Source organism: Cricetulus griseus (assembly GCF_003668045.3).
Source record: "Cricetulus griseus strain 17A/GY chromosome 1 unlocalized genomic scaffold, alternate assembly CriGri-PICRH-1.0 chr1_1, whole genome shotgun sequence".
NCBI lineage: Eukaryota > Metazoa > Chordata > Mammalia > Rodentia > Cricetidae > Cricetulus > Cricetulus griseus.
The window spans coordinates 74,323,290-74,395,378 of record NW_023276807.1 but is presented as its reverse complement, the minus strand read 5'-3'; the positions used below and the strand labels follow the sequence as shown (position 1 = coordinate 74,395,378).

The 72,089-nt window shown below is 37.5% G+C and overlaps 1 non-coding gene across 1 annotated transcript; it reads left to right on the top strand.

Annotated features, from left to right (window-relative positions):
- The first annotated feature begins 57,990 nt into the window (after positions 1–57,990).
- On the top strand, positions 57,991–58,097 carry LOC113832407. Its single transcript, XR_003479683.1, has one exon. It is a non-coding gene; the product is annotated as a U6 spliceosomal RNA (small nuclear RNA).
- The last annotated feature ends 13,992 nt before the right edge of the window (positions 58,098–72,089 follow it).

Below are 72,089 nucleotides of genomic sequence, written 5' to 3'. Positions count from 1 at the left end.
ACTTAATGGCTTCCATGTTTTCCTGTTAATGTCTGACATGTGGTCCTCTACAAATTTCTTATATTTTCTGCCATATTCATATTGGAAAATATGGATTAAATAAGAATAATTAGCATCTTTATAATGGTAGCTCTATCTTTGATGCTTTCCATGTTTACATTTCCATGTTGATGGCTCATCTCTGAGTCTTTCCTTTTGCAAATATTCTGTACTGAATGATCAAAGATCATTAAGTTACTGATTTCCAAACATAGTCTGTTATCTATCTAGCTAACCAATATTTTCATCTAACTAATCTGCTCTATTACCTGCCTATCTTCTATCATTTTACCTACATGTAACTAACTCTCTTGCCATCTCTCTCTTTCTATAATCTATTGTATGCCTTTTATCTATCTACTGCTATCTATCATCTATCTATCTATAATCTATCAATCATATATCTATGTATCTATCATCTGTCATCTATCATCTATCTATTTACATATTATCTATCATCTATTCATCATCTGTCTACATATGTATCTTCCATCTAAATATGTATCTTTATTCTTTCCATAAAATCTTAATTTAAACAGCAAACTTTTGACTTGTACTCTCTACTTGGCCCCCAGTAGAGATCTTGGACTTGAACTTCCTCATTTTCCACAAAAATTAAGGTTTATTCTAAGTAATGCCACCAAAGTAAATAATGATATTGTTAATAATTTTTTTCTTTCATTCACCTCTAGTTTTAAAACATAAGAATGTTCTTAGATTTTCAATCCAAATAATGATGTACTTAAGAACTTCAATAACTATCATTTATATGCTGTGTTAGTGGAGGTTTTCCAGAGCAATAAAGGCAATGGGTTATCTGTGTCTATATGTTCATTCTTATTCCTAAGATTATATGTAAGTGTGCATTTATTGTTAGAAATTGGTATGCACAGCTGTGGAATCCAAGATATGTTAATTAGTTGTGGTTGGCAAGTAAAAGGAGAACTCATAGAAGAGTTCCAGTTTGAGTCAAAACTGTAAGAACCAAGGGAACTTATGACTTGTTTTTCAAGGCATGTCTGTCTCAAGGTAGGAAAAGGTAAATGTCACCATCTTGGAGACAGATAGAGAGGGGGAATTTGCCCATTTCTCCCTTTTATTCTCTTTGGAATTTGCAAAGATTGCAGATGCCCCACTCATCCCAATGAATGGCACAAGCTTCACTTAGACTACTGACTTAAATATTCACCTTATCCGTAAACATCCTGATGAACTCACCCAAAATAATCAGCAATGCTCCCTCACTCTTCTATGTTTAATGTCTTGTAATCCATTTCATCTGAATGAAACTTCAAATAAATTGCTCACATTATATTACTCTCCATCCCCATAGCCCTCCAATGAATTACCTGTGCTCTTAAAACTAAATCTATGCTTCCAGCCTTAGTGGTCAAGGCTACATGAGATCTGACAGGTTTGATCACTGCGATTCAGGCCACACAAGTATCTCTGTGTCCTGCATAGGGTCTTCTTTGTAGTCCTCAAGCAAGCAAAGTACTGTTGCTGAAGTTTTCTTGTCCCACCAGTTCCTGCATCACTTCTCAGCTCCAAATAAGCACACAGAGACTTTTATTAATTACAAAATGTTGGCCGATGGCTAGGGTTTCTTACTGGCTAGTTCTCTCTTAATTATTAAACCATTTCTATTAATCTAAGTATTCCCATGTGGTATTATCTTACTGGAGAAGGGTCTGGACCTGTTACTCATTCCTCAGCTACATGTTGTCTCTTCATGGTGCCTCTCTGCCTACCTTTCCAGAATTTTCATCTCCTAGGTCCACCTATCTACCTGCCTCTATTGGCCAAACAGTGTTTTGTTCATCAACCAATAAGAGAAACATATATACAGAAGGACATCCCCCATCAAAGTACTTTTCTTTTTTAGGGTCCTAAGGTTTCAGTTTCTTTTACGCTATCTCTAAAAGTTTTGTGTGACTTACAATTGATATCTCATCATTTTGCAACAGCTCTAAGCATAAGCAGTTTGGGTGCAGCAAACTCTGTAGCCATTACCTGGTTTCAGCCTAAACAGTCATCTACTATGGGAAGCTCCTGGGAAGATATGATCTTTGGTAGGTAGATCTAGAAAATAGTGGTAAGGTATGACTGACAGAGTGTTGAGAATCTGCATGTGAAGTTTACATCTATTTATCTGGGTGACATGTAACTAAAAACCATTGAATCTTAGTCTTCTGAAATAAGACATTGAAGAACCACATAATAAACAGTTACCTTGGGGCTTTGGAGAAAAGTGAGAGGTTAAGAGCCCTTGTTGCTTTTCCAGAGGACATAGTTTTGTGCAACTCCAAGCACCAACATAATGGCTCACAACTGTAACTCCAGGTCCAGTGTATCTGACCTTTTGACCTCTATGGGTACCAGGCATCCATGTTGTGTTTAGGCAAAATATGCATACACATAAAAAATAAATAAACCTTAAAAAACCCTGCAAAAATATAAACAAAAAAGTCAGTCACCATGGCTCACAACCTAGTAATTGGCTACAAAGTGTAATTCATTTTCCATCACCTTCTTCTCTTTTCTTTTTATCTTGTCCTGGAGAATTGCAAGGTATTATAGAACCATGTCTGACATCTTGGCTATATTGTTCCCATTCTCCAATTTCTTGTAGTTTCACTTTATCTACTGGAATGCCAGATATTCAGATTACCAAGGAAATGAGGAATGTTTTGGGATGACTCCATGTCTAGGTAATTCTACTGATAGCCTCTGAACTTTGTCAGGAGACCTTAGCAGTTAGGATTAAGAGCTAGTACATCATTTATCAGAGGAATTTCTGATAGAATATAATTTTCAGGGATCCAGATAGATTTATTGCCTCAACTCTTTTTATTTCAGCCCTGCCCAGCTCTTGAGATTCATTGAATACAATCCTAACCCACCTATGAACTCTTTGCTTTAACACTGAGTGCGGCTGTCTGACCACCATATGTGTACTTTAAAGCAGAGGTCATCAGACCATCACCCATGGGCCAAATTTGGCAAGTAGCCTGCTTATGTAAATAAAGTTTTATTGGAAAGCAGCCACATTCATTTATTTACATATTGTCTAAAGCTGCTTTCACACTATAAGGGCAGAGTTGAGTAGCTACAACACAGAACATATGGTCTGTCAACCCTAAAACATTTACTGGTTGGTCCACTACATTGAAGTTCCAAGATTCCTGGGATATAATATATAACCCTTTGTGGTGGCATCTGTTTAGAAACAACCATATGTTGGGCACTCACTGGTTGTCAGTCTCTAGGCTAGATCCTGAAGTTTGACAGGGAACAGGAGACTCTTCTCAAACAATACAGAATAAATCTATCTACTGCTGTGACACAGAGAGATGATTACCCAGTTTCTATCATTGATCTCTTCATAGAAGAAACCATGAAGGAAAGTTAGCAACAAACAAAACAGGATATATAATCCAAAAATGTTTTCATACCCAAGCTTAAATTTCTTTTTCCCCTCTGATTCAAGTACTCTTTATTTGGAAGTTTGCATGGTGAGAATAAGTTGAGGGAAAAAATAGTTATTCTCTCATTAGGTCAGATTCTGGGTCTTAGTAAATCTCTGCTGCCCAGGATAGGTTAGAAGGCAATGCCCCAAAGACAATTCTCATTTTAAAAAACTGGCTTATTAAAATAAAGTTTCTTTTGTTTGGAAATCTTTAATATTTTGTTATGTTCCCTACAGGCTCTTGGAAATACATAACCTGACCTCGTTTTGTTTGATTATAGCCACAACATATTGCAAGCTAGGCATAAGATTACTAATTAGTATATTTATTATTATATAGGCATCAGAGTTAAAGCATAGCTTTCTTCCTGGTAAACAAGATAGGCATGGATATAAAATACTTGCAAACTTGGCTCAACTTAAGAACATGTTTATTCTTTTATTTATACAAAAAAAGTTGTGACCAAAGAATTTGTTTTGAAATATCAGCTCAACTCTTAACAAAACAAATACTTTATGTGCTTCTAAAATAATTAAATTTATAGTAATAAATTGCTCATGTGCAAGAGAAAAACTTGGGTACTGTTGCTCTGGAAACAGACAACTTTTTTTTTTTTCAAATAGGGCTTCATACTTTTCTGGAGCATGCCAAGTGGACTAGACTGACTTGCTAGGGAGCCCAGAGATCCCAATGTCTCTGATCTGTGGTTCTTCCATATTTAGCTTTTTGTCGAGTAGGTTCTGGCAATGGAATTCAGGTAACTTTGCTTGCATGGTAGATGCTTTACATACTGATCTCTCTTGAGCACAGTTCTGCTTTTATTTTCTTTAGCATTCTTGCTTTCAACTCTCTCCTTTCCTCTGTCTCTATATCTCAGAGCTTTGCTCTGACATTCTCAACTGGTTTTCTTTGCTGTCTTACTCTTCTCCATAGTTTGCACAGAATCTCCCCAAATTCTCAAATATTATACTCTATTTTAGAGATAAGAAAAACTTAAACAAAAATCAGAAAACATCTTTGAGTTCTCACAGCTGGTCTTAAAAATGGTTCTGAGATTCAGTGTGTCCTATGGTTGGTTTGTGTCACCACATTGGTTTCAAAAACATTTTTTTTCTGGACTAATTATTCTGTCTGGCTTCATGTATTTCATGAAAAAGTATGTTGGAAGCAATTGAGTTTGGTTTGATGGTTTCATTTGGAGAGATGGTTTCATTTGGAAGAAGGTGGGATTCCAAAGCTAATAATCAGATGATTGCAAAACCACTGGAGTGTTTTTCCAAACAAATTAATGTCTAAATTTTGCAATGTCTAGGGGTCAGCTGCCATCACTTCCAGCAGAGACTTCCAACTGCCATCAGTAATTAATTCCCTCACTATGGGTTAAAGTACTTTGTAATGGATCTCTTTTGATTGGTGTTCAGCTATAAAATGTGTTCTAAATGCGAAGACAAGTGGAAGACAGAGGCAGAATCCTCTTAATTTTTTTCTACATTAGGTTAAAATCATGGTCAGGTTGATTTTAATTTTTTTTTATTTTTCCACTCTCTTCTCCATTTCATCTGACTTTAGCAACTCCTTGGTAGACTAGGTGGGGCTACAAGCAGGAAGAAAAACATTTGTCCAGTCTTTTTGTAAATTTAAGCTCATTTCCTCTTGTCTTTTCTCAGGGGTAAACTTGTGTTTCCATTTTAAATACAAGCTCCCAACGGGCATTAACCATGCCATTTTTACTTAACTGCATTTTATTTTCTTCATTGTGATGCTTCACACACATAATTGATCTGTGGCTGTAGGAAGAAAATGATGAAACTTGCATTCCAGTAACTGTAAGCTAATATTTTATAGGCCACTGTAATGAAAATTTTGAGCACTGATATAAATCATACCTGTACATACATAATTTCATGCTTGTGTTGACAGTACCATGAATATATCATGTAACACTAGGCATTTGAATTGAACTCTCCTAATTGGGGTTTGGAGATAATTAGCCAAAGTAGAATAATATTTACCTCTATACTCTTTATAAAAGAGGACATTTATAGCCAAGGAATTGATAATACAAACAAAGGCGGGCAGGATAATTCACCACTTTGTGCTTTATTACAGAAGTAGGTTATGCTATTGGAAATGCTCAGTAATGACCACATACATATTTTAAGACATGAAAAATATTAGCTTCACTTTGGATTGTAAAGTCACAGCAATTATAACCATGGGAGCCATTAGAATCTAATTTAAATTATCTCTCATAATGATACCTACAAATATAAATTCATTTTCCTTGTTTCAGTGCAAATTAAATTATTTTTAATTGTTCTATGTTTTCCCATCCCTTCCCTCTTTTCTAACTTTTAGGTTCCTGCTTTTTTTCTTCTCTGCTTTTATATAAGAAATTATGAAGTGAGCATATTTTAACACATTAGCTGGTTTCCTTTTCTGAAATTTAGTCTTCATGTATGGATTTCCATTGCTTAATTAAGAAAGCATAGCTTCACTTATTCCTTTATCTTTGAACAGAGGGGTAATTCATTTTAGCTTCTTGTTATATCAAGCGAGATATCTTTTCTTCTGATTTAAGGGTCTCTGTTCTCCATGCCATAGAAGATTAAATATTTACCCTCCATGATTAATTAAGAACTTAGAAGGTAGGTGGCTGGAGAGTCCTGTGCCTACAGAGATGGATGGTGTATTGCACACCTTTTAAATTGATACTGATTTTTATTAGGTTCATTTGCCTAATTTGAAGAGTGCATTTTGAGCTGCATAAAATTCTTTAGGGTTGCTCATCTTCATAATTTCTACATCTTTTGTATCTATGAATGTTTAATTGATTTTCCTCCATTCCATTTTTATTGATGGCTCTATTCATTTGTACTCAGTTAAACCTCTGGAGATTAGAATAGCAAAGGTTGACCAGTTATCCTTTTCTGGACAGATTATCACAAATGAGTAGCCTGCCTTTTAGGAAAATGCATATTTTCTTCCTTGGCTACCTCTGGTAGGGATCTAAGCTCTTTGGAGGGAAGTTAGTTTGGCTGTTAAGTATGTTTTGTCGACTAATGAGGATCTGGCACCCTGGGACACCTAGAATACAACAGTTTCCTGAGTTTGAGTGTGTTTGAAAGGGAACATGTAACTAGTGCTATCATTTCTCTCTTTGTGACTAAAACCTGCAGTTTTATAATGTGTTGTATTTTTTAATCTACTAAGAAAAATTGAGCTGCCACAGAGAAGATAATTTTATTCTGTGTACAATACAGTGTCTACTTGAATATTAATGAGAGAGTAGATTAGGCAAAATTTGGTAAGTGAGGAACATAGCCAATGTGTTGATTGATATTAGTATTCAGGCATCTATACTGGCCTGTCCTTGGGTTCTGACAGGATATGCCCTCAGGTGCAGCTACTAAGAGCACCACCTGTGCATATTCACTATGTTCCCTTTAAAAGGGCCCTGCTTCCCTCCCATTCCTCTGTCTCTCTTTCCCTCCCTCTCTCTGTCTGTCTGTTTCCCCTTTCAATCTCTTCCTCTCTCTCCCCTCCCCCCTTTCCTCTCTTCTGCTGCTCCTGTCTCCAGAGGCTGGCCTCCCCTCTTCCCTTTCCTTTTTGATGATCCCATTCCCCAATTAAAACAAAACAAAACAAAACAAAACAAAACAAAAAAACAACCCTTTGCCTGAACCCTGTTGCATGACGTCTTTCTCTTGCATCCTGCTTTTCTTAAATTACAACAGATATGCACCAATGAAGGGCAAACTCAGACTTCCAGTACAATATAGCATATACTTTTGATTGTTTAGTCTTTCTCCCTCATGCATTGTACTCCATCTTTATGCCATATGGATAATGGTAGGCTGGGTATGATTATTAACATACATAGAAATCTGGAAAATATTTGACAGTGGAGTTCTATATGGCTCTAGAGAGAACAAGCACCAAAACTGAGAAATTCAGTTCTGATCTAATGCTGTGTCACACACTTCCCAATTGTTCAAGGAGAGTGTATTCCTGCTTTAACTGATTACTCATATAGTGGAGTTGATAATAGTCAGGTCTTTTGTTCCCAGATAACATGCAGAGTAGATGGGTACAGTCATTTCTAGGGTGAAATTTAGGTTCAGTAACTTGGCCAAGGATTCACAGAGCTTGGCTTCTGTGTTCAGGTGACTTTAATTTGGAATTTGTTCAAATAGCTGAAAGAAGCAAACTGGTGCATCTCTCTGGAAAAGAAGGGCTTCTGGGTTCTGCCCTAGTGATTTGCCTCTTCCTCAACTCTAGCTTTTGTATATGCCATCCATGGCTACAAGAGAGTGAGTGATGCTGTGTGTTTTATGTCTCTCTTTACACTTGTTCTTCCCTGCAAGACAAATATTCTCAACCTGAGGGACACAATTCCTTTGGGATCAAATGAACCACAGGGTTTGCCTAAGACCATTGGAAAACAGATGTTTACATTATGATTCATAAGAGTAGCAAAATTATATCTATGAAGTAACAACCAAAACAATTTTATGGTTGAGGGGGGTCACCACAGCATGAGGAACTATATTAAAGTGTTACAGCATCAAGGTTGAGAACCACTGCTGTAAGGAAACAATGTATAATTAGTTTTCAGAGTTGTATTTTTAAATTTCCCCTTAGGACACAAGGCAGAGATGCTGATACTTACCTGAGGCAAGCCAATCAAAAGCAACAGACGAATATTCAAGTTTCATTCTGTTGCTAAAACACTCTGAAAAAAGCAGCTTGGGGAAGGGAAGATTTTATTTCAGCTTGTGCTTCCAAGTAATACTACATAACTGAAGGAAGTCAAGGCAGGAACTCAAGTAAGAACTGAAGGAGAAAGCATCTAACTCCTTCACTGTTCATTTTCAGTCAATTTCTTGTAATAGCCCAGGCCTATCTACCAGCCAAGTAATGTTGCTACCCACAGTGTGTGTGTGTGTGGGTGCTCTCCAATCTATTAAGACAATGTCTCATAAACACAGACACAGGCCAGTTTGAATTAGGCAATTCTTCAATTTAGAGTCTTTGTTCTGGGATGTCTCAAGATTGTGGAGAACTGACAATAAAAATCTAACATAAACAGGAAGGGATCCATTTCTTTTTCTTCATAGTCCAATTAAGACATCGTTGGACTTTCAGGTACTATAACTCCAACAGTGATTTCAAAGACATGGTCTTTGAGTATTCTAGAATATTAAGGTTGATTTTCACAGTGGTAGATCTGTTCTTGCATTATCTTCAGGAGTCTCAAGACACTTTAAATAAGATCCACAGGCTGGGGGCTGGAGGAATGCCTCAGAAGTTAAGAGCACTTGCTGCTCTTGCAGAGGACCTGGGTTTTGTTCCCAGTATTCTTATCAGATGGCTCCTAACCACCTGTAACTCTAGTTTCAGGGAATCAAACATCTTCTGGTCCCTATGGGTACTGTATACATATGGTGCACATACATACACACAGGTACTCACACATACACAAAATAATTGAGTTAACAGAAGGGTCCCTAGCTGGTTCCCATTCTTCACCTATTGAGACCCATCTATGGATGGAAGTGATTAGCAAAGGAAGGAGTTGCCTAAATGCTTAATGAATTCCCTCTGTTTCATGCTCAGTCTTTGTCAGTCAGTTCTAACAATCCAGCTCTGCAATTAGATTCCATCTATGGAGGAGATGTCCCCTGCTGCTGTAACAGGGCTCTTGTGTTGTTTGTACTTTCTGTTCTTTTTTGCTGTTTGTATAAGTCTCCCTCTAAATCTTATTTCTGCCTTGTTTGATGATAGTGCTGTTCACTTGAATTATTTTCAAGAAACTGATACTCAGTTTGATTGCACATTATATTTTTTATTTAAAATTCTATGACAAGTATTGCTCAGTGTATAAGGTCATGCAATGTCTGCAATGTATGTAATGTCTTTGGTTCTTTTACTTGACTTTAAGAAAAAGCTTTTAAGGTTGGTCAGATTGCTAGTCAAACAAATGTACCAAGTGTTCATCCTTATTGTTTCTGCTTCAGTTATTTGTAACAGCTTCTTGATAAGAACAGGTCAGATAATAGTGAATTGGACTCTCTATTTGCCTCTGTCCCTGATAAATGAAAAATTTTATCCTGTGTTCCTTGACTTATATCTTATACTATGAATCCATTCTGCCTTCATTTAGCATCAATTCTAGTATATTTAACTTATCACCCTAGAAAATCATTTCTTAGGAATGAGTTTTATTTTTTAATATAACATTGGTGGTTCCTTTGAATTCTATTTAAGGCCCTATTCTATTTTGAAATGGCACATTTATTTTATACCCACTACCCTACATCTTTTCTTATTATAGAAACTATCAGTAGACTCCATTCATATTAATGTAAGTACCTGAACTTAGGTTTTTTTAGTGTGGAGAGAAATAATTTTCATACTAAAATATCTTGACTTAGAATGGGTTATGCCCTTTTAAAACAATCATAAGTTGAAAATGATTAAGTTGAAAAGATTTTCACCTGTCTAGTCTATTAAACATTAGTTTGGCAGCATACATTCCTGCAAGGGGTGTGTTCTTTCCCCAAATGCTTTTTTGGCTGACTCAAACCTGTGGCTAAAGGCAGCTTCTCAGTGTCAGAAGCTGTTTCTATCAGTAGTCTAAGAAAGATCAAAACTCATAACCCAAGGCATGGATCCTATCAACATGTATTACATTGCTATTACACCATTAAGAATAAAATACACATACACATAAGATCTTATGTCAATACACCACAAATCAGAATAGCATGTGTTGAAAATCTTCATTAGTTTAATAGGCTTAAATTATTTTTTATTTCTATGGTTTTTACCTATAATTTTTTAACTGAAAGTTGATTTTGATACATGTCGCTGTACTTGGTATCATTTGATAATAATTGATAGGGGAAATTTTCTAGCCTTTGCTAAAGTCTTCCCTGGATCTTTATTTCAAGAGTTTTTCTAAGATAAATTTCAAGATGACTTTAGAAAATGGCAACTACATATAATCTCCTCATAATCTAAGGATTCTGAAGCAATTAGCTCTTCTTTGGACAGTGGCTGACAAGGATGGGGCTGTTGGGTTTGAATGTCTTTGAGCTGAAGAAAATAGCTAGAGAAGGTCAGCTTTAACTCAGAGAATTTTCCTTTCTTTGTGAATTACTTATAGCTGACAAGTAAAATGTGTTTATAATTATGGCTCCCATTGTGATCTTGTGGTCTATGTATTCAAGTGGAGTTGCTAAATCAAGCTATTTAACATGCACATTACCTCATGCACTTATTATTTGCAGTTAGAACACTTAGCATTGACTCTCAATTATTTTCCAGCATGTAGTGTGTTATCAACTACAGCAAACACACCATACAAAAGTTCTCTTGGAAGTTATTCCTCTATGCCACCTGAAACTTTTTGTCCTTTGTGTGACATTCCTTCTGCCCACTCATACCTTATCCCTTTTACTGTCTCTTTCATGAGTTCTACTATTTATGAGTTATGCCTCCAGTGATAGTTCTGTTTTACTGATCCTAAAAAAAGGACACAATGCACTGAATCTGAAGATTGAGATCTTACATTTTTGTGTTTCAGATTATATGGGAGGGAAAAGAGGTGAACAGTTGTGCATCTTTCTTTAAGGGCTTCAGTTGGAGGCTCATGGTCTACATAAACCCTTGTCCATAGAAGAGGAGATAATTTCAGAGATTCCCTAAATTTAAGGACATGGAATAAATCTGTACAACAAATGAACAAACAAACAAGACAAAACAAAAATGTAATTAGACAACTGTGGATAAACATTTTAAATGGGATATCTATTCTTTATATAAAAGTGAAATTTATACTTTTGTAGATCAGTGGCTGGAAGCCTTTTGACCCATTGAAACATTTGGAAACATCTGTCACCGTTTGGGTTGTGACAAGTCATTGTGATGCTTCTTATATTTAGTAGGTTACAAAGGATATTGCTAAACATCCTATGATGTAGAGTGACCTCCATGATGAGGAGTCAGCCAACCATGTGGTCAATAATACCAAGGTTGAGAACCTCTGTGCTGGAGATAGAGACTGAATTCTTACCACAGGGAAGAATCAAAGTGGTCTAACAACCTTCATCTTTAGGACCACGTCTTAGTTACTTTTCTATTTCTGTGCTAAGGCACCATGCCTTAGCCCACTTACAAAAGAAAGCATTTAATTTCAGATTCACAGTTCCAAAGAGTTGGAGTGAATGAGCATCACAACAGGCAGCATGACAATCAGAGAGAGCAAACTGTGAATGGCATGGGATTTTGAAACCCACAGTTACATACATCCTCCAACAATGTCATACTTCCTGATCTTTCCCAAACAGTTCCACCAACTGAGAACCAAGTATTTGATGGAGTTCATCTTATTCAAATCACCACAGAGCATATGCTATAAGAAAGCATATAGAATCCACAACCTGAAAGCAAAGAACTGAATTGTGGGAAATCTGTTCTATTTAACTTGAAACCTAATTTGATAAATTAAAAAATAAGATGTTAATATGTAACAAATTGTCCAGAACAAATACTTCAATAATCTGTTAATTCATTAGTCCCTGGATTTAAAAAATGTTTCAAATATTCTAAAGATATACTAATGAGATACAATGCAATAATTATTCAGACTGAAGATAATTCTTTCATAGAAATGCTGATTATTTATGCTTTTTTCATTAAAAATCTTTGAGTAGGTAGAAGTGTTGAGAAATAAAAAATAAGGATTTTGAAGATTTCATGAAAAGAGATGGAAAAGGGAATAAGATAAAGTTGAAGTGGAAGAATTCTAACAGTCTTATACTATAGGGGTGTTGGTGGTGATATGGATAATTTTGAAAGCCATTCCAGGGAACTAGACAAAGAAACCCTTTTGAGTTCAATATATATGAACAGTAGCAATTATTGCAATTGAAAAATGCACTGGTTTCAAACTGAACAATGAGAAATGGAGTAGATAGAAGTCTGATCCAAACAAGAGGAAGAAAAGAGAAAAACATACACACAGCAAAGTGGTGAAACATAAGTTTAGAGGGGTTTGCCTACAATGAGAGATGCCTGCAATGATTTTTTTGACCCAAGGTTAGAAACTCTCCAATCAGATAGAGATAAATGGTAATATTGGTTGCAGATGTGGTTTGGTATTCAATAAATATGTTGCAAGTTCTTCTTGTACACAGCCAAACTATACATAAAGCCCCTGAAGTTGAGTGTGTCCCTAAGCCCAATTCTGTATAGTAGAACCCTGAACAGGTGTAGTAATGTTCCTTTTCCCTGACCAGACACACATCCTCTGCTTGTAAGTCCCCCCTTCTTCCTGAGATGGTTGGTTTTGGTAGTCAACTTGATGATGGACTTAAGAGATGCCTCTCCTTGGTAAAATACTGTGTGTATCATTAGAGGTATTTCCAGAGTGGAGTAACAAGTAGGACAGTCAGTCTGGGGAGAAGAGTTCTGCCCAAGACATAAGTGACATTGGCCAAAGGGTTGATGGCTTGGATGAAAGAAGGGAGTCAGCCCACAAGGAAGCTGCAAGCCCCTTTCTTGCTGAGTGCATGTGTTTATTGATTTTGTCACTTGCTAATGCAAAAAGAAGCTTCTGTTTCTTCATCTTTCAATGAAGAATCTATAGAGGGAAGTTTCCATGCTCTAGTTGATGGGTTGGCTCTGCTAAGATGTCCTTCTTTCTAGCATGGGAAGCTGGCTCTCTGCTTCTGCACTACATGCATAGCCACTGCTGGATTAACCAGCTCTTCATTGTATTAGGCAAATCAGTTGGTTTCCATTATAATTGAGGACGCTGCCCAATACAATTCTCATGTTCACTGGGCAGATGCAGGGCATCCAGCAGTGACTCCAGAAGCCCTAGTAGTAAGAAGAAAAGATGGATAGAACTCAGAGTCCCTAAATGAGTGTATGGCACTCCCATCTGACATCTGGCCTGAACTCGTCTTAGCAACAGGTGAACTTTCCCTGTGTCAAGTCACTGTGATTTTGGTTACAGCAATTAGCTAACTTGTCTGAGTCACATAAGTGATTATCTTCCTGTAAAATGCATTGAGATCTTCCTGAATATAATACATAACACTGTAAGTAATTTGAAATAATTAGTATGGCCTAGTCATAGAAGTGAAACACTTTCATAAACTGATTTAGTGGCTCTAAATATCACAGCTCACCATGAATGGCACTGAGGTTCAATTATCATCAGAACAAATAATGTATGTTTACAGTGAACCAGCAAATTCACTTCTAAGACTTTGTCTTAAAGAAATACCCAGGAATTTTCTAAAACTAGAAACATGTATGACTTTATTTCATCTTAAATAAAATTCTAAGTAATATTTCGAAAGTACAGTAGAAAATTATTTAAGTAAATACCGGTGCCCTTACTATGTACTATTAGAAAGTTGTAAAAATCACCTTGAGTATGAGTGGCTTGAAGAGAAAATTTCACATTATATAGTTGTCTTAAAAATGGTAAGTTATGCAGTAATACATGCAGCATATTGTCATATTGAAAACCAATGTGCCAAAATGCTAATGACTTTCATTCTCTATTCATGAAACCTTTTTTTCCCCTGTGAATTCTAAGTTTTCAAAGATGAGCAGGTTTTACTTTTGCAACCCAGGAAACTAATAAAATGGATATCTTTATAAATGTCAGCTCATTAAAATCATTCACAAAATGCATGGAAATTTTAAGATGCTGTGCATTCAGTCTCCTTTATCCTCTTCTGGGAACTCGGCTATAGAGAAAGTCACAATGATCCAGCTGTGTTATGGGTTCTGGACTTTTACATTGCATAGCTCTTCTATGCAGACTGGTTTTTATAACTAACACCTCAAGGAAATAACTCATATCAATAAAATTACTCTCAAAAAATCCCTTAGGAGTGTCCTGTAGAGAGGAAAGTTTAGAGTGTTCCTTTTTCAGAATTATGTGAAATCCCTGTTCTTTAGCTGATTAAAGGTTCACTTACAAACAGATGACTGAGCAGGAAGTGACTTTAATGGGACAACCTTATAGAAGACACCAGGGAGGGTACTAAGAGGTCTCTGCATCCACAGTTAAGACTAGCACTTCCTGAGCACAGCAATGCTAAATGTCACCATCGTATCTCCAGGAATTTTTTCAGATCAAGCAGAGAACATAATTGTCAAAAGGAACAACTTCAGGTGTTTTTATATCATCATGCTGTTTTCACAACCTAATCTCTATTAAGATGAGAGATCATTAATTTTTCCATATTTTTGGCCCTTATGTACTTTGTGGGAAATGTTGACCTAGCCTTTGCTAGTTGAGATATTTAGTACCAGGGATAATCTAAAACCTTTCATCTTAACCTAACAAATTTATTCTTTTTCTTGTCTAATACAACCTCTGAATGAAGTGGCTACAATTAGAAGGGATTATATGTGAATGCCTATCACAACACTATGATTATGTATATATGTGCGAGTTCATGCATACGTTTTTTGTGTCTTCAGGTCAACAATACATTGCAAAGTGTTTAATGAGGTACCAGAGTTTGGAACTTAATACAGCCTTCTGTAGTTTCACACCCATATTGCTTGTGTTTTGTATAGGGAAAATGAAAGCTTCCAGCTGCTATTGCATATAATTCAGAAGTTCTCAGTACACTTATAAATTTCCCTTCACATGGAGGAGATTACAACAATATCTTCTGCAATTTAGTCGAAGGACATGGAGTAGATGGTATCTAGAATCATGCTACCCTGGAGTATAATAAGAGAACAAAAGGCCACCACCCATGGAGGAACTGTGTTTATAATACTGTTAAGGGACAACCATTTTGCTAGGTTGGCTAAGTTTCCTCAATAAGATACATATTACATTCATATGTCTTTCGAATCCATTCTGGTCACCCATACACAAAACTAAGCGATGAGCAAAGGGGTCAAGACCAGGCTGTAGAACTCCACAGTAACAGCTGACCTGACCAATGGGGAGCTTATGGACCTCAGATTGATAGCTGGGAAACCAGCATAGGACCTACCCAGAACCTCTCTGAACATGGGTGTTAGTTAGGAGTCCTGTGCAATCTATGGGGCCTCTGGTAGTGCATCAGTATTTATCCCTAGTATACAAATGGACTTTGGGAGCCCATTCTACATAGAGGGATACTCTGTCAGCCTAGACACACAGGGGAGGGACTAGGGCCTCCAAATGATATGACAGACTTTGAAGATTCCCTCATGGAAGGCCTCACCCTCCCTGAGGAGCAGAAAGGAGTTGGGATAGGAGGTCAGTGGGGCACAGGGAGGAGGGGAGGGAGAGAGATCTTGGATTGACATGTAAAATAAGCTTGTTCCTAATTTAAATAAAAAAGTGGAAAAAAAAGGAAAAATGGGTTAAAATCTTCAGTTGTGGTATGTGATAGTACTGTGGCTTGGATATGAAACTTTTACCATAGACTCATATTGTTTAAACACTTGAGCCTCACCTGCTGGTGTTATTTGGGAAGGTTGGGTAATCAGAAGGGAACAGAGCCTTTCTGGAGGAAGTGAGTCACAGGAGGGTATGGTGGTGTGAATTTTAATATCCTGGCCTCACTTCCTGTTCACTCTCTGCTTCTTGAGTGGGCAAACAATGTGACCAGCTACCTTCCATTCCCTCTGACATGTCTTCCACACCACAATGGAATGTGTCTCCTAAAAGTATAAGCCATAATAAACTCTCTTTGCCTTAAGTCACTTCTTGTTAGGTATTTGGGCATGATGAGTAAAGAAGTAATACATATAGTTTTTCAAAACCACTAAAAATGCAGAAACACTGTGTTGGTCGGGATCAGGATGATCCTGTGACAAAATAGCTCAAGAAAAAGGAGTAGTTAGAATGTATGTATGTAATTCAGAAGGAGAACTTTTGAGGAGATGAACATGAATCAACAGGCTTAATGTAATGTTAAACCTATCACTTAGTTACAAAATATGTCAATTTTACAAAAAATGTAGGATGAGCGTAAATATGTTTTCTTCAGGACTATTACTCTAAACACAATAGTAAAGCCATGCAGACAATCATAAGCCATGTTGATGTTCAAAGTGGAATTTTATAATGGCTTTTATAGATTAACCTTTGGTAACATTTCACAAGCAGCCATGACTTTAATTGTTATTAGTTTCAGGTTCATTAGCCATTGAAACTGTGATTCTCTCCATTATCTGGGGTTTTCTTTTGCAAAACTTCTGGATATTCTTGCAATCTTTATGTAGTATAGAATGTTCTGGTAGAACATAAATTTGGATGAGATTTTCAATAATGAGATATATGAGATCATACTAGGTTTCTTGTTTTGTCAATAATTATTAGCTTGTCATTTATATGGTTATTACTTTCGACATTATTCACCAGGGTTCTCCCACCTGACTGGTTTTCCACTTGATGATTTAGAGATTTTGGGTCCTGCTTTCCTCTGATAGTGAGTGAAGAGCCAGGGAGGAGCCTGAACAATCATGTTCTATCTTCTGAGTAGCACTGATGTTCATCAGCAGTGGTGACTTGACTTTGTGGATGTCAACTTTTTGTTTTTTCACTTGATATGCGTTTTTCTACCCTGAAATTGCTTTTGATTATACACTTATAAGCAATGGTTGCAGTGAGATTTTCCTACTTGCTTTTTAAAAGCCTCTATAGTAATATTTGGCTGAATAGTCTTCTATCTTAATGAGTGTCCTGAAACACCTATCCATGTACTCAGTGCTACAGAACTCAACTTCTGTAATTGTTATGGGTCTTCAAGATATCCACAGAACCCAGGGTTAATATAGAGTCTTGTTTTTAGATTAAGGAAAATAGGAATTATGTTTCAGAAAAACACCACTTTGAAATGACTAGAACTTGCTGCTCTATTCTTTTTTCTCTTATTTTTAAATTTAAATTAGAAACAAGCTTCTTTAACATGACAATCTCAGTTCCCTCTCCCTCCCCTCATTCCCTGCCCCCCACCAACCCTCCTATCCCAACCTCTGTCTGCTCCCCAGGGAGGGTGAGACCTTCCATAGAGATCTTCAAATTCTGTCATATCATTTGAAGCAGGGCCTAGACCCTCCTCCATGTGTCTAGGCTGAGAGAATATTCCTCTATGTGGAGTGGGCTCCCAAAGTCCATTTGTGTATTAGGGATAAATACTGATCCACTACTAGTGGCTCCTTAGATTGTCCAGACCTCCAAACTGTCCTCCTCGTTTAGGGGTTCTGGAACAGTCCTATGCTGGTTTCCCAGCTATCAGTCTGGTGGCCATGAGCTCCCCCTTGTTCAGGTCAGCTGTTTCTGTGGGTTTCTCCAGCCTGTTCTTGACCCCTTTGCTCATCACTCCTCCCTCTCTGCAACTGGATTCCAGAGTTCAGCTCAGTGTTTAGCTGTGGGTGTCTGCTTCTGCTTCCATCAACTACTGGATGAGGGCTCTATACTTTCAGGTGTCATTTCTATAGTTTGTTGCTGCTCTATTCTTATTATTCCACTAAATCTAATTACCTGTCTCCTTTCTACTATTGCCTTCAACAAGTTTCAGGTGTTTCAAGTCTGGACTACAGTCCACAAATTAAAGACTTAGAACTCCATTTACTTCTATACGATTCATATTTGAGTCAGTGAAAGGCATTTTCTAGGACATTGCTTCAGTTTCAAACTATCGGGAGAATGTGATACATCTATTCAAACTCTCATGATGACTCTTCTGCCATGTGTATATCTGAGAGGAACCCTGTAAAGAGACTGGGACATCCATTCTCTTCTTGGGTCAAAGCTAAATGCCACCTTTGGTGTGTTCTTTAACAAGTGACAGAGAGTTGAGAGCATCTCTAGATAATGGATTACAGGTTTTTTTTTTTTTTTTTTTTTTTTTTTTTTTTTTTTTCAGTAAACGCCACACCATCTCCTAAGAAAGGGCTGAGTGGGAAGACTGGCATTTTGAAAAATGGGTTTTGTAAAAAGGGGGCAATAGATGCTTTGGGGAAAATAGTGAAAGACAGCAGTGCACAATTTTAATTTCAGAAGTCAAGAAGCTGAATTAGGAGGACTCTGAATTTTGAGATCAGTCCATACTATCTAGTATGTTGGAAAGTATCTTGATCTACATAAGGAGTCCTGTCTAATAAAAGCAAAAGAAAGCCAAGTAAATGCATTTCAAGTTTTGAACAATAAGTCTAATTTATTGTGACAAACAATGTCCAGTTGTGCATGCTCATGTAAGGAGGACTGGAGGTTTGATGAGTAGGATCAAGGGAAATACAAAAATCAAAGACAAAAGGAATATTTACAAATGCTAGACAGAAATAGAGGATGATTTGGGTGGAAAGGAAGGAATAACAGTTAGGATGTGATGCACAGACAGACTGAAGACTGGTTAAGAAGGAAGTTGCCAATGATGCTGAAGCAGCATATTATGCAACAATTTGTGTAGAAGAAGTAATTAAGGAACAGAAGATCAAGCAGTTCAGAAGGAAATGGGAGGGAGGGCATGGGAGGCATTGGAGGAAGAAAGAGTGGTGTGGAGATGCTGCATACAGTACTCATGCATGAAATCATCTAAAATTAACAACACATAAATGGTAAAAATAACTATTGAAACAAAGGGCAGAAAATTGGAATATTTTGACTGCTAATTTAGACATGAGTTAGTCCTGGTACGATAGTGATAGAGGATAGTTGCCATGGAATGAAAAGATAATTTCTGTCTAAGAAGTTATTAGACGTGAAAGTTTTTGAGATAAAGCCTTCCTGTTTTGGTCACTTTCCAGCTGTGAATCACAGCCTGAGAGAGTGTGAAGGGAAGACTATGAACTAAAAGGAAGGATAAAAAAAAAAAAAAAAAACAGAAAGGAGTATTTGAAAGTCTGTGGATGGTTGTAATGAGGTAGCTGAGAGGGTAAGAGAACAGGGGCAGAGCATGAGCTCAGAAAAATAGATAAATTGAGTGAAAAAATAACTGGATCTTGCAGCTTTAGAGATTATGAAGACAGGAAATTGTCTTGTTCCTCACTTCAGGGAAAAATAAGAGCCTCAACATTAAATTGGAAGAAATACTCTCATTTTCAGAACAGGTTAATTTCCTGTCACACAAGTGGGATGGAAGGAACATTGCAGGAAGGCTGAAGATACTGAAGATGCAACCAAATTACTGACTCCTATGTAGAGGTTCCGCAGGATATGGAGTTAGTGTTTGCAAAAGAGAAGGAATGAAGGGCTAGACAAACAGGGGGTTGTAGAGAGCAATACAGAATAGATAAGAGCGGGACAAATGATGTCTGTCCCCTGAAATATTGCCCTCCACTGGTATGGTCTGAGACAGAGGCTCAGTTTTTGGCAATATCTCCCTGTCCTGGGGCTGTTGTTGAAAGCAACTGTGGCCATCATCCCAGCATGCATTAGAGGGTACTAGCTTGGACAGAAATTCACTGATTATGTTTTTCTGTTCTTACTTTTTTTAAAAAAGTATGTTTCCATTGCTTATAGATACTCAAGGCATTTCCTTGACAATATCCTTACAAATGAGTAGCTTACAGATTGTCCTGGATGCATTGTTATAGAATCTCATATTGAAAGACCATTCTAGATGGTGTAGAACTTTGGAAGCAGACACTGAGAGGAGTTATAGTGATGGGATTTCTACACTCTTCAATCCGTCTGCATTTAAACATGATTTTAATATGATACTTTTAGCCTTTGAAAATTTCTTTCATGTATACAATGTATTCTGATCATATATCTTTAACCCAATTTTACCAAGAACCTCAAATTTTGAGTTCATTGAATGTGGAACTGGGCTCTCATCACCAGTTACAGAAAACAGCCATGGTGAAAATCAAAGTATCTAAAAATTGTAGAATTGTGGACACCCTGGAAGTCATCACAGCCTAGACTCATTTTCCATTCCCCCTTTCCCCCTTACTGTAATTTGCTCATTGCCCAATGTGATGTTTCCATCATGTATCCCATGTAATGATGAATTCTCTGATGAAGAAAACAAATTCCACACAGTTGTACTCCGTGCTATGTATATGATTCTGTTAAGGAAGTGGTTTCTACTCTACACATGAAGATTTGTATTGCAACCCAGTTTTAAAGTGCCTGTGGGTACACTGATGAGTGGAAAGGGTTTGTCATGTCTCCTCACATACTTGTATCAAAACCTACTGTCTGACCCTGGATTTCAGAGAAATGAGGCTGTTAGTACTAGACAAAAAGATCTCTGTGAAACAGTGCAACTGTGATAGCAATTAATGTGCAGGAAACACTACATCCATGCCTTATATAGTCATAGTCAGAACTGTAGGACATCGTTTGTAGTGGCTTTTCCTTATTTGCCTGGTAAATTTTACTTAGCTATTTGCTAGTGCCTAAACTTCCAGTGGGGCTATACATGGTCTCCACCTGTTTTAAATACTCTGCATCTCAATTACAAACTTAGGCTTGTGAAACACTAGAGTCTCAGAGTCCATGTTAACTCTAATGTTTAGATGTAAAACACATAAGTTAAATTTATCTTTCATATTGTACGTAATACTCCTGAGTGCTGGCACTTTGGCTCCCATTAGCAGTAACTAGCATCCTATTTTTTCTTTTTCTTTCTTTTTTTAAAGTTCATTTTCTTTTTCAGTACCATGAAATACCAAAGTGAATTTGATCCCAAACAGATTCTTGGTTTCAAACTGGATATGAAAACCACTTTAAGAATCATGTATGAGTCAATTTCATGGAAAGCAAAGGGGTATTTAAAATATTTAATCATTTCTGAAGTGTTCACTCGAATCCAACTATTGAGTGATGCATACTGGATGGCCGCAGACCCAACTAATCTGTGGAGCTATAAATTGAGCACAACTGTCCTGCAGTGTGTAATGTCCATCCTAAAACACAGAATTATTGTATTTATAGCCACATTTATTGCCAAGTATAATGTTAAGCAGTCAGATGGGTCACTGTCTCCTCACAGGTGTGTATCTATTGTGAACATGCTCACAATTCATGAAGAAATACAATGTCTGGCTGGGTTTCTGGAACTAGCAATGAAGCCATAAATGTATTTTTATGTTTACAATTTAAATTATGTCCTGGTTACACAATACACCAGAGGAAAGGGGAAAGGTGGGCATGTGGAATAAAAATGTGATCATGAAAAGCAAAGACGTCTTCCAGCTGAGGTGGTGGCTGCAGTGTTGAGAGCATGTGAATAGTTGGCAGATCGAGTTTGCAACAGTTACAATGGCAAAGGTGCAGGCTTCCATAATTTCAGAATGGCATCTTTGAAAAAGCCTAGGGTAGATGAGACATGCTACAGAAGATTTGAGAATTAATTTAAGATTATTATAATGTAAAATAAAATTTATTTTATGCTTAAGTATATTTATCCTTTCAGGTCTTTTGTAGACAAATGGATTTTGCCTCATTTTAGAGCAATAATTTTTAAATCCAAGTTAACTCAATAGGCAACTTCCTTACAGTTTTATAAAAGATCAAAATTAAGTATAAGGAGGTATATTCATCCATAAAACCAATGAAATCTTGCTATGTGCTAGAGTGTAGATGAATTTGGAAGACATCATGCTAAATGAAATAAGCCAGGCCAAAAAGACAAGTGTGTGTGTGTGTGTGTGTGTGTGTGTGTGTGTGTGTGTGTGTGTGTGTGTGTGTGTGTGCAGTTGCTTTCAAAGGCCAGAGCAAGCTGTTAGATTCCCTGAAACTGGAGTTGCAGGAAGTTAGTTACTAGCTGCCTGATTTGGGTGCTGGGAACTGAACTCCAGTTGTATATAAGAACAGCAAAACATTGTTAACCATTATACCATCAAATAAAAATAAGTAAAATAAAATAAAACACAACATAGGTTTAAATATTAAATATTCTGCTACAAAAATCGAAAGCTGATATAGATCAGGCATCATAAACACATTGTAAAAATGGCCTCACAGCTAGGTGCTATCCTTCAGCTTTTGTTTATAATTCTAGAGATGGGTTTTACAGGAGTTTCTTTGTGCTTAAAGCTACTCATTTGCAGGTTTGAAACTTCAAGTTTGCTATACACATTTTATTACAAATAAAAGAGGCATCCAAATATTTACGTTGGACAAATATTTTGAAGCAACAGTTCACTAACAAAGCAGTGGGAGCAGGAACTGTCTCTGACTTTTTTGCTGGCTTTTGGGATCCTTTTAGGACCTTGTTCAGCCTTCAACTTGATATGCTATGTTTGCTTAATACCCATGGAAAGCCTACCCTCCTTCGAATAGAAACAGAGGAGTGGATGGGGCAGTAGGGCAGAGGGGAGGTGTGTGTGGGGGGACTGGGAGGAAAGGAAGGGGGAAAACAGTGGTTGGGTTGTAAAATAAATAAATGAAAAAATAAATAAAGATGTGCAATGGAAGATAAACCCATGAAATGCTGCTGGTATTGTTAGTCATTTAGTTACATTAAACACTATAAAACATGTCACTAGAGCTAATGCCTAAAAATGCAGAGGAAGAAAACTAGAAAAGACTCAGTGTAGAAAATATCCATGAGAAGGGAAAGTAGCTAAAGCCCTCATATACAGCTGGTCAGAATATAAGATGGCCGAATGTTGTGCCAAAATTTTGTAATGTATTTTGATATAAGAACTGACTCTCATGTGAAGGCTAAAATGGAAGAACATGTTCCTTTTTTGTATTTTTTATTTGAATTACAAACAAGATTGAATTACATGACAATCCAGTTCCCTTCTCTCTCCCTTCCTCCCCTACCACCCCCCAACTAAATTCCTACCTATCACATATCCTTTCTTCTAATCTACATCTGACTCAAAACTTTCTGCTTCCTCATGACCTCTGCATACTTCCTTTTCTTTCCTTCTCATTTTCATAGCTCCCTCCCCCCTCTTGCCATGTTCTCAATTTGCTCAGGGGATGGTGACCATTTCCCTTCTCCAGGAGACAAAGTTTGTCTCTTTTAGGGTCCTCCTTGTTTAGTAGTTTCTCTGGCAGTGTGGATTGTAGGCTGGTAATCCTTTACTCTCTGTCTAAAATCCACATATGAGTGAGAACATAAACATGTTTGTCTTTTTGTGATTGGGTTACCTTGCTCAGAATGGTTTCTTTGAGTTCCATCCATTTTGCTGCAATTTTCAAGATTCCATTTTTTTTTCTGCTGAGTAGTACTCCATTGTGCAAATGTACCACATTTTCTGTAACCATTCTTCAGTTGAGGGGCATCTAGGCTGCTTCCAGTTTCTGGCTATTACAAATAGTGCAAGAACATGTTCCTATTAAGCTTTGCAAATAATTGTTCATCCAGTTTTTTAAAAAGTAACTTTCCTGTTCAGTGTTAATAACATACAGGGTACATTCACTTTAAGTATTGTGCTATTTCAGTAACTTCAATCAAACTACCTGTTTTACATCACTATATATTCAGGAAGAGCAAGATAGTAGTTATATTGTTGTTTATTGGGAATAGTGATCCAGTTTTGCAACATTTAATAGTTCTGGATATTGGCTACCCAGTAATCTCCTTTCTTTTAATATTTAAGTGTGATTATTATGCTAAATGTAGTTTTATATATTTTTGCCAACATGAAAAAGGAAAAGATTCTCCCAATTTTTGCAGCCATTGGTTGCCTGCAGCTCTTCATCTAGGGAAGCCTGCTCACAGGCTAGTGGTCAGACCTAAATACATGTGCTTAATATCAACAGTAAACAGTCTCAGAAGGTCAGTCACTCTGTGTGTGTGTGTGTGTGTGTGTGTGTGTGTGTGTGTGTGTGTGTGTGTGTGTGTGTGTGAACAATAGTCATTATTGAAGATGTGGTTATGAATTGAGAGAGTGTTTATGTAAATAGATTATGAATGTAAACTAAATAAGAAAGGAAGGAAAATATGTAACTACCGACTAAGAACATTTTAAACAATAGTATAGTACCAAGAAGCTCTACAGCAATATACAAAACCCGGAGACAGCGGATCTCGAGTGTTGCTGAGCTGCCCTCAGTCCTTCCTTGGTAGTGGGTCTCAAGTCTCAAGCAACATGACTTTGGGAAACTGGTTCTTTGGCTCAAATAGCCACACACTAAGTTTTTCACCACTTTTTTCTCTGTTTACTATTGAGGCCAATGCATCAGCAATATGTTCTACTTTTTATTCCTAGTAGGCAATCCAAAGTTCTTGATTTTAAGGGAAAATAGAACCAGGGCTGTCCTCCAGCACCAAAAGATCTTAAGCAAGAAACAAGTCAGGATGGGGGTGGGGTGGGGGAGATAAGTTGAAAATCTGTAGACAACAGGTGTAAAGAAAAGAGATTTATGTATTTTGCTTGGAACTCCAACCTTCATGCTAGTCAAGATCACTTGTAGAGGGAAGACATCTATACTTGGAGCTTTACAAAATTTACTTCCTCGGCTCAATTCTTCCTCTCCATGAACATGTCTTTATTGTGGCTTATAACTAAAAGACCAGTATATTGATTTCTTTTTTATAGGGTTCATAATTCCAATGTTTATCCTTTAAGTTTGTGGCTATATGAGTGTTTCAAATTTCAAGAAATGTTTATTAAAATTCATAATTATAACAAGGAGGTTGACTTGAGAGTACTGTGATGGTGAGAAAACAGAGAGTCCTTGTAGCCAGGGAAGTCCAAGCTACATTTTGAAGAAGGCCTGGGTTTATTATCTTGTGACAAATTCAAGCACGGAGAACTCCATGATTTGTTAATAAATGACATCAATCACAGAACAAAACGGAACTTATGTAAATGTATGAACTAAAGAACACAAATCTATTGTGAGTTTCACTTACCTATAAAATCAAATAATAAAACTCTGGGTTAATATTAGTTGGGCTCAGATCTGTTGTCAATGCCATTTAAATATTGACATGGACTTCACTACAATATTACTCACATCTTTGATAACAACTTATTGAGAAGGCATGAAGTCGGGAGAGATAGAGCGGGGGCACTAGGCAGAGGTGGAGGGAGGTAAAGGTGGGTGGGTATGTTCAAAATACATTGTATAAATGTATTACATTTCAAAAATATATTCACAGATAAAATATTCATATTCTTTCTTTAATCATTTCTCACCATTTCAAATTTTGTGAATTGTACCATCTAATGGAAATACAAAACAAAATGAAGCAGATTATGTGTATTTTCTCTATTGAAGATGTTTGTAATCCATTCCCAGAGCAATATATATATATATATATATATATATATATATATATATTTCTGTTTACTGGAGAACTTTTGCAAAATATATTGACCGAATGGATGTATGGTTTTACTTAAACATGCTATGTGGTATGAATTTCTTTTTTTAGAGAACTTTTATATTTACTTTGTGAATAAAGTGGGGTACATGTGCCACTACCTTTATGTAGAGGTCAGAGGATAAATGGTAGGAATAGTTCTTTCTTTGTACCATGTGAGTCTCAGGGGATCAAAACCAGGTCCTCAGTGCTGGTAGCAATCACTCATAAGCACCGGGCAACCACTCTTGCATATGGTATGATATTTGAACACTTAAAAAAAAAACAAAAGTAATATGGATGTAACTTCTACAGGTTATATGATAGATTTATTTATGCACAATATTTATTTGTATAAAATCCAAAATTATTTTACTCTCCAAGACACATTTAAAAGAAATATCTTGACAAATTCCAGCAATGAAGTAAAGCTACAAATATGACAATGTGTTTAACTCTAGTTAAAATTTAATCATTACCATAATAAAGACATCATTATGGAATGATAATCTGAATGGTAATTAACATTTCTATTTGGTTGCTTCAGGGTCAACATGGTGGCCCAGACGCCTGCTCTTTCCTTTGCTTTGTGACAATCCATTTCTTCACGCTAAACATTCATAGCTAGATTGATTTGACTTTTGGCCTTTTTCTCTGAGCTGTATCTGCATACTCATGGTTAGAGTCAGGGAAATTAATGAGTCTATCCTTCTACCTCATTTTCTGCTCCTCTCTTTACATGGTAATTATAGTGACAACACTCCTTATTATGGGTAAGCATTTCCATTAGAAAACCAGTCTTTTGTCTATAAAAACAGTCTACAAATTTAAATTGGAAAAGACAAAAATCAATAATGGAAATCTAAAGCTTGAAAACTGGGTTACCATGAGGTAGTATAGTATGAAGTGTACATGGAAAAAATTCTGGAAATGCCATTCCTGTATACTTGCTCATATGTAACCATTGTTTTATAGTTAAGAGCTCTCATCTGGGAACCCTAGGATGCTAGGCTCAGCCACCTAGAACTAAATGCCAATTTAAGAGATGAGCAAACATGAAAATCAGAGGCTTGATGATTGTGACCACATTGGGAAGAAAAGATAAATGGGGCCCAAGTCAGGCTTTCCTGTAGTGACATGAGCTTTTGGTTTAAATAAAGGAAGAATTGTGACAAGGAAAAAGAGGATGCATAATGAGAACCAGACTTGTACTATTGTTCTTGTACTAGGAGGATAAGGTAGGGGGAATCTCTGTAAGTTTCATGCCTTTGCTAAATGTTTAGTGAGTTACATGCTAGTTATAAAGTGAGATTGTGTTTACGGTAGAATCAAACAAAACCAAAAATAAAAAAATATGCATAATTAGGCAGTCCTGGTAAATTCTGGTTGATCCATCAACTTGGCTCTGGTTCTACAAGATAGTTTTAATGATCATTAGTGCTTGAGGGGACAAACTGATCCTTAGGAGGTGGTTATTTCTGAGTTATGGTACAGTCTCATGCTCATCAATGATTTTTCTCATCATTGGAGTGGTCTATTCTGTGGGATCCTGAAGCTCATAAACTTCAAGGTGACTGGGCTTAGAGAAATGAGATGTCGATATGCTATCAATGTAGATGGGGCGTTATATAGATAAGTCAAGAATCACCAGCTGATAGCATTCTTGTGTGCAGGAATAAGCAGTGACTCAAAATAAAGGGAGAAAAAGATCAGAGTTCATCTCCCAGAAACTACAAGGTAGCTAACAACCACGTAAAAATCCAACTTCATTGGATCTGATACCTTCTTCTAGCCTTCTCAGCATCTACAAACAATTTACACACACACACACACACACACACACACTTACTCACGTGCATGTGCATACACACACATACATGTACACACATTAACCCATACCCATGCGCATATGGATAGAATTAACTTTATTTAGTAGGTTATAAGAAAAGACATCAAGTTGGGAGGGTGTATGTTGGGGGAATATGAGGACAGTTAGAGTAAATGAGGAATATACATAATCACATTTCATTCAATATCTATATGAAACAATTCAAGTCTTTAAAAAAAGATAAAGAGAAATTTGATTCAGTATTGTGTAATGAATGTACAAACAAGTAACAATAAAATCAAATAATGAAAAAGACAAATCTTTTTAAAAATTAAGGCAGATTGCTAGGATTTAATCTTCTTTTAATTGCCATGTAGAGCAATTAAAGTGGTTCTCAACCTTCTAATGCTGTGACCCTTTAATACTGTTAATCACCACCCTCATATTGTGGTGGTCCCCAACCATAAAATTATTTTGTTGCTCTTTCATAACTGTAATTTTGCTACAGTTGTGAATGTTAATATAAATATATATGTTTTCTGATGGTCTTTCCTGGACTTCTGTGAAAGGGTTGAGTGACCCACAGGTTGAGAACCACTTGTGTAGGCCTAACAGAAGAGTTACTCTTTTAGTAAAAGTTGCTTCCAAGTACCTGCCACATAATCAATTTTCACATCCTTTATAGGAGTAAGCCACTGAAACAGTCTAGGAATGAAAATACCTTTATGATAGGCTGAAGGTCAATCTATGGATGAACATTTTCTTTAGAAATATTAGTTAACATTTTAGATAGCTGGCAAAGCCTAATAGACAATTTCTCCAAGGTAGTGACAGTTGGATTTGATAGGGGAGATGGGGATAGAAGATTCTATCAGCAACATTGCAAGAGCTGATGACAGAACAATTGAAAGGTCACAGTGAGTCCTTGGAGAGGGGTGAGAGTTCAGAAGGGCGCACTCTTTCCCCCGTGTTTCACTCCTGTGTTTGTAACTTCATTATCTAGGGTTGTCATCTGACGATGTATGTCTATTGCTTTGAACGATTGGAGTTAATGAGATCCATATATTTAGAGATTAATTTTCTAACAAGACAGATTGTAGGCCAAATATGGTATTGTCTGCTTTTCAGAACATAATTTCTGAACATTTTTTTTAAAATTTAAGTTGGTCATGATACGAGGTGTTCTGAATTTCTATGCCACAGTAATAGTGAATATGTAGTTTTGAGTATATGTTGCTAATATTAATGATTTAATTTAATTATGATATGCATGTTGCAAAGATGTGTCAAGGATGACACTTTGTATGGCTAACATTGCCTCTAATAAATTTTTATATTATTCAACCATTGTTTGAGTACATTTATTGGATTCCCTACTGAAAATGTTAGTAAGTTTCCATTTGTTTTGCAGCTGGAAATAGCTCAGCTGAGAACAAAGACCATAACCCCATGGGCAGGTGAATGAAGAGATAATTTATGGCTTAGTGATCTATGCGAAGGTCCCCAGGAAATTCCCAAACTGTCTTCTCTGGACAACAGCTATGCTGTCAGTAAACACCCGAGATCCCCGGGAATGCTCTTTACTCTCGGAAATTCCTGGGGCAAAGAGTCCAGGGGTAGCTAAGGAAAGAAGATGAAAATCAGGATTCGTTGCTTTTCTGAGGTCCTGAAGGCAGGACTGTGTCTCAGCTTTCTTCATGGTTTCACTTGGTAATTCTTCCAACATCTGCTGGTTGCCTAAGGAATGTTTCTGGAATAAATGAATAAATAAATTTGTGTCTCTCCAAACACATTGTCTCATTTATTTTGACAATAGGTATCCTTGAATTTTTATTGCGATGAATATTGTTGAGCTTCAGGAAGACTCACTGATATGATCAAGAGAACCTTTCTGACATCAGTTGGACATCTATGAGTTGTCAGAGGGGGCCTATTAAGTCACCTGGGATCAGCAATGCAGCTGTATCCAAATCTGTGAGGACAACAGGGTTTGAGAAAAATGCCAAGTTACAGCTAATATTGCATGCTCCTAAGTCCTGAGGGTGAGCCTTCTTTAGGCTGAGTGAAGAAACATATTGGAAGAGATTCTGTATCTAAACCCATCAATCACCTAGATCTCATTCAGATGCAGAATCTATAGAGCAGATAGGCAGTGATATTTGTAACTGTCTTTGCATGTCTAATAGACCCTAGTGATGTGGTTGATTTTGCTTCATGAACTTCACATTTAGTACCAATAATACTGAAAAAAACCTACATTTAGAAAAGATACCTATTACATACAGCGCTCTGTCTCCAGTGAGGTGGGCATGTGTCCAGGATATATAAGTGATAATGGAAGGAAACAAAGTTGAGCCTCTTTCATTTGTATGTCAGCTTCCAAAAGTGTCTACTTCCATTTGTGTATGTATGACTTTAAAAAGTATCTGTCTGTATTTTAGTGTATGTTCAGTTTTCTACTAGAGATGATTAATGCTAAAAGAATCAAGTGAGGCATTAAGACAGGACTTGGGTAACACACAGACAGAGGCCACCAAGGGATCATCATCTCATTTTTTAGACCAAGACAGTGAGGTTCTGAGAGGCCATTGGATTTTCTCAGGGTTACAAAACTGAAGTATGGTCACAGACCTTCTGACTCAGACACTACTGGTCTTTCCTCTTCCATGGGCCTAGGTCATTTGGCTAGAGAACAAAGTCATAAAGCAATCCAAAGCACCACTGAGAAACCTCACCTATAAATACACTTTCCTTCTGACCTCTAATAAAACACAAGCAGAAAAGGATAGGTGTAAAAGCGGCTTGTCTTACATAAGCCTTTCATTTGAGATGGAATGTTCCCTGCTGCCAACTCATTAATCACCTTACCTCTACTCTTCCCTTCTGATTCCCTATAACAGAACAACTACAAGCTGTTTGTGCATGTAACATAGCTATCCAAAGCTCAATTAGCATTTTCAGAGCTGCCTTATAGAGGCCCAGGATACAGGTGAAGTCAACTGATGTGAAGCTGCAGTGTGTGGCTGAGTACCATGCAAACTTTTGAAGGATACCAGAATAGTCTCCTCTCACCTTATCATGCCAGATGGATCCTTAAATATGATCAGTTATGAGTTTGTTCTAGTGAAAGAATGAAGTCATAAACTGAGGAGAAAAATTAAGCCTTATTCATGAAGGTTTTGCTTAATTAGGTAACTCACAGATGAAAGGTTTAAACAAAACTAAAGTTCTGTGTGTGAAAAAGCATCATAGATCACATTTTCAGCTCATAATTAACTTTACGAAATAAGCCTTATCTGATATCTCCTGAGTCATGGTCACCAAGAGAGGTGTGAATAAACAGAGTGCCATCCCTACCTACCTAGTGTCACTAATTGGGTAGGGCAACAGATAAACAGATAGTCACTGTCCGATGTAGTGCATAGTGGCATAGAAAGGTACCAATGACAGAGAGGTACTAGCTTGAGATCCTGAGTTTTTTAGAAGTGGAAGAAAAAAATTTGTACAGGCTTCCTGATCTCTTTGGACAGCAGAAAATTCCATAATTTAGGAAGACAAGTGATATTTACTGAGTATTGGGCTAACTGTGTTACACACAGAGACAAAGTTGAACAAAGTTGTCTCTATATGCCCTTTTGTATACATACCTTGTATATGTATACAAAGTATATACATAACTTACCGAAATATACATGTACACATTTCACATGTATATGTATGCATATGAATATTGTATTATAGACCATAATTGAAACTTATGCATACTTATCTGTCACTCCTCTGTGTCTTGCCCTCTTCATCTACTGAAATTCTCTATTTTATTCTTGGATTCTATGAATTTGAATTTGACTCTTTTAAAGTCTGTGTTTAGGTGAGGTTATTTGGGGGTTTGATGGGAGAGCTTGTAGGTTCAAGATACCTTTATTCAGATAAATACCAGCTGAACGCAAGCCAGAGCATGCCAGGGGCAGCCAAGCAGCGAGACCAGGAAGAAGGGAAAGGAGAAGGGGCTTCCATGTGTTCTCGGTCCTTAAGAGCCCATGCTGCGTCATCCTGACCTCACCTTGACCACGGCTTGACAGGCATGGTCAGGCACACCTGTGGCCAGCCTCTAACAGGTGTGGCTTACTGTCCCCTACAGGGGTTTCTTTCTGTGTCTGGATTATTTTACATGACACAATGTCCTCCAGGTTCATCTCCACTGACTTTCAAGTTCATTTATTTTGTTACAAGTGATTAAAATAAAAAGACAAACAATTATCTTAGAACATTTCTATTCCCAAATATCAAACAATTAGATTCAAAGCTAGAAATCCTAAAACCTTATCAAAGTGACCCTGAATCTCCTCACTAAGTGCTCTGAAGTGAACAGTGCTTCTGATATCTGTTCCTTAGATAAAAGATATTAGGTCAAGTAATTAACTCCTTACCATTAAGAATCTGGATATATGGAATTAAGTTATTATTGCTGTTTCAAGTTTCCTTCATGGGAGCTCTGTGCTTGTTTTCTTTGTGTCTGGATTACTTCTTAGACTCTGAATCATTTTATATACACAGCAGGAACGTATCCATTTTCCTTAGCAGATGGACTGACAATGAAGAACTATTAACTCAGGTCAACAAATGATCTACGTCTTATTGGCAAAGGTTTGCATGTAAATTATCTTTTGGAATCTCGGGGTCCCAGACAATTGTGTTAATAATTCAGAAATCACATTTTATGGTGCCCAGAGGTGTAACACAAAAAATAAAAAGACTCAGAGACAGATATTGGGGCTCAAGATTCAAGCTGATGATCAAATGAGCAAAGCAGCCAGCCACTAGCTCTTACCTTTACCTCAGCTCTGACCAAAGGGGCAATCCTCAAACTAATACTGACTTCACTGCCCCTCAGATTCACTCAGACTGCTACAATCTCCTTAACATGGCTAGAGTCTCTAATTAACGCCTTCCTATCCTCGACATGGCTGGGAAATGAATGCCAGCTCTGAGACCCTGTTCCTGTCTTAAATACCTCTCATTAATCCTGGGATTAAAAGATTGTGATCCCAAGTGCTGAGATCATCTTTGTGTGAGCTGTTTCTCTTGAGGACTGGATGTATTTTGTGTAGCTCAGTGTGACCTGGAACTAACCAGGTCTATTTACCTCTCCCTCCCAAGTGGTGGGATTAAAGATGTGTACCACCACCACCTGGCTTCTATAACTTGTGGCTGACTTTGCTTTTTGTACCCTCAGGCAAGCTTTAATAAATCATAAATAACATATCACTACACAGAAATAAATGTGCGTGCGTGCGTGCGTGCGTGCGTGCGTGCGTGCGTGTGTGTGTGTACAGGTGTATGTACATCCCAACATTTCTGTGGAGTTCAGAAAAAAAATTGGATACACCATGCTCAAACATGGTCTCTTGTTTCTGATTGCTACAAACTCTATTCTTGTGTATTGGCCTCCCATCTCACCGTTGGAGTTCTGAGATTACAGTTGCATCCAGCCACTACGGGCATTAAACTCAGATTGTCAGGATTTCCCACTCTCTTCTACCAGAATCTGCCTCCTTCCTGTGTAGCAGTGCTTCTACCTGCCATATTGAAATCATTTATTCTCATATCTCCCACTCTAGTCTTCAGATTCCCCAAGGATAGGAGATGCTGTTCTATTCTACTTGCCAGTTACCAATACCATCAATCAAGAAATAACAGAAATGGTACTACCTAGTACAACCTTATTTATCTAAAGGAATCATTTGAACTTCAATGACTTGAAAGACAAGCTCTTTGAAAGACTGTCAGATATTTAACATATATGCACTTACATGATTTATGGGAAGTTTTATAATTTCCCAAACTGAGAAGTTTAGGAGATTTTTTGTGTGAAATAAACTCTTCACCTTTGCCCTTGGGTCTGACAGCCTACCCTGGGGTTTGTTTCAGAGCCTGTGTGATGTAAAGAAACAGAGTCAGGCTTAAGCCACCACTGTCACAAAGATGGTATGCCCCTGTAGTGGCTATGTAGCCTCTTGATTCTACAGTCTCTTCTGGAGAGTGTGGAAACACAGACCACCCTTAGTTACTTCTGTCAAAATTGTGTGCCAAAGATGCTGCAAGAATTAGGGATACTTAATATAAAGCTTCACCACACAGCTTTGGGGAAGCTCCATCTGTACAATTTTAGAATCTGCTATCACATGGTAAAATGAAAACTTCTCTTATCCCTTAAAAATTGTTGTAGTGCAATGCAGAAAATTACTGAAAGGAATACCTCTGCTGAGTAGACTCCCAGGCTCCACATCTTCTGTAAGATGCTATGAAGTTTTCTGCTCTTATATTGAGGGGACACCCGGAAAATAATCATGAGCTTAGAATCAAGAAAAATAACATTGTGTTCTGACCACAACTGTTCTTCCACACTGCAGTACGTATTTGATAAGGGTTAGGACCTCTGGCTCTAAATGTCAACCTGGACTCTGAGAAGATCATCACCCTTGTCATCAGACTTTGCATCATGGTGATGTATTTTCAGATACTTTCTTGTCATAGTAACGAGGTTCTGCCACTTAAAGGCCCCAGTGACAATTGGATCTACAAACCACAGTTCATCTATTGATCGCAGGTGTTTCCCCTTGGAAAACAAAACCTGCATTGCATACTGAGAGGAGAAGGAAAATTGATTTTCAATGGCTACACAATCTGGTGAGAACTGAAATGTGCTTTGGGGTACAAATCCACCAGCATTTCCATATAAAATACATTGCATTTATAAAATGCCATACCAAAGATGCCAATACTAATAAGAATTTGTAAATTGAAAATTAATTTTAATATACTTAGAAAGGGAAGGGACAAACCCTTTACCTAATTACTGGAAAATAAAATCTCCAGCTATGTAGTCTTAGCCAATCTTATTCTTATGGAAATCATTAATGGTCTCATTATACTTGGAAATTCTTTTTATGAAATATTTTTTAACATCCATGAAGAATGATCCGATGAAAAACAAGCCTGTTTTCCATTTAGGAACCTACTGTTAACATACATAATCTTCCATTCCCCATGTTGAGAACATCAATTCCATATCTCTGTTGATTTCCTTTCTCATATTTGATGTCTGACACAGTTCTAGCCCTTTGGGAAGTCTTTTCAGGTCTGATTCTCTTCTGAGGCAGCATCGTTGGACTCTAGTGAAGACCAACTCTTCCCTTCTCAATGAGGTTTCCTCTGGAGGACTGAACTAACACAGGGTTCTCACAAAGCCTGTTTCACACCTGTGCCAGATGCTTTAGGTTCGAAATCAGCCACTACGTGTGGTAACCATTTCTAACAAAGTTGAAATAGGCTTTGTTTTGATTCTTAATGGGTTTTCAAACTGGGAAGACTTTACATTCTTTACAAAATAGGGTTCTGCCACAGAAACAGCTGACCTGAACAAGGGTGAGCTCTTGGTCCCCAGACTGATCCCTGGGAAACCAGCATGGAACTGATCCAGACCCCATTAATGTGGGTGTCAGCGAGGAGGCCTCAGAACTCTATGGGGCCTCTTGTAATATATCAGTACTTATCCCTAGCATAGGAATGGACTTTGGGAGCCCATTTCACATAGAGGGATATTCTCTCAGCCTAGACATATGGGGGAGGGCCTAGGCCCTATCCCAAAGGATATGACAGAACTCTGAAGATCCCCCCATTGAAGGCCTCACCCTCCCTGGCAAACAGAAATGGTATGGGATAGGTAGGGTATTAGTGGGGGCCAAGGGAGGAGGGAAGGGAGAGGGAACTGGGATTGACATGTAAAACAATCTTGCTTCTATTGTAAATAAAATTATGGAGAAAAAAAGTGTTCTGTGCTACCAGGGCTACAGATGGGTTTATTGATTAATTAATAGATTTGTATTTGTGTGTGTGTGTGTGTGTGTGTGTGTGTGTGTGTGTGTGTGTGTGTGTGTAATGTGCATGTCCATGCATGTGTTTGTGTGCAAGAGTGCAAGTATGCATATGCCAGGACATGTTTGTTGAAATCAGAGGTCAGCCTCCATTCTCCATTTTTGTTTTCTCCATTCTTGGAGACAGGAAGGGTCTTCTGGTTACTTCTGGGTATAGCAGATTGGCTGATCCAAAAGCTTTTGAGAAGGGTTCTCTTGTCTTTACCTCTTTATCATACCTAAGGAGTATTTGGTTTACAGTCACGTTCTGTTGTGTCTGGCTTTGCCTGGGTTCTGAGGATTCAAATTCAGGCTCTCATACTTGCTCAGGAATTGCTTTACCCACTGAGCCACATCCCCAGATCCTATACATTTTTAAAGTATACATGGTGAAACATGCAAGTAATGTCAAAAGTTTAAGGTAAAAATGTCCAGACATGTGATCCTTACATGTTAAGGCCATTCTTCATGACTGCCAACCCATCATTTCTGTGCTCTGATAAACTCAATTTAAAACTCATTCTTTCTACCATGGTTTCTTGATGAAACTGACCTTCCTTCCAGACTGAGTAACTCTTTCTCTGGAATTTTCTTCCGAGCCAGTTTATGAGTCATTCAAGGAAATAAGTCTCATTACTTTGTAATCACACCTCATTTCAACTCCAAATAGAATTACATAGCTTGATCACTCACTTAATTCACTAGTTTTGGCTCTAAAAGGCTTCCATTATTTCTGAACACAAAAGCCATGCTCTAAAGATGAAGACTCATCAGCACTGATGATGTAGAATAACTGTTACAGGCTCTGAAGAGGCTTCCAGCTTCCAGGTTTAGGATAACTAGGTGTGGGCCTTGACACACCACTTGAATTGCTCTTGTTAAAGTACCAGTGGGCTGCCCTCTGGCTACATACAACAATAACTTTGTCCCCCTTACTTATCATCCATCTGACAGGCTATAAAACGACTTGTCACCTTTTCCCCTTTTGGAATATTTTCTTCATTTTTTGATAGAGTCTCCTTTGATTTTCTTCTATCTTCATCCATTTGTTCTTTCTCACCCTACCACCTCACAGAGAAAGGGACAGACACTTATTCAGGATCATTATTTATTCTGAAACTAAAGGGTTGTTTACTTATTCTCTTGTTAGTTTCATATAAGTTTCTGGCATGCCATCCAGTGTAAATATTGATTTTTTACCATTCGAGTATTCTCAATTGAATTTGAATTCTAGATTTCCATCTCAGAATTTTTCCTTTCTCCTTGACTATCATCAATAAGGTATGACAAACTCAGTAACTCAAAAATGAACTCTTGATTCACTCTGTTGCAACCAGATATACCTGTGGTTTTCCATGTACAGACAGATCACAACCACATCTTTCCAAATGCCTTGGTCCGCATCCTTTACCTTTTCTCTCCCACATGTTTTTGTTAATGGAACCTTGAATACTTTTGTTTTACAGCAGTTAATCCTCAGGACATCTGTTTTCATAAAATTTCCAGGATCTGGATCCCTTCTTAATACTTTTACTGCTACTATCACCTACCCAGAGCCCCTTTCTTTTGGAGCACTCTAATGACTTCATGACCTTCACAACTTTCCTGTTAGCTACTAGTAGTAGGTTGTTATTGCAGGGTTCAGAGAGCATTTCCTCTCAAAATCTCTTTGGATAATATCCTCTCTATTCCACTTTATTCTGCCTTATGTTGCTATGAGACTAGAATGGTACCAGAATCCTGCAAGGGAACATTCATGATGGCATCAGTAGTGATGAAGCAGAAAGGAAATCAGCTGCACACGGAAGCAGTCAAGGCATGAGGTTATAAAAAGGGTTTGGAGAGACAGCTCAGCAGTTAATAACACTGACTGCTCTTGTAGGAAACCCAAGCTTGACTCCTCGAACCCACATTGTGATAAAAAAACTGTTCCAGGAGGTGAGATACACTTTTTAGCCTCCAAGGTCAACAAGACACGCAAATAGTGCACAGATATACATACAGGCAAAGAACCAGCACACAGAACCATTTCAAAACCTACTGCAGAATTAACATCCTTGTACAATTTTAAAGAGACAGTGTGAGACTAGCCTGAATCCACTTACAAAGGAGGAGAGATTGCCTTTCACTAGGTATCTTTTCTTATAGATTCCAGACTCAACATTGTGCCTCTGGGCACATGAACATGGTAGATACACTCACCTTCTCAAAATTTTCTCCCTCAGAATAATTCCATAAGGTCTTAAAATGGCTAGCATGATTCTCCCTTTCTAGACCTCACCTTTTTGCCCGCTTCTGCCACTTTTCATAACCACCAATTACCCTATGTAGGTTATGGCACAGGCCTTCAAAATGTTTATCACATTTATTGTACAACAAAATTAGCTTTGTGTGCAGTTCCATCAACTCTCTCAGCATCAAGTATCTTTTCAGGACTGCCATCCAGCTATGTCCCACAGACCCTCCAGGTATTCCCTAAGTGCCACTACCTTACTGAGGGTGACCTTCACCACTCTAAAATTGCAGCCACCATCAGAACAGGCAGCCTCAGCCCGAGCTCCCAAAGCTGATCATTTATCTATTGTCTTTTTTTGTACTAATTATCATTTTATGAATAATCTAAAGCATTTTGCATTTTCTTCTGACAGTTTCACATATGTATATAATTAAGTTTCATAATTTTATTATTCATTTATTTAGTTGCCATCAAGACATCATGATCTGAAGGAAGGAATGGATTTATAATTATTTTTCCTTATTTTGTTCCAATTCTTTCCAAAGGCCTAGACTTGTAATTAACCCATCACTAGAGTTTAGTGAGTGTTGTGAAACTAAAGGAAAAAATTAATAAATAATTGCTTCTTTGGTATCACTGATCTATGTTTGTCGGTGAATTCATACTTGTTCGAGGTCAAGGATTGCCTTTTTTGTTAATAACTTTTATTGGATAATTAGAGCACATTTATATGGAAGCACTCAATAAATGCTTCCCAAAAGCTCATCATTTAGAAATGCAAACTTTTCAATGTTCATGTCAATGTGAAGTTGCCTATAAATATAGCATTTTCAGAATGTTAACAACAATATATATCTATATCTATATATCTATATCTATATCTATATATCAGAGTGATCTTGGCTAATGTAATTTGTCTTCACTTTCTTTTTTACTTACTCTCAACTATGACAATGGAAGTGCCACTGTTGAGTAATGCACCGTTTTGTTGATAAGCTTTAGACTGAATTTTTCCCACAGAATTGACACATTTTATGCGTGTGTGTGTGTGTGTGTGTGTGTGTGTGTGTGTGTGTGTGTGTGTGTGTGTAAGCAGTGAGAACCAGTGGTGGAAACCAAGGAACAGATAAAACAAATTGAATATTCATCAAAATGTAATAGAAAACATCAAAATTCTTTAGATCAAAAATGACATAATTTTAAAAATAAAAGACTGGGTTTAGAAGTAGGTGCAAATGTCACTCCCTGACCACACCTTAAGAGAAGAGGATGGAGAATATAAGTAGCTAAAAACTGGAGGTCAGTTGTAAAATTCCCCAACTTCAGTAAAAACAGCAGATGAAGACACTGTGAGAAGTGCATGGTGAAGTGTCCCGCGCCCGCTCTGTATTCCTCGCCAGCAAGAAATACACGCAGGACACTCGGATCCTTCTGCAGACAAGCTTTAATGCATTAGACTGAACAGAGACTGAGCAGAGACTGAACAGAGACTGAACAGAGACTAAGCAGAGACATTAAACCAAGAAAACCATCCCTATATAAAAGGCTGACCAGCCGCCTGGGACATATTACCCTATAAATGGCTTTAGCTCCTCAGGCTAAAATAAGCCACGGGATAGGCAGAGATCAAAGGAATGGAGATTACCCAGCGCCTGTGAAGTAATTTACACCTTGGTGTCTTCAGGCAGCATTATAATGCAGGAACCGGCTTCCTACAGTGAAGGTTCTCACTGTGCATTGAAAAAAGTCCCCGAAGCCAGGTGGTGGTGATATATACCTTTAACCCTAGTACTAGGGAGGTAGAGACAGTGGATTTCTGAGTCCGAGGACGGTCAAGGTCTACAGAGTGAGTTCAAGGCCAACCAGGGCTACACACAGAAATCCTGTCTTGAAAAACAAACAAAATGATCGCTGAATATATTATCTAGGAGTAAATAAATACTCCTGCCCCCTTTTCACTAGTCACTATCTATAGTCCTTCATACACACCTCCTAGAAAAAGCTATTTTGTATCATTTAGATGGAGCTTTCCAATGGATTCTCCATATATTTACATTTGTGTGCAGATGTATACAGCCATAAACACACATCCATAGGTTTCTCATTTAGGTGAGTATGGCATGTAGTATGGCTGAATATACTTATTATTTGCTATCTAAATCTATCTCATTCTTTATAATGAGTATATAATATTCATAGAAGCAATATACTACAATTTATTGGTCATATTAGTGTTGAGAGACATTGAATTGTTTCCAGTTTTTCAATTTACACCCAAGGTAAAAGTGAATTTTTTAGGTAAATATGCCAGTGTTCCTTCAGGGCAGTCCTTTGAGAAGCAGTGTTTTTGGATCAAAGGGAGCCTGTGTTTTGCAATTTTATCTTTGCTGTAAAATTGGCTACCAGTTTATACTGCCAAACACACAAAGATGTGTTGTAATCTACATAAGACTTTACCCAACCTAATTTGGGTGGGCAAGAATGAATTCTTGAAAACTTTGGCTTCTTAGTTTTTTCATTCTTTGCCATCAGATGAGTTTATAGGGTTGCTTTTCTATATAACTATTAATAAGTCTATACTTTTTTCTCCACAATTTACCATTTTCATTATTTTTCTCCTTTTTTTCATTTGCTTAACAATCTTCAAGATGGAGAAACATTTGGACAAAGTAAACATTGGGAAGGGAAGAAGGAAATTAATGTATTCTCTAGCATTCTGGTCCCCCATTTTGTGAAATAGAAGAAAAGCCTAAAAACCAGAGAGGCTGGACTAATAATGATTAGCTTTGGTTTTGTACTGGAAGTCCCAAGGCATGTTTCATTTTGGCTAGCCTTGTTTCAGTACTGATGTCTAATCTTGGCCCCAGGGAGGCTGACTTCACCTGGGGTGAAGCCAGAGAATTTTTTCCCCTCTTTCTTTATTTCCTGTTCCCCATATGTTAGTGTTGATAACTGGAAGTTTGTAAAGTCATGCATTCTTCTGCTTCTTCTCAAAGCCTTGTACAACTGATTTGTAAGAGCCTGGGATAGAAAGGTTTAGCAGAGCATTGCTTCAGATGGCTCACTTGGTAGGGGACCTGTGGCTGTTTCAAGGTATGTTTATGGCTATCTCTCCTAATTGGATTACCTAGTCCATATCAAAGTTAATCTTTGTTTACTTGTTAAGTGAACAGAAAACAGAATCCCTACATATCAGATTACCCCCCACACACACACACACACAGGCTACGTGTATACAAAATATTCCTTTCTAATTAGCTTGATTTTTTTTTTACTCTAAAGATGCATGCTGGTTTTCTGTCTCTAAATACAGTGTAACTTTTGTCTCATTGCTCCACCAATGCACCAACACATCTTACCTTTACACAGAATGACATTGGAGAAAATTAGGAAAAATGATTTACTATCTAATTTTAAAACAAATTGTTTTGTTTCTATATGTTTTGACATTTTCTCACACATATCTGTGTACCTTGCCTATGTAGTGTCTGCACAGGCCAGAAAATAGTATAAGCTTACTCTGGAACTGGAGTTACAGATGGTAAGTATGTGGATGCAGGAAATTAAACCCAAGTCCTCTGCAAGTGCTGAGTCATCTCAGCAGTCCCCTGATATGTATTTCATCATTTATCTAAAGATAAATAAAGGTGTCTGTTTTGTAAAGCTTCTTATCCCTAAAGTGATTATATATATATATATATATATATATATATATATATATATATATATACACACACACACTTGGGAAATGTTACTGCAAGAACATAATTGACACTTAGGTATTATCACAGAAATTTCCTTAGACTTCAAACAAACCACCCAATCCCCTGAAACAACCCCCACACAAAACTCTTTGTTTCAGTTGAATGCTCATAGCATATAGGAATAATGGAACTTCAATCCTCTGGATGCATTAGAGGGAAAAAACATACCTGTATGCATTAGTTTTGATTTATTTTACTGATCTGTTAAAGGCTTCAGAGCTGATGAAGTGACATTTCTGGTCTGTTAGTGACACCCTCTTAAAATAACAAGCAGAAGATTTTATTAGTTACTTGCATCTTGAATCGTTTTTATTTATTCAGGGTATGTTAAGGAAATTTCACCAAGAGATCTGGGTGACAAATGTACCAAACAAATGGGAACATTACAGGCTATCAGTCTGAAACTCATTTGTTCTGCAGCCACTTATAATGGCATGCTTTTAGTCAAACTACAGAACCTCAGTTGGTTCTATTCTTTTTTCCTTTTTTATTAGTTGAGCTATAGTAATAAATATCATAGAGCACAAATATAACTAAGCTAATATTAAAACCCATTACACTCTTCCCCATGAAAAGCACCTTAGGAGATACTATGTGCACCTTGAATTTTTTGAACAAAGAGAAGGAACTGTTGTTATTTGTGCCAGTGTTTGTGTGACTCAACTCATCTTCATAAGCATGTTTAGCACAAGTGAAACATGACATTTAGAAGACAAGATTATGAAGGGCATTTTCAACTAACTTTCTTACTTCATTAGCATAATATTCTCTGGGTTACAAACAGGATTCCCTTTTTTCCATTCTTGGAATGGAACTGAGGTTCTCAGCCCCTGCTAGGTATTCACTCTACCAGTGAACTTCATCCTCTGCCCCAATTTTTACTTATATATTGGGTTACAGATACATTTTCATGCAGGTATATCATTTTATTTGAATATATTCACTACCTAAAACACCCCCATTCCCATTAGCCTATTAATTCCTATAGACAGTTTTCGTTTTACACTGATATCATCTGTACACATATGACTTTGTACATCTATATAAAATATAATACCTTCGAACTGGATAAAACATGTGATATTTGTGTTTCTGGTATTGAGTTGAAACACTTCATGTTATTTCTCCAGTTGTGTTCATTCTCCTTAAATGATGTGACCTCATTCTTCATTATCTCTGAAATCATCCATTGTGAACATAAGCCTTCTATTTTTTTTTTTTGTTCACTTCTCTCTTGATGGAACTGAGGCTTGTTTCCATAGATAATATGGAAAGTTTTGTAATAAATACATATGCAAGTGTAAGCTTTAAAAAATTAATAGAAATGTGCAAAAACTCTTTTGATCATATTAGTATCATTATTTTCAACACTATACCAAACCATGTTATCATGAAAGAGTTATCAATCTGCTATTTTCATATCTTGACTTTTACCAGCAGAAGTTTTTTAATATGGGTTTTACAAACTCATATTCTTTTCTATTGCTAACTCTTGGTAACTTTCTTTTACTTATTAATTAATTAAGTTTGTTTTCTGTAAATGGAGGCCTAAATTGGTCTAGATAATAAGAGGCCAGAGTCAGATATAGAGGGAAATGTAGAAAGATCAGAAAGAGGGAGCAAGCCACAGCACACCTTAACTCCTAAGCGTCTCTACAGAGAAGAGAGAGATTTCCTGTTTGTACTTGCTTATATACTGTTACTACCCAGATACATCACTTCCTGCCTGTCTGTACAGACCTCCAGACCTCTATGGTTAGCTAGAGGCACTCTCCGTTCTCTGACCCCCAGACAGGCTTTATTTGTACAAGATATCACTACAGTTTTCTCTGTATATCCGTGGCTTTCATGGAAATCTCTGTACACTAGGCTGTCCCAGAACTCAGATATCCACCTGCTTTTTCCTACCCTTTGCTAGGATTAAAGGCATGTGCCACTACCACCTGTTCTTTTTAAAATTATTTTTATTTATGTGCATGTGTGTTCGTGTGTGTGTTTGTGTGTGTGTGTGTGTGTGTGAGAGAGAGAGAGAGAGAGAGAGAGAGAGAGAGAGAGAGAAAGAGAGAGAGAGAGAGAGAGAGAGAGAGGGAGGGAGAGACACAGAGAATATGATATATGTATGTTCAGGTACCTACAGAGGCCACGGATGCTCTTAAGAGCTGATCCATTTTTCAAGCCCTTGCATGTTTTCTCTAGTCTTTCTTGTAAAATAATACATTTAAAAACCATGAAGAGGAAAGTATCCAGAGTCATAGGAAGGGAAAGTCATATGTGATACGTACACATAAGCACAATCTTCATACTACAGGTGAAGTAAATAACATTCACAATGTGTGTTTGGCATTGTCTGCCCAGATACTCAATTTCAGGTGAAAATTTGACCTCAGTTAGTTTTGTCTCCAAGCTTGTCATTTTAACCAGTAAAGTCTACAGGGAGCATGTTTTAAGGGATGTGTACTGTCCCACTCATGTGGGACATGAGTTTAATGTTCAATGCAATATTTACAGTCTTATAATGGTACCTTGATTCTCTTAACAATGGATCAATGCATGAGTTTTGATTGTTGTTATTCTTTGGCTAGGAAAATGATGTTATTTTTTGTCCAGTTCTTTGGCCTACTAACTTTCACAGCTAGTGGCCATTTTAGATGTAAACAATTTCATCAATTAGATCATAAATAGGGTAATCATTAAATCATGAATTACAACTAAATGATGATTCATAGAAAGCCCATATATCTACTTACCTTATAATCACATTTGTGATTTAAAAATGTCAAGTAATGACTCTAAGAAAACATTGGCGCATGTAGAATTATTTTTGCAGATACAAAACTAGAAGTTTTTAAGTAAAATTCCAGGCACTATAGTTTATAAGTTCGTAAATCCAGTCATTGATTTCTTTTCCAGGTCATGAACTTGGGTCTGAGAATGGAGTGTTCTATGGACTACCATGATTCATTCCTTTCTTTCAGCAAGTCTAGTTTCAAAAAGTCAATTTCTATTTTTTTCCTTTACCTTTTTGATGGGTATGCAATGTCTATACATGTAGCATTTTTTCATCTTTCCTCCCTTTTCCTTAGCAAATTGGAAGCAGCTATTGCCAGGCACTTGACATTTGAAAACTCTGCTTTCTTCTGGGTTAAGTGGGGTGGGCTCCACAGCCACTGAAATCTGCAGCATACTTCAGGCTCTCCCATGCAATCATATAATGAGAAATATCTACACTAAAGGAGGCAGATGTCTTTGAAAAAGAATGGGAAGAAAATTAGATGATACCAGAGTGGTATGGATGATATCTTTACAAAGGTAAAGTATAAATGTTAAGAATCATATACAGTAGCTAGTAAGAAGTTTAATAAATCAATCTTTTAATTCTCACAGAAAACTCCTTGTAGGACGAGAGTGTGTATTATAGAAATAGCTAGGGAAAACATACAGTATTTACTTTAGTGTGGAACATAGCACATTTATAAGACCTCCCTTTTTCTTAACAGCTTAAGCTCTAAAAGCCACTTCTCATTTTCAGGGTTGAATTGTGTGTGGTTTTGAAAAGGCATTTTTATCATTTCTAAGCTTATCAGATTTTTGTTGTTGTTAGAAAATTGGCTATTGGGTTTCTATTTATATTAAGAAAATGTTTGAATTCATTCATCATCCAAGTACTAGAAGATAAAAATCATGTATGCAATTCTTGTTATCATATCAATATCCTCCATTTAGGAAGTAATACTGTCTACCAAGTGCTCACTCCAAAGCTATAGCATTTCTTTGTCTCAAACTGGAGCAAGTCTTTCCCAAAGACATTGCTAAAAGTAACAGCAACAGACTTGATATTAATGTCCAGACTCTTTTCTCCACTGTCTCTATAGTCACAGATTACGTGAATTAATCTATTTTTATTAACAATTAGCTTTCTGTCATCCTAGTGTTATTATATATATATATATATATATATATATATATATATATATATGACTCAGTGATAAGTGATAATTTACAAGACAACTGCCTGCTCTTAAGGAGATTAAAGCAAAGGGAAATGGGCTATAGAAGTCTCTCTCAGTGTGCACTCTGTGTATGAAGAGGTAGTGTAGCATCTTTCCTGGGGAAATGCCACAGTATTCCAAAATAGAAATGACCTCAACATGAGCTGAAAATGAGCCTCAAACAGGGGAATGCCAGGGGAGGAAAATTACCAAAGGGAAAAGAAGTAACCATGGGTGCAGGGAGCTGTGAGTTCAGTTGAACTCTGGACCCCAAACTTTGAGGATGAGATCACAGATAAGGCTGTAGAGGTTTGCTGGGGTGCATTCTGTGGGTTTGATCACCACCCCATGTCTTCTGGGCTTTCTTCTTTAGATGATATATAGTAGTGAACTGGATGGATTTGCATGCCACAAAACTGAATAGGTGAGGTAGAATTAACGTCTCAGTGTGGTTTGGGATGATAGGTTCTTCAGATGCAGTAGTAACCTGACTAAGGGTTAACAGCTTTCTATTGAGTGATGGCGGCCTATTAGGAGAACAGATCAGTACACAAATGTCAGAGAGTGTTAAGAGATCTTCCTGCCCTGTTAGGTATTGCCATTGAGAAGGAGGGAAGTATGCTTTCATGTATAATAATCAAATAATAAGATAAACAATGATTCAATGCTTTATAAAGTTATGGAACATTAGAAATGGGACACCTCTCTTTAGAAGAATTATGGTCTTTCTTTATTTGACAATGAAAATATATTCATTGTAGGTACATTGCTGTGCTTTGGAAGCTTGAATGGAGAAATCTAATGTATGGGAAGACATTAGTTGGATAAAGTTACTTGGGTACAAAACATAATTAATTGTTATAGAATAATCTTTTTGTACACTAAGATGTGTCTTTGCCAAGGTGCCTTCTGATTGGTTTAATAAAAGAGCTTACTGGTTGATAGCTAGGCAGGAGGTATGGGCAGGACAAACAGACAGAGGTTGCTGGAAAGAAGAAGGGCAGCATCTCAGGAGTCTTGAGAGATAGAGAGAGAAGCAAGATAAACTTTCCTTGCTGAAAGAAATTACAGCCACATATCACAGGGTAGAAAAGAAATATGGTTTAATTTAAAATCTAAGAGTTAACTTGTAAGCAGCCCCAGCTATTGGCTGAGCATTTATAATTAATAGTAAGTCTCTGAATGCTTATTTGAGAGTGGCTGCCTATACACAGAGAAACTCCACCTGTAATTAATGGAATGAGGTGATCAATGATCAACAACTGAGCTTTTGTTGTTAGTGAAAAACAGTGAGATGGGGAAGGAGAAAGGTTTCAAAGTTTCGGCAATTTCTAACTTTTGTTCCTGTGTTCCTCCAAGGAAAGATGGAATTGCTGAAAGTGCTTAAGAAGAGTAAGCTAAGAAAGTAGACATGTATTCAGCCAAAAGTTAATTTAACTGACAGTTCTGTGTGTGCAGTTGTGCTAATGATAAAAATTAGCTAAAATAAAAGCAAGCTATCTCGGTTTCAAGAAAGGCAAAATGATTGCCTAGCAAATAGTATGTCACACAAAACGGATTCCTAAATTGCTAAGCACTGCGTTCATTTGCTGCCTGCTGTCATTCTATACCCCTATCTATTAAAAAGTTCCAGAAGGCATCCTAAACTACTTTCTGTACTGCTCATTTCAGAAACATCACTAAATCTCTATCTTCTTTGTACCACACTTTCCTGGAATCCAAGAGAAAACATTGGTCCTAGAAACAATGTAGCTGACTTTGAACACAGATGAGGCATTATAAGGCAACAAAACATGGAAAAAATAACTGATCATAAATGCTCTGTCTATATAAAAAAGTAGAAGTGCACCCAATATTAAAGTTGCTAAGTGTGAAGAATAATGTTTATAAAATTAAATAGTTTATGCAATAGCGATTAATTGAAGTGCTTTCATATCAACCAACATGAGTTCAGGTTGGCTATTAGAACCAAATCTTGCCTGGTGACAGTAAGTAGCCAGCTGCTCACATCATGATGAACATGACTTTCCTGAGGTCTTACAGTGCACTTGAGCACATTGGCTCTTACTCCCAGAGCCCCTTGCATTCTATTTCTGTCTCTCTAGAGCCTCAGATGACAATCGTGATAAATTGTATCACACTGTTAGGTGGTTTGTGATGAAAACACATTTCCACTGGGGACTCCAAACTCAAGCTCTGACAAAACACTTAGAAATGTGCGCTTGTCTCTGTTCTCCTTTGTCTTTGTTACAAATGAAAAGGAAATCAGTTAACTCCACCATATCTTCACAAAAAGTGCATAACAATAATACTTTCTGACCAAAGTCATAACATTTCTATTACTTTATATGTCCACACTATTGTCTGTATTTATTTATCTTTATGGTCTTCTCTGTATAACCAACTATTGTAGACTAGATCTTATAGTTTTAATTTTTTATACTTGTTTATTTTACAGGTATGAGTGTTTTGCTTACATATATGTCTGTGTACCATATGCATGTCTAGTATCCATGAAGGCCAGAAGAGGGTGTCCCATACTCTGGAAGTAGAGTTACACATGGTTGTAAACTGCTATGTGGGTGTTTGGAGTAGGGTCCAGGACCTCTGCAAGAGCAAAAAAGCATTCTTAAAAATCACTGAGTTAAGTGTCCAGATCCATATGGTCTAGATTGTTTAGTGTCCCCTGAAGGACAAGGTCACCTGATAAAGTCTTACTTATGACCTGTTGTGGTATTAGGAATAAGTGGAACTATTAAGATTTAGAGGCCAGTGGAAGAAAGTGAGGCAATTGATGGCATGCCTTTGACTTTGACAGGGCTGTCAGGAATCTTGCTCCTTTTCTCTCTTTGGTTCTCTGACACCACTGGATAATCAATTTTCCTCTGTCACACAAATCTGCTGTGATAAACTGCTTCACTGTGGGTCAAGCAAACATTTAATGAAACCATGAGCCAAAAATAGTTCCTCTTTGTACCTAACTATAGAAATAATCTCTGAAAATATCATCTTTTTTTTTTTTTTTTGATTTTCAAGACAGGATTTCTCTGTGTAGCTTTGGAGCCTATCCTGACACTCGCTCTGGAGACTAGGCTGGCCTCGAACTCACAGAGATCCTCCTGCCTCTGCCTCCAGAGTGCTGGGATTAAAGGCATGCACCACCAATGCCCAGCGAAAGTATAGTCTTAATAGTTCCTATTTGTAAGTTGATTGTTTCAGGTATTTTTGTCATAATAACAGTAAGCTGACAAATACACTACACATTTATTTTAACCATTATTATTTAATTTATAATAGGCAAAAATTAAATGGAATGGAAGTTATAGTGTAAAGCAGCTACACTGTTTCATTTTTAAAACAATGGAAGGTTTTCTCTTTGAAAAATAAGTGTTCTTTCTGCACATACATCACAGTGGTTAGTATCTCGATAAGATTTTTTTTTTGTCTGAAGGGTTAATGCACTTCATTTCCTGAAAATGGAGCCATTTTAGCATGAATTGGATAATAAGAGAATTCATAAGTTAAGACTGCTGTTTTGTCAAAGTGAACAAGACAGCCACCTCAGACAAGAAACACAATGGCCTGCCAGTTCTCATGAGCAAATTTCTCGATTTTGGTCATTTAAACTGTGAGGCATTCTTATCTCCCTCTCTCCTGAGCCTGATCAAAACATTAGCCTCATAAAGTCTCCAAAATCCTTGCACATCAGTGTGTAAGTTTTGATAGCTCTGGAAAATGGGAAAATCTCAACAAGTAAAATGAGGCTGGCTGTTAGGTTAGTACTAGTCCCACACAGTGTCTCACAGTAAAGATTCCCCACACCAGCAGTTCTTATAAGTCAAGATAAAGCCTTGTGAATATTCTGTGAGTATGAAAGCAATGTGCATATTCTTTTGTAAGCTTTTGGAAAAAACAGATTATAACTGCTAGCTATGGTTTCCTGACCTGCTTACCACTGGTTGTCAACCTGCGGTGTGGGTTACGATCCTTTTGGGGGTCACATATCAAACATTCTGCATATGAAATATTTACATTATGATTTGTAATGGTGACAAAATTACAGTTATGGAGTGGCAATAAAAATAATTTTAACTGTATTAAAGGGTCACAACATTAGGACGATTTAGAACTACAGCTTATTTGAATATTCACTGATTTGCTTATTATTGCAAAGGGTGTTTGCTATTAGTTGGTTATGCTGCATGAGTACTTAGTGTTTACAAAGCTTTGGAATCTTCAGACCTCACTCCTCTGGAGTAAAAAATGTTCAGGGATACTTTTCCCCTCTCACATGCTCTTATACAAGTCCCTAGTCCCTTTTATCCTAAAAAGCTGAATGATACTGAATGCCCCGGAACCTGATTGAGGACCTGTTGTCATTGAAGTAAATTTTCACTCAAAAAATTCAAGGAACTTTCCAATAATTAAGAAATGGTCAACAATTATGAATAAAGAAAAGCAATAAAGGATAAAGCACGGAGATAAAGGCAAAAACACTAGTGAGAAAATAACATGAAATAACGAGCTATGGAAGGATGGTAAATGAAGATTGATAGTGTTCGCTACTGAACCCTGTGATGGAATTTTACCACTAAGGGCTACAGGAAGTAGAGATATATGGAAGGCCTTGACTGGAAAGAATGGAGTCAAAATGAGGTTGTTGTGATAGCAGGTAGGCTTGTCAAATGTGAGTCTTTCCAAGGAAGGACTTGGGACACAGACATTCAGGAACGAAGGCAGACATGAAAGCATGGAGAAGATGACCATCTGCACTCCCAGAGGAACCACCCTGCTGATGTCACGATATTGGATGCAGAGTCTCTCTATAGTAATAAAACAGATTTCTGTTTTGTAAGTCACCTTGTGGTTTGTTACAGAGACTAATAAAGTACTACTTTATTAGAAAGAAAATTAATAAAGCATTGGATTTTAAAAGCCAATAAAAGATAGTTGCTGAGCAAATAATGTGCTTCCACCATTATAGTAACTGTGCAGTAGAAATTAATTTCTCAAAAAGCCAGCCCAACCCTGATGAGAAGGGGAGGAGCTTGGTCCTGCCTCAACTGAATGTGTCAGGCTTTGTTGACTCCCTATACAAGGCCTTACCTTTTCTGCGGAGTGGATGGGATCCGTTTGGGGAAGGTAGGGGAGGACAAGAGGGATGGAGAACTGTGGTTAGTATGCAAAATGAATAATAAAATAAAATAAAATATAAAAATAAATTAATTTATCTAGACTTTAAGGGGTTAGAAACTTATTTCTTATTTTTCAGAGAAGTGATGCAATGAATACATGAAGCATACACATGCACACACACACACACACGCAGAGGTGTGGGGACACACACAGGGGAGAATAAAGTCAAGTGGGAGTGCCTTTTAAGATTGGAAGCAGGGATTTAAACATTAGAAGTCACGGTAGTGATGATAGTGATAACGCCTTCATACATTAAATACCTTCTTTGTGTCAGATGTAACATTAAGTGGCATAATACTCTGTTTCCAGGGTATTTTTCTGTTATAGTTGAGAACTTGAAGCTCAGAGAAGTTAAGTCTTTTATTCACTGTAGCTCTCATAGCTAGCACTTTCAGCAAAATGTATCTGAGCTCAAGTCCATGAGCCAACAGAATTGCATGGACACCTGCTGTTCCTGTAATGGGTGATGGATTTGTTCAAAGGATCAACCAACCTTAAGAAAGGTCATTTCTGTTCCATATGATTCATCAAAGCTCTCGAGTCCATATTAGGCCTTGAAATCTTTTGATACTTCTGAAATCCATTATAGTCCATCATGCTATCCTGGAGACTTTGGTACTTAAGCCTAAATACATTCCTCTGGCCTAAATATTTCAGGTTATTATGAATTTACTTTTGTCCCTTCTGAAACCTTGTTCAGTCACATTGAGAGAAGCTCACATTAGACTCTTCCTGTACCTAACAGTTCTAAAACAGAAGGAAGAACTGTGGCTAAGGTCTCTCCAAGGTCACAGCCAAATATATGAAACAGTCAGAAAGGCCACATACTGATTTGCATAAAATATGCCCAGAATTTGCATTCAAATGTATTTTAATCTGCATGAAAGTCTATTATTATGTCTTAAGAGTATAAATTTTATAATTGTTCCTCTTTTAAAGCTGTCATTTATTTTTTGTGTGTAGCCACGCCCCCTCACTTCTTTCAGTCCCTGCCAGGATTTCTGCATTCTCTGGGAAGACTTCTTAGGTGATATAACCAAGGTGTAATGGAAGTTCTGGTGTTGGTTACATGGAGAGCTCATCCCAGGAATTCTCCATCATTTTCTTTAATTTAGTGTTTGTGCCAGTGAGTGTGTATGTTGTCATGAAGTCAGAGGACTGCTTTTGGGAGCTTGTTTTCTCCTTGTACACTTGGATGCAAGGATTGAACCTAGAACCTCAGACTTATGCAGCAAGCTTCTTTATCCATTGTCCTATCTGGCCTACCCTGCCCTTCCATTCTTTTTCTCCAGCAGAAAATCCATTACGAACGTATCTTCCTCTTCCTGACTAATACCTGCTTTCTACTGCTGACAAAGATAAATGGTATAAGACAGAATTAGAGAGAACAGAGATAATTGACAATTAGTGAATTAAAGGAAAGAGACTGATCTCAACTCCTACAAACAAAATAGAGGTAAATTTTAGGTGCTAGGATAAACTGGGGGAAATTTCTGGGAGTATTAATGGGAGGTTGATTGGTGGGATTAAGTTCTCTACCTTTTTATTTGATAGGAAGGTTGAACTAAACAGTGATTAGGAAAAAGGAGGTTTATCCTAAAGACTGTCTTTATGAAATGGCTCTCTGGTCTTCTAGTGTTTCTAAGTTGTCCATCGGGGAAGAGGCTGGGAGGCAGTGAAAGGATTTATGATCATAAATTTTCTAAAGTTATTCTGTGAAAAGGGATGTCAGGAATAAATCTGATTATATTTAGGTAGGCTAAAGGTCTCAGTCCAGCAGCAGAAATATAATCATTGACAATTTTATTGACAGTTATCTAGTCTCATCCCTGTGTCTTCCCTCAAAGTACCCCTGTTCTTTAACACCTCTAGTTTGTAGGGCTTCCTATGTTTGTTTTATTAATGTAGTGGATGGGAAAAATCCCATGGTGTCAGTCGAGTCATAGCTTCTGTCAGGCATGGAATTCAAAGAAAGTAGCTGCTTTTCAGCACAGTGTGCATTAGAAGGTTACCTAATGAAAGTCTCCTACCTATCAATTAACTCTGGTCAGGAGTTAGTTCACTTTGAATGTTGAAGAAAGATCTTGGTCCTTTATTTTTTCCTAAGTTTTCAAAAGAAAACTTCAAACTTTAATGGAACTGCTGATCTGCAGAGAGCAATGATTTTACATGATCTCTAGAGTGGAGAAAGTGTGTTGAGTCAATAGTGACACACTGCAAAGCATGAGTTGGTTAATGGGCTTGTTCTTTCACTATATTTGTGACCTTGAGGAAGTTAACTCTTGATGGCTGAAGGTCCTCGTCTTTACAAAATGGATAATATAGGATTACAGTATAGTTGAATTTTATGAAGAAATGGTCCATGAGCTGCATTTAAACAATTCCTGTGCATAGAGGAGCACAATCATGGTTCACTGGCCTTTCTAGATTCTGCCTGATTCTCAATCTCCTACTTTACTATATATATCATGATGAATTGGATGTTATTGAAACCTCGTTAAGACACCTAAAGGTTTGAATCAATTAGAAACTTCAGTTAGGTACAGGACTGTAGGAAGAGTGATGTGTGAATCGTGGTTACAAACACTATCTGATTTTTCCTCATTCTATACTACAGATTGAGTCTTACTTCCTTCACCTAAATACTGACAACTTGTAGTGAAATGAACCTGTTCTCCAGGTATGACAGCCATCTCTCAGCAATCTGATCCTTGGGTTATCTGGTCTTTACTTTATGATGTTTCCAAGGAAAAGACAAAAATGAACATCTGTTTCTTTACAAAATCTAGTGCCTTCTTGTTTTCTGATTTTTTCCTCTTTCATCTTCTGTACGTTTTTCTTTTAACTGATGATGCAGTCATGCTCACAGCATTTACACTTGCAGGTTCATATCTTCAGAAAAATGTTCATGGCCCTTATGGGGTATGCGAGCCATCCATCACATTCCGTTGTCCACTGCAGACTCTTAGTTTCTTTTTTCTCACCTTCCAGGATATTCTGTTAACCCATTTTGGCCTTCTGGATACATGAGTGATTGAAAAATTTAGCATATTTCCTGAATTTATATTATAAATTAAGCTAAGTATATAAGATCAGTTTATTTTCTTTCCTACATCAAATCTTTGCCTACATCAAATGATCAAAATTGGATCATATGTCCTGGGAGAATTTGAAAAGTATAACAATTTTATTTATTTTCTTCCCAAATGCAAGTCTCTTTTATTTGTTTGTGACCTTTTGGGAAATTGAACTGAGTAACATACATGCTGATCTTTTTTTTTTTTTTCTGATCTTTAATATAAGCAGTTCAAAGTATCTAAAAAGAAGCAGATTTACATCTCAATTGTTGTAATAATTCTGAATGCTTTGTTTGCTTTTGCATATGTGATACTGCTAATTTCTTTTGCTGAAATAAAACACAATTGTAAAAGGGGTTATCAGGCATTAACTGATGTCACTCAGCCTCTGTGTTGATAATTTGGGCACTGTTCCAACAGATCATAATCTGCAAGGTAATGACTCTACTTCTACTTTCCCCAGCTGTTCTTGCTAGTGGGTGATGGGGGAGCCTTCATCTTAAAGTGGGGACAGCTGCCATTGTTACACTTGTAAACTCCATCCTTGGCAGAGCTGGAGATGGAGTCTGAAAATGTGTTTTATGTCTGTGAGTTTCTTCTGCATGGCAAAGTTATGTTGGGAATAAAAACGGGAGCAACGCATTGTTGTCTGGTTGACAAGAACATCTACGAGAAACTGGAGACAGTCAATCCCACTAAACACTTGTCACCTTGGAATTTCCTTTATTTTGGTGGAGTGAGTCATTTGTGTCCTACTTTTTAAAATCCTTTTGTCTTCCAAAAAAGGAAAAAAAGAAAAAGAAAGAAAAGGAAAAAGTCTTCAAGGACGTAGCAGATAACCAAGCCAGTACTCTTTCATGAGAGTCAAGGGCAACCCAAACCTTCCTGCTACATTCTCTATATAGTTGTTGCTCATCAAGATTCAAATTCCTTTTGTGACTGACACCAAACAAGGAAGACATCTGGATTTGATTAGGAGTGCCTATAAAAGCCCTCATGCTTTTCCTTATGTGGCGCCTGTCACCAACAGGACAAACAGGCAAAAATGGGCCTCATTAGCATCAAGTCCTCCCAGCTGATTTTGGGAGTAATTAATATTCAACATAAATTGATTTCCTTAAATGATCAAAGATAGCAGAAAGTTGATTCAAATCTGAGTGTCTTTTTGAGTAATAGTGTATTGAGGAATCATTGCTATGAAATAAATCATAAAATGGCCTTAGCCAACTCACCTGATGTCAGATTCCCAACTTTGGGAATATTATATCACCTAGTGCCGTTATTTTAATACAGTTTTCATTTTATAGTGTCATATTTTTTCCAAAGGACTTTTTATGTTTTAAACCACTTGCTTATCTTATTTCAAAATAGTTCAGTCCTCTTTTTTGTGTGAATAACAGAAATCTTGAGTAGAAACTTCTCACAAAATGAAACATGTCCTAAATCTAACCAGGGTGACACTGCTAATGATTCCTTGTGGGTTTTTTGTTTGTTTGTCTGTTTGTCTTTTTGTCTTCTCTTCTAGACTTCTGGCCTCAGGAGAACACTCAAATTGCTGTTTGAGAATCTTCCTGAATGCCAGCTGCTTATGCACTCACTGAAGAAGTTTCAATTTTCATGAAGCCTACATTTCATCAAATGGTAGCCTACCTCCTATCAAGGACATTTTTTCTTGAAATGGCTTTCCCTTTTGACTTTGGTTTCCACTGGTGCAGTTTTCTTTGCTCAGTCACTCAGGTTTCATATCTAGGTCATGATTGCCTGTCAGCTTCTTTCTCCAGGCTCCATGCTCCTTAAGTACCGGGATTGTCATTCTTTATTCTCCCATGCCTGATGCAGCTTCTGCCACACTAGAGTTGTTGAATAAACATTTTTAGATTAAATGAATATATATATTTTCACCTTTACTTGCTCTGCTACTCTTCTTATGATTAAAGAAATTGAATATGTGATCAAAGAGTTTGAATGCAAAAATCAAAAGTTATAAAAATGTATTGAATGAGCAATCTTTGAGTCCCAGTCCCACCCCATCTGTACAGCCCTCCCTTCCACCCGAACTTGGGTAACTGTGCTCATCAGTTCTTTGTGCTGACTTCCAGTTTTATTTTTTAGGTGCAATATATCCAAAAGTGTACACATGTACTCTTTTTTTGTTTTTGTATATGCACATAACAAATGGAAATTATCTCAAAATGTTTTTACACTTGTGCTTTCTTTGAAGTGTTTGGAAGGTAAATATTGTTACATTTGAATACAACTTTTAAAGTCAGAGGATTGCTTGTGGAGTCGAATCTTTCCTTCTACTGTTCAGTTGTGCATTACTGCAAACATCCTTATCTGATGAGTCTTTTTGCCAGGCAAGGACATAGTTATTTTATTACTTTGTTTTAAACCTCATGAGGTATTGACACCATTCATTAACCATTTGGGTTATGTGCTATTGACAGACATAAATGTTACTTCAGTTATTATCTTAGAGGGTATTACTTTGTGCAGGTGAATCATCAGATTTTGATTGCTGGCTTCGACTTCACAATGATGCCACTCTCAAACTGTTCTGAAGGGTAATACTAGATGACCCAAACTTGTATGGAAGTAATTGTTTGCCTGTAGCAAGTTGTCAAGACTAATTATCCCAATACAGTCTCTTTTTCCATAAAAATATTAGTATTTCACTGAATGTCTCAACTGTATTTTCCCTATTTTTGTATGTATTATCTTCCTTTCTTTTTATGGTCTATTTATATTCTTTTGATTTGACTTCAGGTTCATTTGTTGTTAACTGTATTATTACCCAGGCTTAGATTTTTTTCAATGCCTGCTATTTATTAACTAAAATTATTGTGTAACTGTATTTTCTATGTTCTTTAGTTTCTAGAAAGGATAAGGGGGTATTAATACCCATTTTATTAGTTTTAGTCTCTATTTATTAAGTTATATAAAAAGATGCTTTGGGATCTAAAAATTGCTATGTAGATATCAAAGAGAGATATGGGTGCTGAAAACAATACAGATGTTCAAATTGAAGCTCTCAAAAATTCTTAGAACATCTCAGGTTATTGAGAGCTTAATTATCCATTTTTTAATTTGTTGATCTTACTAACATAATTTCACTATTTTTCTTGATTAGGCATGAATGCCTAAATATTATCACTGTTCACCCTTGTGTGTGATTGGGTTTGTATGTGATGTGTTGGATAGTGAAAGAATACCCTCAAACTCTTGTCCTGTACATATTTGTAATTAGAAAGCACTCTCCTGCATTCTCTTTCAACAAAATAAATAATTCTTAGGCTATTTGTCTTAGTTATATTTTCCATTTATTTCTCCTTTGTGCTGTTAGGGGACTGTATTGATTCCTAAGTCCTTTCTAGCTTTAAATCTCTGATTTCATTGCTATCTATAGAATGGTCTCCAAGTTCTCTTGGTACCTTTGAAGCTTCTAGTCACATCCCGCTGAATCAAATCACACACTGATGAATCCTTATCCAGTGGCAAACACTACATTTAGAAATTTGATCAGGGGCATTTTATAGTGAAAGTTAAACTTAAATTCTGTATCAAAACTAAATAGGGCTTAATGTGGCAATGTCTCTTCCTCTCTGAACATTGTCCAGCTGTGGGTCTCTGTGTCAATTACCATCTACCAAAAAAGAATCTTACAGTGTTTGCATGATGCACTTTGCAATATATTATTAGGAGCCATTTTAATGCTATATTCTTTTAGCAGAATAATATTAGTAGATTTTTCTACAGGGCCTATGATCTATCTAATCTAAAGTTATTGGCCACTTTGCCAGTGTCAGATATGGTTTCCATCTCATAGTGTGGGCCTTAAATTCAATTTTGAAGGTACCTAGTTACCTGCATAACATTTATGGCACTGTTACAGTACCAGTTGGCTTTTTGGGTATGTCTCTGTTGTATACAGCATGTTTTGTAGATGAACTGGATTGATGATTACTTTTCTTCTCCATGAGTCTGCATTCTAGCTTCTAGCCAGGAACCAGCTTCTCCATGTTCAATGATATAAATAAGTGGTGTCTTCAGCACTAGGGTTTTATTATCAGGTTCTGGAAGGTAACCAACTGTCTTGGAAATATTCTGTAATTTTGGGGGGTGTTTGTGGGATCCTTTTTGCCAATGACTCAAGAAGATATAAACCATTGTGGGCACTGGCAGTTTGACATTTGGCATTAGATACCTATTTAGTGTGCCTGCTTTGGCAGCACACATACTAAAATAGGAATGGTACAGAGAAGACTAGCATGGCCCCTGTATAGGGATGATACACAAATTCATGAAGTGTTTCAAATTTATAAAAGATATCTATTTGGGACTTTTCCTCCCTCATTATACTGTGACTCAATTTAAATTCTTTTTATAGGTATATACCAGAGGTTCTCAACTTGCGGGTCATGGCCTCATGGGGGTGGATGAGTAACCATTTCACCTGGGTCTCTGGCTAGATATCCTGCATATCAGATACTTATATTATGGTTTATAACAATGGCTAAATAACAGTTATGAAGTAGCAGTGAAAATAATGTTATGGCTGGGAGTCACTACAGCATGAGGAATTGTATTAAAGGGTCTCAGCAATAGGAAGGTGGAGACCCACCATTGTATACAATTTGGAAAGCTTCTACAATTTAGAAAGCTTTACACACAGCTTTGCCAAAGGCTTTCAGTGTTAATTATCCCACACCATATTGCCTTCCTTTTCCTGTGCTCGCATCTGCCTCCACTTTCGATCACTTTAATTTCTCCTTTATCTCTGTTAGAACACTATATTGCGTTGCTCCTTCCTTGGAATATCCACCATACCTCCTGGCCCCTTGCTAATTACCCAACTTCTATGGTTATTTGGATTGACACACACACACACACACACACACACACACACACACACACACACACACAGAGAGAGAGAGAGAGAGAGAGAGCTTAAAAACTGACATCCACACATTAGAAAAGAACATGTAGGATTTACCTTTCCTGAGTTACATCACTTAGGATGATTCATTGTAACACTACTCTGTTCACTTACAAATTTCATAATTTCTGAATAGTGAGTTCGATTCCATTGTGAAAATGTACCACCTTTTCAATATCCATTCATCTGATGATGGGCATCTAGGCTGTTTCTAATTTTTGGCTATATGGTTACAAGGATAAGCCAGTATCTCTGTCCATATGCCTAAGAGTGGTATAGTTAGGCCTTAAGGTAGACCATCTTTATGCTTCCTGAGGAATCTCCATACTGATTTCCATAGTGGACGTACCCAGTCTGCAGTCCCTCTAGTAATGAATAAATTTTCCTTTATTTCCCTTATTCTTTCAAGCATGTGCTGTTGTTTATTGACAGTTCTGAAGGAAAAGGGATGAAATCTCAATGTAGTTTTAATGTACATTTTCTTGGTGGCTAAGGATGGTGACAGATTTTGAAGTGTTTCTTAGCCACTTGGGTTTCATTTTTTTGAGAACTCCGTTTGGCTCTATGCCCCATTTCTCTGTTGGGTTATTTGTTTTCTTGATGTTCAGTTATTTATTTATTCTAGATGCTACCACTCTCTCAGGTGGGTAATTAGCAAATATTCTTTCCTAAGCTGTAGACTGCTGCTTTGCTTGAATAATGGTGTCCTTTGCTATATAGAAGTTTTTAAACTTATGAGATCCCATTTATTGATTGATAGTTTAAATTCCTGCACCACTGGTATCCTTTTCAGAGTGTCCTCCCCTGTGCCTGATTTTAGTGCAAATGAGTTGAATTTCTTTTCATTTAAGATGACGTTAGCTGTGGGCTTGCTATAAATTCCCTTTACTATCTTAAGACCTGTCCCTTGTATATCTAGTCTCTGGCTGAAAGCTGTTCTGGGGTTAACAGTAGAATTTTGGGCTAAAAGGAAAGGGTGAAAGGGATGACAGGAAAGAGTTGATTGAGACAGTATGGAGAACAAAGTTCTTCTACCTAAGTCCCAGCCTAGTGTGGTGCTGTGCTTCCCGAGTAGACAGCAGTTTTTCCAGTCAGTGGAAAATAAAGGAATGGAGATAGATTATAAGGAAAGGTTCAGAGGTTCAGAGAAGAAGAATTAGGGAACCTGGTGTGCTGCTAGAGGTACAGTCTGTGGGCTACAACATGTAATATTAAGAACAAACTTTTTTGGTGAAATCTTCTGATCCAAACACACTGGGAGAAATGCTGCAGTCAAACATGGAAGTTTTTCTTTTGAGCAGATAAGACACTCCCCCTATAAATAAATTTTGAATATGGGATAATAAAAGAACAACTGGTCAGGGTTGGATAAGAGAGAGAGCATGTGTGTGCCAACATGCAGTCATAAGGATTAGAAAGAAGCAAATGTAACTTGTTGATTTCACCTCCTAGAAAACATGAAGTGTCACTAAAGCTATCTAGATTATATTTTATGCATTGAGTTATGAATGTTTCTCTTGAATTCCAACTTCAGAAAATGACACTGGGAAGCAATCTCTTCCTTATAGGAGGCTCTGTCTCAGACAGAAAATGGCCTTCCAGCCAGAACAGGGCATACAAAGTAGCCCATAAGCCTGTCATGTTGGCACTCCTGCTGTGATGGCTTCTGTCACCCAAGAAGCACAGTGCCAAGAGCCACTTGTGTTGATGCCAATGCAGTCTCTGGAGTTGTGGGTCATAGAGCACATCCTGTTTATTCATGTGCCAGCATGAGGAATCCTCAATATTAAAGTTCCAAAGACTGGGATAAGAGTACAGTGGATCCCTGCACACCCAGAAATTTAGATGGAGAGACAAAATGAGGCATACAACAGCCTTTCTATAACTACCATTTATGATTTTCCCATTTTGTGGATGTAAAGAGCCAGTGCATCAAGAAAACATGGGTCATGAGATGTGTGATGTAGTTCCAGGAATCATCTTATTCAAGTAGTTGGTTCCTTTTATTCCAATTCTAAAGTCAGAAAAATGAACTACAGTTCAGTTACTTCTTCATTGTTTTGTTACAATAAGTAAAATACAGGACATTCATTAATAATCTGCCCATACTGAGGATTTTTTAATCAACATATAGCTCTACTTAATATTTTAGTGGCAACAACCCTAATGGTAACATAATATTAAAACATAATCTTGCCCAGTAAATTAAAATGATAAGTAAAGGAAAGAGTCACTCTGAAGAAACCAATAATCAGATCATCTGATCAGGTTCCAGATGTGTCTTTAGAAGACGTTTACCATCACTGGAACTGGCCTGGTAATGGTGCTTTTCTCCATGAAACTTCAAGTCTGTAATAGTGAATATTTGTAAAACAATAATAATAATAATTGAGGAGCTTGGAGCATTGTTCGCTGGTTAAGAGCACTTGCTGTTCTTGCAGAGAACAAAGTTCTGTTCTCAGCATGCACATTTGACAGCTTAGAGCCATATGTAACTCCAGCCCAAGAGGGATGTCTTCCTTTGGCCTCAATGGGCACTGGATACATATGGTGCACATGTATACATCAAGGCACACATTTGTCAACATGTAAGGTAAAACAAGCAAGCAAATCTAAAAATAAAAATAAAAATGAGTCATAAATCTTTGAGGGCTACAGTGTTAGTCCTTAAAAATGGATTACAGCAGAGAGGGCACAGAACATGTTGGCATCCCAGTGGTCATTTTTTGCCCACACGTGTCTCTTCTGTTGGTAAATGTGACAACAGGCTCCACTTTAGTATGAGACTTAGATTCTCAGAAAGAATTGTACCCACCTTTCCCAGCCAGGCCCAGCCTCTCTTGGACCCCACCTCAACCTGCTCTGTCCAAGTCCTCCCAAATCTGATCATTGTTGCTACTCAGTCATTCAAATGTGTTACATGACTTTTGCTTTTATTTTGTTTAAGTGATTGATCTTTTCAAAGCATTCATTTACATATGTTTCTTTCCATCTGAAAGAGTTCAGGAATCTTGTTCTGACATCCTCTAAGAGCAGTCCCATCCAAAACAAAACAAGAGAGGCTTCAGGGCTTTCTTCCATCACCAGTTCACACAGCCTCCTTTTGTAACAGCTGTGGTATTCTAAAAGATTGTAGCATTGCATATTTATTTCTTAAGCTCTTATGAGAGCCTCTGAACCTGTAGAATGCCATTAATCTTTTCCTTGTGGATCATTAATATATGCTGAGTACTCACATTGCTAATGAATCAGCAAGAAGGCTAAATTACGAACCCTGAACATCACAGAATCCACAGTGGCACACACTATACACTCACCTGATTGCCTTTTTCATGTTGATTACTGGAAAGTCAGTCATTTCCTGAGAGTTAATCAGAGCTTCCCATCTGAGTTCCAGTTACCTGGCTTTCTTCCACTTATTTTCTGAGTTATATAAAATTATTATTACCATAAAATCTTTCAGATTTGATTACTTGCAAAGTTAACAAACCTATTTTAATCATATTTTTTTTCTGTCTGAAAGGAGCTTCTAGCTATTTGTTGGTTAAAATGTAATTCCATTAATTAAGAGTATTATATATTCATATATGAATCAGGATACAATTCAATGCTTTTTTACATATAACCCTCATTAAATACTGATATATATCAAATCTGCCCAAGTCTCCCCCCTTATCCATAGAAGCACCAATATTTGCCTGTGGCTAGTAGCATTGACGTTTGATTTCCCGTATCACACAGGCCTCTAGTTAATTGCCATTTTTCCACCTTGGTTTTAAGATCATTTTATTATTTTTTTCCATACCCACTTCTCTAATCATCTTTCTCAATTACCTAAACTTACTCTATAGCTACCTACTTTCTCTATCCATTTCTTCCTTATGAAAAGACACACATAACGTAAAATTTGTCTTCAGATCTATTCTTAAGATTCTTTTATTTTATTTTATTTTTTAATTACTACTCATATGTACATATCCATCCCCCATTCCCTTGCCCTCCCATCCACCCATGTTCCCCACCAACCCCCCAACCCACCCCCCCAACTCCTCCCCAGGGATAGTGAGGCCCTCCAAGGGAGACCTTCAATGTCTGTCATAACATTTGGGGGTTGGCCTAGGCCCTCCTCAGTGTATCTGGGCTGCAATAGTATCTCTCTATAGGGAATGGGCTCCCAAAGTCCTTTTGTACTCCAGGGATAAAGACTGGCTCTACTGTTAGAGGTCCCATAGACTGCCTTGGCCTCCTAGCTGGCACCCACATTCAGAGGGCTTGGTTTGGTCTAGTGCTATTTCCTCAGCTTTATGACTAGGGTCTCCATGCTATCAGTAGGTCAGGTCCACTGTTTCTGCCAGTTTCTTCAGCACCATCTTGGCTCCTTTGCTCATCCCTCTTCCCTCTCCAAAACTGGATTCCAGTAGTATGGTTCAGTGCTTAGCTGTGGGTGCCTGTTTCTGCTTCGAACAGCTACTGAATGAAGGCTCTAGGAATGGCAACCAAGATAGGCATCAATCTCATTATAGGGGAAGGGCATCAATGGCATCTTCTCCACCATTTCCTGGCTTCTTAGTTGGGGTCATTCCCGTGAATCCCCTAACATTTTCCCTGTGCCAGACCTCTCTCCAAACCTGTACTCTCTCCCTCTATCAAGGCATCTCCTTTCTTGCCCTCCTCTACTCCTTCCCTGTCACAGTCCTCTTGTTCTCCCCCCCTGCCCCTTCTTCCCTTCCCGCTTCCTTTCTCACTCCTCCCACTTTAGTCATGGGTTCTTGTCCCCATCCCCTTCATCTTGGGGTCCTCATTGTTTCCTATCTCCTCTGGCAGTGTGGATTGTAGACTGGTACTCCTTTGCTCTATGTCTAAAAATCAAAAAATGATGAGTACATACCATGTTTATCTTTTTGTGATTGGGTTACCTCACTCGGATGGTTTATTCTAGTTCCATCCATTTGCCCACAAATTTCAAGATTCCTTTTTTTTTTTCTGCTGAGTAGTCCTGCATTGTGTAAATGTACCAAATTTTCTCTATCCATTCTTAGGTTGAGGGGCATCTAGGTTGCTTCCAGGTTCTGCCTATTACAGATAATGTTGCTATGAACATAGTTGAACATATGTCCTTATTGTATGAGTGTGCATTATTTGGGTATATGCCCAAGAGAGGAATTGCTGGATCTTGAGGTAGACTGATTCTCATTTTCCTGAGAAAGCACCATACTGATTTCCAAAGTGTTTGTACAAGTTTGTACTCCCACCAGTAATGGAGGAGAGTTCCTCTTTCTCCACATCCTCTCCAGAATACATTGTCATTAGAGTTAATTGATTTTAGCTATTCTGAGAAGAGTAAGATGGTATCTCAAAGTGGTTTTGAGTTGCATTTCCCTGATGGCTAAAGATGTTGAGCACTTTCTCAAGTGTCTTTCAGTCATTTTGGATTCCTCTGTTGAGAATTCTCTATTTAGTTCTGCACTCCAACTTTTAATTGCATTGTTTGGTGTTTTGGTGGCTAGCTTCTTTAGTTTATTGTATATTTTTGTGATCAGTCCTCTGTCAGATGAAGGGTTGGTGAATATCTTTTGCTATTCTGTTGACTGGCATTTTGTCTTGCCGACTGTGTCCTTTGCCTTACAGAAGCTTCTCAGTTTCAGGAGGTCCATTTATTAATTGTCGATCTCAATGTTTGTGCTACTGGTGTTATGTTCAGAAAGCGGTCTCCTGTACCAATTTATTCTAGGGTACCACCTACCTTCTCTTCTAGGAAGTTCAGTGTGGCTAAATTTATGTTGAGGTCTTTGATCTATTTGTACTTAAGTTTTGTGCATGGCCATTGATATGGATCTAACTGCAATCTTCTACATGTCGGAATCCAGTTATGTCAACACCATTTCTTTTTTCCATTGTATAACTTTAGCTTCTTTGTCAAAAATCAGGTGTTCATATGTGTGTGTGTTAATATCAGGGTTTGCAATTATATTCCATGGTCTATCTGTCTATTTTTGTGCCAATACCAAGCTGTTTTCAGGACTATGGCTCTATAATAGAGCTTGAAGCCAGGGATGGTGATGCCTCTGGAAGTTTGGTTATTGTACAGGATTGTTTTGGCTATCCTGTTTTTTTTCCATATGGAGTAGAGTATTGTTCTTTCAAGGTCAGTGAAGAATTGTGTTGGGGTTTTGATGGGAATTGCATTGAATCTGTAGATTGCTTTTAGCAAGATTGCCATTTTTTACTATGTTGATCCTACCTATTAAAGTACATGGGAGATCTTTCCATTTTCTTGTATCTTCTCTAATTTCTTTCTTTAAAGATGCAAAGTTCATACTATACAGGTCTTTCTCATTTGTGGCTAGTGTTACCCAAAGATATTTTATGTTGTTAGTTGCTATTGTAAAGTGTGATGTTTCTTTGACTTTTTTTTTCAGTACATTTATCATCTGTATATAGTAGGGCTACTGATTTTTTTTTTGAGTTAATCTTGTATCCTGCTGTTTTGCTGAAGGTGTTTTTCAGCTGTAGGAGTTTGGTTCACTTATGTAGACTATCATATCATCTGCAAACAGTGAAAGCTTGACTTCTTCCTTTCCAATTTGTATCCCCCCGATTTCCTTTTGTTGTCTTGTTCTAGCTAGAACTTCAAGTACAATATTGAAGAGATATGGATAGAGTTGGCAGCTTTGTCTTGTTCCTGATTTTAAAGGAATAACTTTGAGTTTCTCTCCATTTAGTTTGATGTTGGCTGTTGGTTTGCTGTATATTGCTTTTATCATGTTTTTGTATGTTCCTGTTATTCCTGATTTCTCCAAAACCTTTATCATGAAGGGATGTTGGATTTTGTCAAAGGCTTTTTCAGCATCTAGTGAGATGATCATGTGGTTTTTCTTTTTCAGTTTGTTTATATGGTGGGTTACAATGATGGATTTTCATATGTTGAACTATCCCTGCACCCTGGGATGAAGTCAATTTCATCATGGTGAATGATTTCTCTGATGTGTTTTTGGATTCCATTTGCCAGTATTTTGTTGAATATTTTTGCATCTATGCTCATGAGGGAGATTGGTCTGTAATTCTCATTTTAGTTGTGTTTTTGTGTGGCTTGAGTAGCAACGTAACAATAGCCTTGTAAAAAGAGTTTGGCAATGTCCCTTCTGCTGCTATTGTGTGGAACAATTTGAGGAGTACTGGTATTAGATCTTCTTTGATTTTCTGGTAGAACTCTGTACTGAAACCATCTGGCCCTGTGCTGTTTTTGGTTGGTAGACTTGGCGATTGCTTCTATTTCATTAGGGGCTATAGGTCTGTTTAAATTGCTTATCTGTTCTTGATTTAATTTTGGTAAGTGATAGCTATTCCGAAAATTATCCATTTCCTTTAGATTTTCAAATTTTGTGGAGTACAGCTTTTTAAAGTGTAACCTGATGATTCTCTGTATTTCCTCAGTGTCCATTGTTATGTCCCCCTTTTCATTTCTGATTTTGTTAATTTGCATGTTCTCTCTGCCTTCTGGTTAGTTTGGATAAAGATTTGTCTATCTTGTTTACTTTCTTGAAGTACCAACTCTTTGTTTCATTGAGTATTTGTAATGTTTTCCTTGTTTCTACTTGATTGATTTCTGCCCTCAGTTTGATCATTTCCTGTTGTCTACTCCTCTGGAGTAAGTTTGCTTCCATTTGTTCTAGAGCTTTCAGTTGTGCTGTTAATTCTCTAGTGTGACTATTCTCCAGTTTCTTCATTTGGGCACTTAGTGCTATGAACTTTCCTGTTAGCACTGCTTTCAGAGTGTCCCATAGGTTTGGGTGTGTTGTGTCTTCATTCTCATTAAATTCTAGGAAGTCTTTAATTTCTGTTTTTATTTCTTCCTAGACCCAGGAATGCTGCAATTGCTCATTATTCGATTTCCATGAGTTTGTAGGTTTTCTGCAATTTGTGTTGTTGTTGAATTCTAACTTTAAAGCATGGTCTGATACAGGGGGTTATTCCATTGTTTTTTTGTATCTGTGTAGGATTGCTACATTGCCAAGTATGTGGTTAATTTTAGAGAAGGTTCCATGTAGTGCTGAGAAGAAGGTATATTCTTTTTTGCTTGGATGGAATGTTCTATAGATATCTGTTAGTCCCAATTGGGTCATAACTTCTGTTAGTCCTTTTGTTTCTTTGTTAAGTTTCTGTCTGGTGGTCCTGTCTAGTGGTGTAAGGGAGGTGTTGAAATCTCCGACTATAAGTGTGTGGGGTTTTATGTGTATTTGAGCTTTAGTAATGTTTCTTTTATGAAGGAGGGTGGGTGATAGGGGTAGTAGTTGGGGCCAGAGCAGAGCCCAGACTCACCTCAGGCAGCAGGCAGAGGGCAGAGAACTAAGGAAGGACAAGGGTGAGGTATGTCCAGACTCAGAGTGCCTCCCTGGTTGGGCAGGTTCACTCTATTGGTGGGTCAGGGTCAGAAAGAAGGAGGAGGTTTATAGGGGGAGTTGGGGCTAGAGGAGAGCCCATACTCACCTCAGGCGGAAGGCCTGTTCTTAATTCTGTATTTGGCAGTATTAAACACTCAGTTTCTCATGTAACTATTGCTACTGTTGTTCTGTCATCAGCAATTCCTGACATCTTCTTTGAAGAAATGCCTGTTAGGATCCTTATTCCCCTTTACAGTCATTTATTTTCTTTTCTAGTTTTTAGTTCTTCATGCATTCATTTTTTATTTAAATTAGAAACAAGCTTCTTTTACATGTCAATCTCAGTTCCCTTTCCCTCCCCTCCCCCCTGCCACCCACAGAACCCCTTCTCATCCCCTTTCTGCTCCCCATAAAGGGTGAGGCCTTCCATGGGGATCTTCAAAGTCTGTCATAGCATTTGGAATAGGGCCTAGATCCTCCCCAGTGTGTCTAGGCTGACAGGGTATCCCTCTATGTGAATAGTGTTCCCAAAGTCCAATTGTGTAATAGGGGTAAATACTGATCCTCTACCAGTGGCTCCATAGATTGTCAAGACCTCCAAACTGACTTCCTTGTTCAGGGGGTCTGGAACAGTCCTATGCTGGTTTCCCAAGTATCAGTCTGGGGTCCATGAACAACCCCTTGTTCAGGTCAACTGTTTCTGTGGGTTTCTCCAGCCTGGTCTTGACCACTTTGGTCATCACTCCTCCCTCTCTGCAACTAGATTCCAGAGTTCAGGTCAGTGTTTATCTGTGGGTGTCTGCTTCTGCTTCCATCAGCTACTGGATGAAGGCTCTAGGATGACATATAAGGTAGTCATCAATCTCATTATCAGAGAAGGGCATTAAGGTAGCCTCTTCTCTGTTGCATAGATTGTTAGTTGGGGTCAACCTTGTAGATCTCTGGACATTTCCCTAGTGACAGAATTCTCTTTAAACATATAATGGCTCCTACTATTACGATATCCCTTTTCTGGCTCTCCTCTGTTCTTCCCCTGACTAGATCTTCCTGCTCCCTCATGTCCTCCTGTCCCCTCTTTTTCTACCCTTCTCTTTCTTCTAACTTCCTCTTCTCTCCCCCCATGCTCCCAATTTGCTTAGGAGATCTTGCGTCTTTCCTCATCTCCAGAGGATTATGTGTGTCTCTCTTAGGGTCCTCCTTGTTTCCTAGCTTCTCTGGCTGTGTGGATTGTAGGCTGCTACTTCATTGCTCTAGATCTAAAATCCATATATGAGTGAGTACATATCATTTTTGTCATTTTGTGACAGGGTTACCTCTTCACTCAGGATGGTTTCATCCATTTGCCTGTGAATTTCAAGATTCCATTTTTTTTCCTGCTCAGTAGTACTCCATTGTGTAAATGTACCACATTCTTTTTATCCATTCTTCAGTTGAGGGGCATCTAGGTTGCTTCCAGGTTCTGGCTATTGCAAATAATGCTGCTATGAACATAGTTGAACAGATGTCCTAGTTGTATGAATGAGCATCTTTTGGGTATATGCCTAAGAGTGGAATTGCTGGACCTTGTGGTAGATTGATTCCCATTTTCCTGAGAAACCGCCATACTGATTTCCAAAGTGACTGTACTAGTTGGCACTCCCACCAGCAGTGGAGGAGTGATCCCCTTTCTCCACATCCTCCCCAGCATAAACTATCATTGGTGTTTTTGATTTTAGCCATTCTGATAGGAGTAAGATGATATCTCAAAATTGTTTTGATTTGCATTTCCCTGATGGCTAAGGATGTTGAGCATTTTCTTATGTGTCCTTCAATCATTTTACATTCCTCTATTGAGAATTGTCTATTTAGTTTTGTACCCCATTTCAATTGGATTATTTGGTGTTTTGGAAACTAGTTTCTTGAGTTCTTTGTAAATTTTGGAGACCAGCATTTTGTTGGATGTGGGGTTGGTGAATATCTTTTCCATTCTGTGGGCTGCCATTTTGTCTTGTTGACTATTTTCTATGCCTTACAAAACTGGATGCTGGTGTGTAGAAGACTGCAGATAGATCAATATCTATTGCCATGCACAAAATTTAAATCCAAATGGATGAAAGATCTCAACATAAATCCAGCCTGACTGATCGTCTTAGAAGAGTAGGTACAGGAGACTGCTTCCTAAACTTAACACCAGTAGCACAGACACTGGTTTCTCTTCTTGATGTAAAAATCTCTCAAGCTCTGTATGATATAGTGCTAACCCCTCACCATAGCATTGGACATAGAGGTACTCAGCTACACATATTACAGTATTTTAATTACTCTCATCTTGCAAACCCAAAGACTTTTCAGCTGTTTCTGCACAGCCAGGTCTTTATGTGTGTGTACGTATCTTCTCACTCCTTGTAATTCCTCCGCCATCTCATTATCTTCCAACTTTGGATCTTCAAAAAAGAAAAAAGAAAAACTATACTCAAAAGATACTTTCTTTGTGAAATCTTCTACAGCTTCATGTAGAAAAGATAGAAACTGTTTTCTGCATTCTTACAGCATGAGAGTGTAACACTGATGTCACTTAGTCCATTAGACTTCTTTTGTGTGCTCCTTTCTGAATCCCTTATTAGATTGTGTGAAACCCTGAAGGCCAGGCATTCACTGGAAATTTTATTTATACCAGAATCTAGAACAGTATGAAGGACAAAATAGATGGCCAATATATATATATATATATATATAATATATATATATATGTGTGTGTGTGTGTGTGTGTGTGTGTGTGTGTGTGTGTGTGTGTATTCATAAAATCAACAATGTTCATGGCTTATAAAACATCTACATTTACAAGTGAATTATGTGCACTTGACCTATTTAAGAAAATATTAATTTTCACATTTGTTAACTGGAATCAATTTATTAGAAGTCAAATTTCCAAAAGATCTGGTGGACAGTGCCATGAAGAAAAGCTCACCAAGTCACTGGGTAAAATTCTGGTAACTGCTTTGAAGACAGAATTAAATATTTAAAGAGATATATGTATTTTGTAAAATGGTTTTCCAGTACTCCATATTAGGCATATTTTCCTTAACTTGAAAACTCATTAGGAAGCTTTGAAAGTGTCAATTTTAATAAGAAAGCTTAATGAAACTATGTAATTTCTGCACTGGTTAGTTAAGAAGAGGCAGGAATACCTTTGTAGTTAAAATAAATTTATATCTCTAAATGTCAATTAGCAAGGCCCTATTGACACTTGGTGATTCATTCTTTAATGAAATCATAAATGTCTCTTTAGCAACCCTCACCATCTTCCCAGGAGGCAGCCAAAGTGTCAGGAGATGGCTGTTGGATGCTGGCCATGGCCCACCTGCGGCAGTGGGGTTCTAATACCCGTGGTGGTGCTGGACAGGTGCAGGTGGGACACCCAGGGCATCTGGCTTCCACATCAGGAGCTATGGACATCTGGAGCAATGTCAAAGTCATAATTAACACACAAGCATCTTCTTCCACTACATTCCATAGCCTCTGAATTCCCAAAACAGAGCACATCACCATTCTCTTCTGAGGCCTAGCCCCTCAGTCATGAAAATAATGTTGACTAGAAGCACTTTTACAGCCACCCTTCTTTAGTTGCAATGCAAACTCAATACAACTACTTAGCTTTAAACAATTTCATATGACTTGGTTAAGAAATTTAAATTCTGAGAACACTACAAACACTTAAGAAAATGTGAGAAATCAACTAAAACAATTAATGTTGGATGTCTTAAGAGACCTGAAAGATAAACTAACGTGATTCATGAAAAATCCAATATAACTACGCTGTACTTTTAAAGTGAAAATATGAAAAAAAAGATTTATAAACTTGACTACTTCCTGATCTCTTTATCTCTCCCTCTCTGTAGCTCTGGTTGGCCTGGGACTTTCTATAGGCTAAGGTGACTTCAAACATGCAATCATTTTCCTGGAATTACAGGTGTGTGCTGTGCATAATATACACATCTGAAGTGAGTAAAGGTACAAATCCAGGGACAGTAAAGGGGAAAAGCAGAATGAAACAAGTCAATGGAACATAAGCAAAACACACAAAAGCTAGACGGTGCCGTTTACAGACATAATTCATGAAGAAGTTATGTCAGCAGAAACAATAGTATAGTTTAACAATGAATGACAAAATAACCCCCAGTTTAGTAAGAATAGCAAAAGCAGACATGAAATGGGATGGGAGTGGAGTTCTGTGAAAATGCAATAGCAGATCATCAGCTTTCTGCCTTCCAGGAGAAAGGGAGCATTCTCAGAACAGCTGCAGTCAAAGAGCAGCACAAAGAGGACTTGGGGCTGGGCCAGATGACTCTGGAACCAGGCGATGAGACTGTAGGGAAAAAAAAAAACTCATGTTATTAAGAAACCAGACCCAAAAAGTTTATACAAAAGTAAGCTGCCTTTGGAGTATAGAAAGGCGTTTTTAAGAGGGATGTTTTTCCATGCCAGTTAAATAAGCATCTTCATAATGAAATGCAGCCATAGATGAGGCAAAAAATACAAAGCATAAAAAGATATGTGCTAAAGTGGAAGAGGTTGACAGTCTAATTCATCTAAATAATCCAAATGATACTTTTAAAGTTGATGTTAGTGCAATAGAACCCAGCAAGTAAGCAGACATCCTAGAGAAATAATAAGCAATGGGATACAATGGAAGATAGAAGAAAGACATGACTACTCAAAGTCTACCTACAGGGCATTGGATCAGTTTCATATTAGTTAGAACATAATCCTGTGGAGGAAGTAAAACCATGAGGGTTTCAAACTTATTAAATGCATCATAATCTATTCTTCAGTTTAAAGAGATTTTAAAGGAAATGATATCTTCTGGGGGTGTGGGGGAAGCAAAACTTAGATAGAATTCCAGAATCCTGTTAATATAAATTATTTTCTTAAATTAAATTGGAATATAATATATTTTAAGAATACTTAATTTAATTTTGTCATCATAAGGTGCCCCTGTCAGTCATACTCAGCTTC